The following is a 64,683-nucleotide window of genomic DNA, read 5'->3' as shown; positions in this document are numbered from 1 at the left end:
ACTTTGTTGCCATCTTAAAAAAGAGAAATGATATATGTACAACTATTTTGTAACAATTTTTGAATAATTTTCTTTCATACTCACATGATGTTGTTATCCTCTCTCTATTAGAAATATTTGAGACCTAAAAAGAAACGCATAAAGAGCAAAATTAAAACAAAATAAAAAAATACTCGTGTGTTTTGGTTCTACACATTATGAGAGTGTGAGATGTACATTTAAAGCTACTGCCGGCACACCCCTCATTTGTCTAGTGCACCCGTTTTCTTTTGAATACTATATATTCGAATTTGTTTTTCTCTAAAGTTATTAGTTTTTTTTAACAAGCAAAAATGGTATTATATATATATATATATATATATATATATATATATATATATATGGGGAATGCTAACACACACCCACCTTAATTTTAGAAGGTGTGCATTAGCATCCTACACCTATCTACTTTTGACAAAAAATACCCCTTTTCTCTATTTTTATTGTCACTAAAGACATGTCCTTTTAAGTAATTTCTTATCACATTAATAGTTTCTCTCTCTTTCTCTCAAAGATTCCTCTCACGCGCCCACTCCATTGAAGTAACGCACAACACAGGTTCCAAATCTCCAGCTACGCGCCGCCGTTGTCAATGAAATTTTGTGCCGCCGTTGTCCATTTCAGAGCGGTGCTGAAACAGAGGATGGAAGGCCGGAACCGCGTGCCAGCAGAACGAAGTTGTTCCAACCGTTGTTGACGGTGTGGTGGGAGTTTTTGATAATAACATCAGGACCATCATGTTGTTTTGATACAAGAATATGAAGATCTGTTATTGTTAATGATTGATTAAATTTGGAACTTGGTTGGTTTCAATTGCTTAATGTCGGTTTCCATGGCTTATCCACCTTCTTCTCCAACAAACCAATCACGTGAAGTTTTTTTTTTTTTTTTTGGGAAAAAGAGAGAAAAAAATATGTGTGGTGAGAAATTACTTAAAAGGGCATATATTTATTGACAGTTAAAAAAATGAAAGGGGTATTTTTTGTCAAAAGTGGATAGGTGTAGGATGCTAATGCACACCTTCTAAAATTAAGGTGGGTGTGTATTAGCATTCCCCTATATATATATATATATATATATATATATATATATATATATATATATATATATATATATATATATATATATATAGGGGAATGCTAATACACACCCACCTTAATTTTAGAAGGTGTGCATTAGCATATATATATATATATATATATATATATATATATATATATATATATATATATATATATATATATATATGGGTCAGGATCAAATGACACCATGATGTCAAAATTAGTTTGACACCAAATCTTATCCATTCATTTCATTTAATCCAAATGCTTAAAACTTTCACCAAATTAATTAACATACACCAAATACTCTCTATCACCTAATTAAGAAACATATCTAACATTATTAATTCATAATCAAACAATCCCTTCTTGTTTTTGGTAGATTCAAACCCTTTTTATTTTCCCCTAATTTTTTTCTTCTTTTGGCCATAAGCACAAACTCAAACTTTATAATTTTTATAAAATCATGATAAATCTTAATTCACTTAAACATGAGACACGTTGAGTCCTCTAAAAAAATTAGACCTATGAGTGACAAAATAATCTAATTAGCATGAACAATTCAAGAATCATTAGTCGAGCTTGTTGGTTTTTTTTTTAATACAATTTAATTAATTATTAAAAAAATATGAGTATATGAGATAAAGACAAAGAAATATCATTGATGGTGATGATGACTCAAACAACCATAGGTATATGAGTTTTACCATTCTTCTTATAAAAAAGTTTAGAAAAGAAGTTTGAGTATGATTATAGAAATCTGAGAAAATTTATAAATTTGGGGAAATAAAAAAGAGGAACAAAAAAATTTGGAGAAATAAAAATGGAATGTTTGATTATAAATTAATGATGATAGATATGTTTCTTAATTAGGTGATAGAGAGTATTTGGTGTATATTAATTAATTTGGTGATAGTTTTAAGCCTTTGGATTAAATAAAATGAATGGATGAGATTTGATGTCAAACTAATTTTGACACCATGGTGTCATTTGATCCTGACCCTATATATATATATATATATATATATATATATATATATATATAGAGAGAGAGAGAGAGAGAGAGAGAGAGAGAGAGTCAGGATCCGTTGACACCAGGTGTCAACGGATTCGTTGACATCAAATCTCAACCGTTTATTTTATTCGATCAAAAGACTCATATTTATTTACTTGAGATCTTACGTGATCATTACTTTCCGCATTTTGACACCATGGTTGATGATCTTTATAGAAAAGGGGCAAATTAGGTTAGATCTAGAAAAGTAAAATATTATTAGAATTGTCTAAATAAATGTTTAGATCTAAAATCTGGAATTGGTTTAGTGGATATTGCCAATAATGTTGAAGGTGTTTATAAGAAGAAAGGGATATGAACGAAGAAGAAGAGAGTCAAAGGCTGTGGGGAGAAGAAGATGAAAAGGGAAATGAGTTTATGAGAATTGATATAATAAGGTAAGGTATATATGTTCGTTTTTAATTTCAACCATCTATTTTTGATCTAATGGTTGATGATCATTCTCATCATTCTCATATAAGATAATCATTCTCATAATATACATCCTATATATATATATATATATATATATATATATATATATATATATATATATATATATATATATAACCACAAACAAGCAGTCCCAATAATACAAGACGTGCCAAAGAGACTACTAAAGATATACAAAGTTAGTTAGGCAAAACAAAAACCATTAGTTGATGCCCAGACATTGAAAAGGGCTCGACCGCCACCAATGAATGCCAAACACAAACGTGACTTTTTTTAGCTTTCGACAAATATTTAACTTTATCCAACAACCTGGGAATGAGAGTTACAAAATTGAGTAAATAGTCACTTTAGTCCCTGACTTTGCACCTCGCTGTCACATAGGTCCCTGACTCAGGATTAAATACAAACAAGTCCATGACTCTACACTTCCGTTATCACTTTAGTCCCTGCCGTTAAAAAAAACTGTTAAGTGATGATGTGGCACGCTGACAAGGAGTATGACGTGTCACAAGGACTAAAGTGAAAGTAAAAAATGGTCACTTTGGTCCCTGAATCGAAAATCAATATCCTCAATTTACTGTTAGATCCCTGACTGTGTATACTTACTGTCAGTTAGGTCCCTGATTAGAAAATCAATATCCTCAACTTACTGTTAGGTCCCTGACTGTGTATACTTACTGTCAGTTAGGTCCCTGACAGTAAACACGAAATTTCACTAAGATCCTTGACAAGTTGTTAGTTTAACATGTTACTTACCGACAACACTAAGGTATCTGTGCTAAATACCAAAATATTATTATAACACTTATAAAAATGATTCCATAGTTTAATAACAGATGTTTCCATAAACATAACTATTAATCAAAAGATTGCATCATATTTGGGCATATAATTCAACAAGTCATTACATAATGATTCAGCAAAATATTAAACAAAATATTGCACCACAGTTGTGCTTATAATTTAGCTATTTTGGTACATAAATAAACTAACAAACATCACATATTTGACCTCGAACACATAGTTTAACCATTAATATTTCTATGAAATAAGCATAGAATAAGCACTAATAAGTAGTTAAGGATTAATAAGCATAGGATAAAAAGTAACATGCTTTTTTTTATAACAAATACTGGAGGTAGTAATACCAAAATCTCATTTCTTGGTATGCAGACTCACTTAAATCAAATAAGCATTAATAGCAAACTTAAAGATGCATAGAACTCAGTGAAGACACTGCTCTGTAACTATCTTAAAGATAAAATCCCTTATATTTCTATGAAATCCAATATAGTTTAAGGGATATACAATTTGTTTTTTAACTGCAATTGACTTTGTTTTAGTACTTTACAAGTCCCTGCATGTGTCTGATATTGTTAGTTTAAACTATGGAATCATTATAAGCACAACTATGTTTCCGAGGCCAACTATGCGATGTTTTGTTTGTTTATTTATGTACCGAAATTGCTAAATTATAAGTACAATTATGATGCAATATTTTGTTTAATATTTTGCTGAATCATTATGTAATGACTTGTTGAATTATATGCCCAAATATGGTGCAATCTTTTGATTACTCTATGGTTGACATTAATGACTTAATAGTTATGTTATGGAAACATTTGTTATTAAACTATGAAATCATTTTTATAAGCGTTATAATAATATTTTGGTATTTAGCACAGATACCTTAGTGTTGTTAGTAAGTAGCATGTTAAACTAACAACTTGGCAAGGATCTTAGTGAAATTTCGTGTTTATTGTTAGGGACCTAAGTGATAGTGAGTATACACAGTCAGGGACCTAACAGTAAGTTGAGGATATTGATTTTGGATTCAGGGACCTAACTGACAGTAAGTATACACAGTCAGGGATCTAACAATAAATTGAGGATATAGATTTTCGATTCAGGGACCTAACTGACAGTAAGTATACACAGTCAGAGATCTAACAGTAAATTGAGGATTTTGATTTTCGATTCAGGGACCAAAGTAACCATTTTTTACTTTCACTTTAGTCCCTGTGACACGGCATACTCCTTGTCAGCGTGCCACATCATCACTTAACAGTTTTTTTTAACGGCAGGGACTAAAGTGATAATGGAAGTGTAGAGTCAGGGACTTGTTTGTATTTAATCCTGAGTCAGGGACCTATGTGACAGCGAGGTGCAAAGTCAGGGACTAAAGTGACTATTTACTCTTACAGAATTATTAAACAAACGGTTATTACGCTCGTTCCACAATAACCAGATACAAAGAAGCCACATGAGCTAAAAAAATGACCGCCTAGCTTTACCACCACCTGTTGAGTGAACAAACTGCAAACAATGATCGGACAAAATGTGGGAGTCCACCTCCAAAACACCAATCCAACCCCGCACTAGCGGCCATAAAGATGCAAAAGTAGTGCACGTTAAAACTAAATGTTGCACCGTTTCTACAAGACCACACTCAAGACACACGATGAGGCCTCAAAAGAGATGACACCTCTAAAGTTATTAGGTATCCTTTTTTTTTAAAGATAGTCTATCCTTTGTTTTAAAATATAAATATTATATTTTTATTGTTAATAAATTTATTATTAATATTATGGGCGTATATTTCATCAAAAATTTCTCTTATTTTTATAGACAAAATACATGTTACCGTTTTAAGTTTTTTTTTTTTAACAGGTTGATACTCTTAATCATAAAAAGTGTATACCGTTACCGTTCAACTCTTCAAAATTTACTTAGAGCATCCACAATGAAGACACTCGCATTTGAGGTCTTAAACGGGTCCCATATGAACACATCACTTTTTTATTATTTTTTAATAATAATACCTAATAGGTACTCAACCATTCCAATGAAGATTCTCTATCAAAAGGTCTAAATGGGTCCCACCAATAACTATTTATTAATGAAAAGCAACAAAAGCAACTTAAATAATGATTATTTTATTGAAAAGTGGTGTGAGGTCCACTTAAGATTGGGGTCTCAAGTGAGACGCTGAGTCTTAAGAGACCTCCAAAAAAATTTTTTCCAATGGAGGTATCTATTAGGTATCGGGTCTTAAATGGTAAAGACTCTACCAATGTGGATGCTCTTAGATGATGACTAATTTGGTGCTGACGTGGTTAGTAAAAAGACTATTCTTTTAGAAATTTAAACTCAAAAATTAAAACAAAAACAAATATTAAATTAGGGTTTATCATCTTAAGTTCAAACCCACATATTGGTATTCAATTTCAGAAGTTTGGACAAAGGGAGGAGGTTGATTGCAAAATACAATGATAAAGAGATAAAAAAAAAAAAAAAAAAATCAGAAGTGTCTCAAACAGTTTTCACGTATCCATGGTCTTCAAAAGTCATACACACTGCCTTGAACCAACAACCTAGAGTTTTAGCACCTCAACGAAAAATGGTGATAAATAGAAATCAATGAAAATTGAATACAAATCAAGGAGTAAGTTGTAGCACTATACGAAAATTTGTTAAAAAGAATAGGAGAAGAAGAAATGACCTTTTTACTACTATCCAACGACATGTCTCCACCAGACGGGGACGATGGCTTTAGTCGTCAGCCTCGAACACGGCCTCCCCCATCGTCGTGGCCTCTATATAGAAGCACCTCCTCACACTTCTCTTTGGGTTGGTGGCCTCTCCTTCACTCACAGACATTTCACTCTCTTCCTTATTTTATCTTTCTTTCGTTCATTTTTTCTAACACTCGTCGATGCCACCTCACAGTTTTGTATCTCTAACTTTGTGTTCTCAATCTTTGGATTGCTTTAGGCTAAAAAAAGGAGAGAGGATGTAGAAAATATGGAGAAATATACATGGAGGAAAAAGATGAGAGAGATAAAATGAAAAGTAAAGAAATAGAGGGAAAAATATATGACTTTTCCTTCATAAAGTTTGACCCCCCCCCCCCCCCCCCCACCCCCCCCGCCATTTATTTTCCCTTGTTTGTTTGAAAAACTTATAGTTTTAGGTTTGATTTAGTTTCGAGGCTTGAATTGACTATAATCAACCCTAATCAATTTATTTTTGCATTAATTTGTTGGTTTAAAATTAAGAATATAATATTTTTTGATAACATATTTAACCATAATTATACGGATCAGCGCCACCACAAACCAGTCACATAAGCAATTTTTAATGGAGTTGGACAGGAAAAAAAGTAACAATGAACATATTTATGACTTATATATTACACAAAAAAAAAAAAAAAAGAGTAGATTAATCTGTAACGCTTAATTAACTTAAAGGACTGCAAAATGAATTTTGCTATTTTTATATAAGCATGTAGTCCTTCTGTAATAAAATTAAATAAATATAAGTTAAAGAAAATCGATGTATTTATGACTATATACATCAATTTGTCAAAAAAAAAATGACTATATACATCAACTTTTTTTAACTCATCTTTGTTTATTCTTCGTTACAAATAGTTTGGTTAGGTTTTCGTGAATGAAAAATCAAGAAAACAATTTGGTCCTCAATTACTATTGAATAATGTTAATAAGTGTCTTTAAGAGATTAATTAAATAATTTAAAGATGTAACTTTAAATATAGAAAATGATGTAGTATTTAATGATTGGAGATATCATTCACAAGAAACCAAATTCAAATTTTTCTAACCTAGAGATGGGAACTCAATAATGATCGAAGGAGAGGCTAAGAATGATGGACGAGATCATTCATAAGATTCTAAATTCAAAATTTTGGCTAAAATAATTATTGGCGGACTTTCATTATCTCCCAATTGTACTTCGGATTATTAGAACTTTTTCCTTATGAACTAGAAGATTGTAAGACCAAATAAAAATAATGATTGAAGAAAATTCAAGCTTTGATATATTTGATTTTTATTTTTTAAGAAAAGCTTTGATATATTTGATGAAAAGTTAAAAGTGGAAGCAAGATATATACACATAATCATAGTTTCAATATTGTAAGGATACAAGAACGCAGAAGCACATTAAGACAGAAAGGAAAAAGATGCAATGGTACCCTTTTGATCTTTATTCCTTCCTTCTTTGTGCTTTTCTTTTACTTTGACAATTTTCGTTGAAGCTGCTTAGCGAATCGTATATTTTGTTTTGATCAATCGAGAATATATATATATATATATATATATATATATATATATATATATATATATATATATATATATATATAGTATCTAATCTAGTTTACATTATTTCTCTATGAGATTAATTAACAAAAAAGATTATGGGTATGAGTCCTTAAAAAAAAAAAAACTATGAGTGGTAAAAATAAATCTATTAGGTTAGTATCTCCTTTTGAAAGTATTTTTCCACTATTCCAACATTAAATATCATGTGACGTGAGTATCTCCTTGTTATTATTGCAACATATACTTCACAACTTCTTAATAACCACACAATGTTGACAAATACAACAACCGCAAAAAATGTGTTTTGCTTTTCATTTTTCAAGTTGTTTAAAACATTCAATACGAGTTGTTTTTTAAACACTTAGAAAGTTATAGAGAAATAATTGTTTACATAAAGTTTTACAAGTATAATAATTTTTTCCTTCAAAAAAAAAAATAATTTTTAAAATGAATTTCAACATAACACTGTCAATTTTTGAACTCGTATTGTTAGTCATTGGAATGTAATAGTTTGGTTCTCGAGGTATTAAAAATTCACGTAGTAAAGGACTTATCGTATAAGCTAAGGTCATATATGTACCAATAAAATATAAGCGACTTTAATTAATCCAAATTTCCCTTTGTAAAAAAAAAAAAATTAATCCAAATTTCCCCTTCCCATTTTTTTAAAAAGATCACGCTAACTAATATTTATGCTGCAATAGTTAAGAAAACAAAAGAAAAGTAAATTTTGTATTGAAAAAAGATTTTTTACACTTTAAAGAGTTTGGCTAAGAAGGTAAGTGAAGTCACATGAATAATACTCCGATTCTCAAGAAAAATGAGCTCATAAGTAAAGTCTGAACAAAAATTGTTTTACGAGTCGAACTCAAACTCTGATGAATAATTCGTCATTTGCCTCGTTAACCACCGTCCATTACTTGGTTGCAAACAACATTTTTATATACATAGTATAATCTGTTAGATATATTATCAAATAATGTCAAACTGCCTAAAGATAAAATCTGCCAAAGCAGTCGAAAAACAAAACAAATTCCATCAAAAGAAATTATATAATGCTTATTTCATTTTTTGTGATTTAAATTAATGGGCTTGTGTCTGCAACAGTCTGAGAAACAGGGCAAGAAACAAAAATGGAGAAACTACAACATCATAACAGAGGTTATTTTGTTGAAAAGGGCAATGAAGCTTCAAGAGAATAAATTTCAATCAAATGAATCACTTCATGAAATGAGAAGTTTGGTTTCACTTCTAATACTAATTTTTAAACTAAAATATAATTGATTTTTTTTAAAGACATTTGAGCTTTTGGTTATAGAATTGATTTTAACACTCAAATTTAGTGTACAGCTCAATTTTACATCAATATATTCAAACAAAAATCACTTTACATACAACTAATTTTTAGCCAATATCAATTTAATTCACACAAAATCAATATTATCAAAGCAAGACCAAACATACACTCGAATATCTTTATATCTTGCAACGTTTGAAAAGTTGGATGCATGTTTCATGCCTTTCAATGTGGAATCAAACAAACACTTATTTCAATAGTTGAAGTTTTGTGAATTGGTCCTATATGAGATTTACTTGTGAGATAACGAGTTAACTAGTTTTTTAGTATTCTTCAAAAATCGTTTAAATATATAAAGGTTGGTTTTTGTCTTTTAGGACATCACTAAAATCTCTTCGATATGCTCCAATAATCAGCTGAAAATATCTTCTTCTAATGTACACGAGATCCTCAGATTATTTATGCTTCAACGTTGAAGATATTTATGCTTCAACTTGGATCAAAAATAAAAATAAAAATAAAAATAATTATGATTATTCTGTCTGGATATAATTTCCTTAGCTTTCTATTTTTATTTTGAAAGGTTATTTCTTTGTATATAAATTGTATATTCTCGTCATCGAGTCTTAAAAAATTTTAAGTAACGCTATCGTTTTTCACTATGATAATTATGGTATATTGAATGTTACACATCATATGCAATCAATGTACAAAAGGAGCCAACGAATGTTGGTTCACTTAATAAGAAGTTGACTCATACTCGTGAGAGTTCAACTTTCATTGTCAGCATAAGAACTTCGTTGGTGAATAATTTGTATGTAACCATGCAAGTGTTCTTTAAGACTTGAGACATGTTCTGATCCCATGAGTATCAAGAATCGAGCAACTTACCTCCTTTCAAAAAAAAAAAAAAAAAATCCACCAACTCACCTAAACCTTCCATTAAAAAGAAAATACAAAAACTGCAAAACAAAAGTTCATTGGATTGAATTGAAGCTCCCTGCAGCTCAAATGCCAGTAGCAAAAAAACTACTAAATTCACTGAAACAATTCCCCAAATGACAAAAAAAGCTCTTCATGTCCCAGAAGACTTATACCGCATGATTAAAGAAACTAAATACTGTACTGCACTAAATGTTTATTGTTATTTTTGAGACAACTTTTGGTCATAAGGTCTCCAATAGTTCGTAGTGACCATGTCGATGAAATAGCACATTGATGGAAATCTCCTCATCATTCATATATTCTTCACCGTATTTTGCTATATTTACCAAATCCATGGAGCTTGCATCTCTCATGAAGACATATATTGGAGTCCTTGTAAGTTATGAAGACAATGTTAGGTACAACGAAATGGAATAACATATATAAAAATAGTACGAATATTAGATTTCACATGACTCCCAAGTCCCAACGATTTACCACAAAATGAACCAGAAATTTGTTTCTCTATAAGTTTTCAAATTTTAGTATCATGCTCATTGTTTGACCCGTAGATTAATATCCATCGATTATCATCTTTCATTATGCTACTAACATGTATGTTCTGAAAAGTACCCCAACAAGTTAAACCGTTGTTGTAGGATATGATGTTTTATTGTTTGTGTAAAATTGTTAATGTGTATGCTACAATATCATCAAAATTTAAACTTTAACAGTCATCGTCAATCATCAATCAAATGTAACTGAAACTAGAAAATAACAAGAAAGTTAATTCATCAAAACTCAAAACTCACTTCAAAACATGAGAAGCCATTAATAGCTCAGGCTCTCCTCCCCAAACATAAGTCTGTTGAATTCTGGTCACATATGTGTCAAAATCCCCTTCTATAAACCTATAGACACAGCAAATATAACAATCAGTTTACCATGTAAATAAAAGTAAAATAAAAACCAAATAATTGTATGTAGTTTCCTTCAAATGACAAAGCTCACCATTCTGTTTCCTTGCGCCTGTTCAAAAGTTCTTCAGCAACCTAAATAAAACATCACAAAAATTGGGTAACAAAATTCATTGAAGGAAAAAAAAGAATGTTGACAAAGAAGGAATGCCTCTCCGTTTCAAAAGTTCTAGCAAGATGATCTTACTTTAACCCTTAATTCGTCGGCAAGTTCCCTCTGTCGACTTTCATTAGGCGCTTCCTCTCCATTTTTCAAGCAAGCTCCATGAGCTATTGCTCTGAACAGACACCGACCATCAGCAAGCACCCCTATACCATTCAGTGATACAAACTTATAAATGAACCCACATAATCTCTAACTCATGTTTATTACTTACTAAACACACCATCAAAATAACTGAACAATAACAACGTAACAACATAAACAATGAGCACCGACACTTCATATTGAACAAGTGTCTTGAGTTGGACACTAACAAAAACTATTGTATCATTGGATTACTTTTATTTTTTAAAAATATTTTGAATATACACGTGTCAATGTTGTGCCTGATGTCCGTTGTTGTTTCGTAGTTGTAAAGTTGCATTGTGACAAACCATCAAACACTTGGTCACAAACAAAAAGAGTATTATTTTAGTAAGTTTGATGACACTATGTTGACACAATAACAAAATCAGCACAAATATCATCAAACCAAACACCACCACCACCAACCAATCCCTGTACTTATATGAAAAAAATATCCATTAAAGACAAAAAATGAAATATTATTTTTCATAAAGTATTCATCTTTTATAAAGTTGTTTGTTTTTCTCAAAGTAAAATCTGTTCATAAACAAATTATGATTAAACACGTTATTAACGCACACACAAAGAGAAAGATTATGATTAAACACTTTTACGAAATAAAAAAATTAAACGAACCCGTGACTCTGTAATCAGCGTTGAGTTCATCGTCACGTTCATCGGAAAGCTCATCTTTCACTTCACGTCCCTCGGAACTCTCGTCCGGGAAAACAGCTGGAGTCGGCGGCGGCGCCTCGGTATCAACGTCAACAATAACCGGCGGCGCAAGGCAAGCGCAGACACCGAAAAGAAGCCAAGCTGAGTCAGAACGATGAAGCCACCTAGCAGGACGAGCATCCCAAGCAACGTTCCACGATCCTTCACCTTTGAGCTCGTGGTCATGATGAAGCATCACACCGCTGCTTCGGAATCCATCGCCGCCGCAAGGAGTAATCGCGTGCCATATCGAAGCAGCTCCACCGCCGGTTGAGATTTGGAGGTGGTTGCAGGCGGTGGAATGGTGGCGGCGGGCGGGGAAAGTGAGAGGAGCGACAGTGGCGTGAGAGAGACGAAAGGCGTGGTGGTGGTGGTGGGAAGAGAAGATCCAAGGACGAGAGCGAGTGGCGCAGAGTACACCAAGCATGGATGAGTGAGTGGCTAACGTACGCACTGTGTATGTGAGTTGTATGGGGTTTATTGTTATCCTACGCACCCATAACGGGTTTTATTATTAAGATTGGAGCATGAGAGAATGAATGAGAAGAGAAGAGAAGAGAAGAGAGCAATAAGAATGGACCAATAAAAAAGAACGAAGAGAAAGAGAGAAGCGTGGGTGTTATAAGGCCTCACCTCACCCTTTTCTTTTCTTGGAATGGAACCAAACAACAATGTCCACTTTTGCTATCTGTATTTTTTTATTTTTCCTTTTTGTATTTTTGGAAAACTAAATATTATGCCAACCTAGGTCCTCTTTGACAATAAGAATATTCCTTTTCATGTTCAAAAAAGTTTGTAGTTTAGGTTTAGAGAAACACCACTCTTTTTCTAACAACACTATTCAAGTTTTGAACATCAACTCTTCTATTTTGTGAAATATATTGTTCTTACTATTTTATGTGAGATTCATTTCTAAAATATGAAATTAGTGTAAGTTTTATCTAAAAAATAATTGGGTGTTAAGGAGAATATTAAAAATAAAATATTCATAACACTCGTCTTTATATTTGAACTCCAATGTTGGCCTTCTATTTTTGACAATTTTTTGTTTAATATTAAAGGGGGGTTAAAAAAACATCAAAAGAAGCTATACATGAAAACTAGTTGGGGACTAGAAAGTTGGAAAACATCGACAACAATTAATTATTTTAAAGCTATTTCTTATTTACAAAAGATAAATTTATGTATGAGAGATACTCAACCTCAATGTACATTTTAAAGTACATATATTAATTTTTTGAAGTTTAGATTAACAACTAGACAAGATAACATCCCAAATGACAATTAAACTGATCAAAATACACCAAATTATCTTAAAAATAATTTTGTTTTGAGCCAACCAAAGATACCAAACAACATCCAATCAAAAGATTATGCGCCTGTTACAATTGGAATAGGAGGTGAAAGTGCAACACACTTTTCGCGAGGCAAAATCTTATGCTGATGTATTAGCTAATATTGGATGTAGCATGATTTCTAAAATTCTAATATGATGGTTTATGAGTCGTACCCGACTCAAATTAGTACTTGTTAGTTGCTAACCAAACAGGGGTTACCCTCCCTTGTTAGACTAAGTTGTAATTTCTCTTTCGGATCTTTTAGCCCTCTATGCAATAAAAAAAAGGCAATTTCTCTTCAACTGTTTATCCAAGACCAAATTATCATGTGTAAAGAGATGTTAAACACCTTCATTATGGTTTACACCTTGAATAATTATCCAGTTATTTATGGTGCCTCATACATTATAAGAGATGAAAAACAAGAAAAGAAACATAAATTATAAGAGATAAAAAAAAACAAGAAAAGAAGAGATGGATACTAAACTCGTTATCACTTGAGAAAAAACACTAGACATATCATAAATGGTAGACATTACCCATCTTTAGTCAAAACCTGGTAGTCTCCTTTAAAGTAGTCTCCAAATCATAACCTTGGTCTTAGATGGAACATCAATCTTCCACACCTTTTCCAAAAAATTTAACAAAACCGGACTACTAGGTTGAATATTTATAAGCGAGACAACATTTTGTAATGAACCATGATGTAGAAGAGGGAGCTGATCAGTATGAGCCCACTTGGAACAATGGGCCTCGCCTAAGATCTAAGAGGAACCGGGTTAGGCCCAAGTGGATGAATGACTATGTCAAACCTTAAGAGTATTAGGGTAGCAGCTTGCCTAGTCAATAAGAGTTATTTAGAATATGCTTTATGCTTTGTAGTCCTTGTTAGGACAGTTGTAGGAAAAGGCCGTTGGAGGCAGTACATTCCACAGCTGTCATAATATTATACTATATGTAATGAAGGGACACTGAAATAAAGGCATTGCTAAAAATTCAGAACACTAGAGTCTGCTCCACTCACGGAGTAAAATTTCTCTCTGCTCTTTTTAATCTTTTGATCTGTTTTTTACAAATTGCATCCTTACATTTGGTGCTTTCATTGCTATGGCCTCAAACACTCCACCAGAGCTCCTTGAAACACTTAATCAACTCCTCCTTAACCAACGAAATTTCCAAGCAGACATGACTAACTTAACCACAGAGATGAATCAAATGCGAACGCGATTGGGTCCTCCTGGGTTCAACAACGTCGCAGGAGACACCACTCAACAACACAACTTTTCCACCACTGCCATAAAACTCGAAATACCCAAGTTCAATGGCACTGAAGCACTCAGCTGGATCTTTAAGATCAAGCAATTTTTCGAATTTCACAATACTGCAAAAGACCAACGTCTCAGTATTGCTTCTTTCTACATGGAAGGTGAAGCTCTCACCTGGTTTCAGTGGATGCATTCAAATGGGTTACTTCACTCTTGGACTGCTTTCCTTCATGCGTTGGAGCTGCGTTTCGCCCCCTCCCAGTATGAAGACCCAAAAGGTGAACTTTTTAAGTTGTGTCAAACTTCCACTGTTAAAGACTATCAAACTACTTTTGAGTCCCTGGCTAACCGTATCACTGGCCTACCCCCCCAATTTTACCTCAGTTGTTTTATCTCTGGACTCAAACCGGAAATTCGCCGGGAGGTTCAAGCCTTTCAACCAGCATCTCTATCACACGCCATTGGCCTTGCCAAACTACAAGAATCAAAACTTAATGATAAACCATATCAACCCTACAACCGTCGTACTGACACTGCTTTCTCCCCTGGATCTTCTTCCAGATCCACAAACCCTATCTCCTTAACTACAAAACAAACTACCCCATCAACCAACACCCCTCCACCAGCCACAAAAACACCACAAATCAAACGCCTTTCCCCAGCCGAACTCCAAGCCCGTCGGGAAAAAGGGCTGTGTTACAACTGTGATGACCGATTCCAACCGGGTCATCGTTGTAAGCGCCAATTTTACCTGTTAATTGTGGAACCCGAAGAGTCCGACCCACAAACTGAAGCCTTGACCCAACTCATGCTTCCACCCGAAACCACAATAGAAACACAACCCGAACCCGACCCGTCTGTTAAGCCCAATCCACAAATCAGCTTACATGCCTTAATGGGCCATACAATTCCTCAAACACTACGGGTTCAAGGCCATATCAACAACCATCCTCTCATGGTCTTAGTGGATAGTGGAAGTACTCATAACTTCATCCAGGATCGCGTTGCTAGACAGTTGGGTCTGCCACTAAGCCCATCCCAAGAGTTTCAAGTCCTTGTGGGAAATGGTGAAGAGCTGCATTGCGCCTCTATGTGTAAACAAATTCCATTGCACTTAGACACTCATGTTTTCCCTGTGGATTTATTTGTCTTACCCTTGAGTGGTGCTGAAATTGTTTTAGGTGTCCAGTGGCTGAAAACTCTGGGCCCCGTGTTGACAAACTATGATAATCTCACCATGTCTTTTTTCCATAACAATCAGATTATCCAGCTCTCAGGACAACCCAAACCTATACCTGCTGAAGCTTCTTTACACCAATTCAGAAGATTGGTAGCCACAGACTCTTTAGATACCATCCTTGCTTTACAACTTTATCCCTCAACACCAGAATCTCCCACAAACCAGACCACACAACCTCCTGAAATTCAAGCACTAATCCACAAATATACCCACATCTTCGCCGAACCTTCAACTCTTCCACCAAAACGTCCAACAGACCACCGTATCCCTATCACACCAGGCAGCAATCCGGTGAATGTCCGACCATACCGATACCCTCAATTTCAAAAACAAGAAATTGAAAACCAAATTGAAACAATGTTGCGTCAGGGGATCATTCGCTCTAGCACAAGTGAATTTTCTTCTCCAGTTCTATTGGTACGCAAGAAGGATGGCACGTGGAGATTTTGCGTTGATTACAGGGCCTTAAATGCCATCACTGTCAAAGACAGATTTCCCATACCAGCAATTGACGAACTCTTAGATGAGCTTTATGGCACACGCTGGTTCTCCAAACTGGATCTCCGTTCCGGATATCACCAAATTCGAATGAATGAGTCTGACATACATAAAACAGCATTTCGCACCCATCAAGGCCTCTACGAGTTCTTAGTTATGCCATTTGGACTAAGTAACGCACCATCCACATTTCAAACATCCATGAACAGGTTGTTTAAACCCTATCTTCGACAATTTGTCATAGTATTCTTTGATGACATCTTAGTCTACAGCCGTACCTTACAGGACCATATTCATCATTTGGAATTGGTATTTGAAAGCTTGCTCCAACAACAGTTTTTCCTCAAGATGTCGAAGTGTAATTTTGCTCAAACTTCCATCTCATATCTGGGTCATATTGTATCAGATCAAGGAGTGGGTCCAGACCCTGAGAAAATCCAGGCCATGGTGGATTGGCCTACACCTACCACTGTAAAGCAACTTCGAGGTTTCCTTGGTCTCACTGGGTTCTATAGAAAATTTGTGGAACACTATGCAACCATTGCAACGCCTCTAACTGAGTTATTGCGTAAGGATGCTTTCAATTGGACACCACAAGCTCAAATTGCTTTTGAAAAACTGAAGAAAGCCATGACTGAAACTCCAGTTTTGGGTCTGCCCAATTTTGAAGAAACATTTGTGGTAGAAACGGATGCCTCAGGACAAGGAATGGGTGCTGTTTTGTGTCAAGGGGGTCATCCTATCTGTTACTACAGCAGAAAGTTTTGTCCCAAACTATTGACAGCTTCTACTTATGTTAGAGAGTTATGTGCCATAACATCAGCTGTCAAGAAATGGCGTACTTACCTTCTCGGCCGCAAATTTTTGATCTACACCGATCAAAGGAGTTTGAGGGAATTAATGACACAAATCATTCAAACTCCGGAGCAGCAATTCTATCTTGCCAAGTTATTAGGCTACTCCTACGAAATAGCCTACAAACCAGGAGCTCAGAACCGTGTGGCAGACGCTCTTTCTCGTATACACACCCCTGCATCTCAGTGTCTGATTGTCACGATACCTCACTGGGATTTCCTAACTCAGCTCTGTGACTCATTCAAAAAAGATGACGAATTGCAAGCTTTATTTCAAGGAATCTCTCAAGATCCTTCAGCTCACCCCCACTTTGAAATCATTAATGATTTGATTTTCTTTAAGGGTAAATTATATATTCCTTCCTCTTCCCCTTTCAAACAAACATTATTGGAGGAATTTCATGCCTCTCAAATTGGGGGTCACAGTGGCATACAAAAGACTTTGGGACGGCTCAAAGAAAACGTGTATTGGCACGGCATGAAAGCAGACGTGATAGCTTTTGTCAACAATTGCAAAATCTGCCAAATCACCAAGCATTCTACACATGCTCCGTATGGCCTTCTTCAGCCGTTACCAATTCCACAAGGTGTGTGGGAAGATGTCTCCTTGGATTTCATAACAGGGCTGCCTTCGTTCCAAAACAACACGGTTATTTTAGTGGTGGTAGATCGTTTCTCCAAATCTGCTCATTTTGGTACACTGCCAACTCACTTTACTGCTGTCAAAGTTGCTGATTTGTTTGCTAGGATGGTGTGTAAATTACATGGCATGCCTAAGAGTATTGTTTCGGATAGAGATCATATCTTCCTTAGCAAATTCTGGCGTGAATTGTTTCGTTTAAATGGTACCAAACTCAGAATGTCCACCGCATATCATCCTCAAAGTGATGGCCAAACTGAGATTGTCAACAAGGCCTTACAACAGTACCTTCGCTGCTTCGTTCATTCCAAGCCAAAGGATTGGGGTCATTACATTCACTGGGCAGAATGGCATTATAATTCTTCTATCCACACCGCCACTGGCATCACCCCTTTCCAGGCTGTATATGGCAAACCCCCTCCTTCATTGCCATTGTATATTGCTGGAACGAGTCACATAGAGGCCGTTGATTCAGAGCTCACCAATCGTAACGCCATCTTAGACAAATTGAAGAAGAAGCTCCTCAAAGCTCAGCAAACCATGAAGTTGTATGCTGACAAGCGTCGTATCCCACACACATTCAAGAAGGGTGATTCTGTGTTCGTGAAATTACGACCTTACAGGCAAAGTTCCGTGGCAGGGCATCGTGTTCATAAGTTGTCTCAGCGTTATTATGGCCCTTTCAAGATAATCAACGCCATCGGCGAAGTCGCGTTTGAGTTGCAACTGCCCCCTTCCAGCAAGATTCACCCGGTGTTCCATGTTTCAAAACTCAAACACTGCTCAGGGGACCTTACTCCTCCACTAGAACTGCCTCTAGATGCTAAGAACAATCAACCCATTATTCAGCCCATTGCTATTCTCAACTGGCAACGTGGGGAAGACACATCGCAGACCAAAGTCTTAGTTCAATGGAGCGGTACCTTTCCAGAAGATGCGACTTGGGAATTGTTGGAGGAACTGCAGCTATCTTACCCCAAATTGAACCTTGAGGACAAGGTCCTTCTCGATGGGGGAAGGGATGTAATGAACCATGATGTAGAAGAGGGAGCTGATCAGTATGAGCCCACTTGGAACAATGGGCCTCGCCTAAGATCTAAGAGGAACCGGGTTAGGCCCAAGTGGATGAATGACTATGTCAAACCTTAAGAGTATTAGGGTAGCAGCTTGCCTAGTCAATAAGAGCTATTTAGAATATGCTTTATGCTTTGTAGTCCTTGTTTGGACAGTTGTAGGAAAAGGCCGTTGGAGGCAGTACATTCCACAACTGTCATAATATTATACTATATGTAATGAAGGGACACTGAAATAAAGGCATTGCTAAAAATTCAGAACACTAGAGTCTGCTCCACTCACGGAGTAAAATTTCTCTCTGCTCTTTTTAATCTTTTGATCTGTTTTTTACAAATTGCATCCTTACACATTTCCATATCTTTTCCAAAAAATTTACAAAACCAAACTACTAGATTGAATATTTATAAGCGAGACCATGTTTATAACAACACTATGAGTGTTGATAACTTCTTCTTCCCACACATATAAACACAGCCTCCTCCACCGCCAACTCCACACAATAGCCTAACTACCAATATATGTCACTCATACAAACAATCTTGGAAAAACATCATTCAAAGGCAACCTAGCATTAGCAACGCACCTATCAAGTCAAAATGAAACACTTTATCCATCTTCCAATTTTCTTCTAACCACGCCATGAAACCACCTATGAGTAATGTTGCACCCCACACAATATTTTTCTTCTTCTTTCAATTGCAACATCTCAAACAAGAGGGAGAAAAAAAAAGATAGATAAAAGTACAAAGGAAACAATAGATTGAGTTCAATAGTCGAGATACAACATATGTGAAAAATGGAGAGGATTTCAATGGAAAAAACTACATTCTCTTAGTTTTCCTATCCATATTTGAAAAAATCTACTACGCTAACTCTAAATATTATTTTCTAGATTTATTTCCACAAATAGAGACATTTTTTTTGTGATCAAATAGACACATTTGATAATTGAGTCGATGTATATTTGCGAAAATGTAAACGTCTATCAACAAATATATGCTTTGAATTAAAAAAAAAAAGTCAACAAATATGTTTACATAAAATGTGTTAAAAGTAGAGATTTCTTTGTATTTGCTAATTAATGTGCATGATACACAATCTTCACGAATAAACGTGTATTTAAAATTTGATGAGAAGAAAAAAAAAATGTGTCCCACAAACCTTCTATAAGATTGTAACAAAAAAAAAAATACCTTCAATAAGATTTGAACATTCTTGTGAAATATGAGCAAAATTTTGACCATTACCCACTCTCCGCCTAAGATCATCCTCAAACCATCGACCCTCAGACACACCAACACCCTCTCTAATCCCCACAAATATATTTCCATCAACAAGACGCCGCTTTTGAACACCCCCAACGTGACCACCACCTACCCCATACTTAGGTGCAAGGACTCTACCCCCATAATTCTCCACATTCTCTACAAGGTGAAATAATTATCATTTCCTCTGCTTCCCCAAAAGTCGTTCCCTCCTCAATAAAATCTCAAACGGAGTCTAAAAAAACATTTGGTTTTAAAAAATATTTTATGGCCAATATTACTTCTGCAACCCCTTATTGAATGGACAATATTGAATGACAAATGTTAGTATGTTAACTGTTATGTTAATATTTTTTTTTTTTATTGTCTTGACTTGAAACATGAACATTTAATTTATCAACTCTTTTAATCTTAGTTCAAACTTGTAAAACAACCCCTTAATTTAATTTAAAGTATCAATCCTAGTTTTAAGTTTTAACTTTTCTTGAGTTAGGCATTTACATTCTAAAATATTAACAATATTATCATTTTTTATGGAATATATGTGAAGGGTCGCTTGTACGGTGTTGGTGTCCTTTCAGCTACCTTTACAAAAGAGCAATCACGACTTATGCAGGAGTTTTTTTTTTTCTCCGCCTCCTCCACTGCATATATCTTTTTCCTTTTTACATTTAGAAGAATACAATAGAATTCAAACCGGTCATTGATACAATCAAGTCATCATGTCATTGATACATTGGTCAAACCAGTGAATCACAATCCTACATATTATACAAGTAGGCTATTATAGATTTATAGTGAATATTGTACACTACATTATGTCGATTTTCTAAATGACTACTACTACTGCTATAGTTGAAAGGTTTGATCATCACGGAATCTTAGTATGATGCACGCTGCATAAATATAAATTGCTTGCACGACTCAGGGACACGTGACACATCAAAGACAAAGACAAAGGTAACAACACAAGACAAGATACCCAGATAGCACGGTCACTAATTTACAAACTAGTATACATACATCAATATTAATTATAAAGTGAACAAATAAACAACCATTTTTGTTGTTGGAAGAAAACTAGAAAAGTGAAAGACATTGACGCAGTGAAAAAAGCTAAGAAAATGGCTCACCAAATTTGCAAGAATACGGATAAGAAGAAAGCCAAGTGTACCTGTTTATTTTGGTCTTCCCTATTTCAATTTGACAGTTTTTGAAAATGCATTTTGAAAATAGATTGAATATTTAAAAAATTCTGAAATTTTCAAAACATTGTCTCTAGATAGCTTTCATATTTTCTCTATCACATATAAAAGTGTATTTGATTAAATTATCATTCAAACTATTCATATACAAAGTAAAAATGTAAAATAAAAAAGTTAATGCGAGTGAACGAGATCTAAACACCCGAAAATCCCACATGTAGTTGTGGCTAAAAAAAACTTGTATAAGTTTACCCATATATGCAAGTAAAATTCAAGACACATAATTAACAATGGTCAATGAATGATCCAAGTAATAAGAGATTTGAATCTTCTAAATAAATGGTTAGCGATACAATTATTGACTCGTGTATAAAATAAAACTCAATTTAGAAGGAAGAATCCATCTTGTATATCTTTCATATATTCTTCAACGAAAATTAGTTACTTTTGAACGGCAGTCAAAATTGCGTACAAATAACAAGTAATCTAAACAAAAAACACTGCAAATAGAATTCAAATTGGATATATTAGTGTAATTGATTTTTTTTCCCCTCTGTCCTCTTATCAACAATAAATTTTGTTGTCATAGCTGATAGCATAATACTCGTGTTCACATGGACTACAATTTGAAAGACTAATTATATTAGAGGAATTCCAGCAACACTCGCTTTTCAACACCCTCTCTAACACTCACTCTTTTATTGGATGAAATCAATGTATGTCCCACCATTTTGTTTGGGTTCAATTTTCAAAGTGGAGACCCACAATGGTTTAAACCAATAAAAGAGTGAATGTTAGAGTGAGTGTTCAAAAGAGAGTGTTACTAGCATTACTCATTATACTCCCTCCGTCCCATATTACTTGACCTAGTTGACTCTGTCACGTATGCCGATGCACAATTTTAAACTTAAATTTCTTTAATAATCTAGTAGAAAAAATTACGAAAATTGGATATTTTGAAAATATTAATCGAGACGAATCTAACATCTTATATGCTATATTTTGTTTTTATATATTAGTAGCAAAATAGAGTCAAAGCATGATGCATAAATAGTGCAAATATTCTAAATAAGTCAAGTAATATGGGACGGAGGGAGTATTATTTTGACACAAATTCAACTAATACGCAATTCAAATATTTTGAACTTCATTAATCGCAATTTATTATATTATAATCTATATGAATTCAGTCTTGTCAACTCAATAATCAGAGTCTGTTTACACATTTTCAGAAATGATAATACCAGAAAACAGAGATATTCAAGGGAATTATCTATGATGAATTCAATTTTGTAAAAAAAAAAAAATCTATATGAACTCAGTCCATTGAATGAATAGCTTACAGTACAAAGTTACATTGTAATCAGAACCTTCGTTCAAACAAATATAAAATCTAACACTGGATAATTTTATCAACTATAGACAGAGACCAAAACTTAGAAGAATAACTCAACAATAGCCACAAAATTATAGCTGCTCTCAACTCTGACAATGACATGACCCCATTTCAGCTTCCTTGATCCAAATGACAATGGGAATATATAGCTTACCATAAACACTACTTTTGCTCTTCAATCTGTACTTAAATTTCCTCGTGCTACAGTTTGGTCATTTATTTCACCTGTTTTCAAGCCAAATAACGTGAACCTGACATTTACCACGACAGTCAACATTAAGAATCCTCATCACCAGTTCATATGTATCCATTTGCTTTGCATATTTTGAATATTCGCAGCTTCAAATATGATTCTAATGTTTCTTTAATTACAGTAGTGCCGTGTATGAGGGACGGAGTGTTGAAAATTTGTTATAAGACGCCACACTTTCTGGGGGTGCTTTTCAATCATTGGGTCATCATGAATCTGATCTGGGAGCTGTAAAAGATGAAAGAAGACCAGCTGCCTGAGCAGGTAGAATATCTCCAAATGTCGACATAGCTGCTGCAGATCTATCCTTAAAAATACCAACTTGCCCATCAGTTAGCATTGATCCCAGTTTAAAAGTACTCTCCCCAAACCTGCTTCCAACCTAGAAAAAAAAAATTTGTATGAAGTCTTGACAAAACTATGTCAATCAAACAACATATTCTAATCAGATTTAAGATATGCAAGAATGGTGAAATATCAGTTTGCAAATACATTTAAGACAACAATGCAGTCAATTTTATATACATCACATATATATCAGTGAGGTGATATGCTTAGGAGTTCCAACTAAAATTGCAAAAAATGCATATTGACTACTTGGTCAAGTAGATAGGTATGAAATGCTCAACCAATGAGCATTAGAAGAAAAAGTTATCCAGAATTTGCTGAAACTTGTGAAAAATTAGCTCAACACATCAGGAGCAAAATAGATAGCTTTCAAATAATTTAAAAGCATGTGCTCAACCTCAGCTCTGAGCCTAAAAAACGTATTATAGCACTTAGAATATTACAACAACAACCAAGCCTTATCCCACTAAGTGGGGTCGGCTACATGAATCAAATTACGCCATAATGATCTATCATAACCCATATTTGGATCCAACTCATTAATCTCTAAATCTATCCTAATAGTTTCTCTTGTAGCTTTTCTAGGTCTTCCTCTACCTCAGCTCTACGCTTACTTTATTCTCGTGTTGATTCTTAACCGCCCAACACTCCGTACCATACAACATCGCTGGTCTGACAGCGTTCGGATAGAATTTTCCTTTCAACTTAAGTGGTACTTTCTTATCGCATAAACACTTAGAATATTAATAAACATTAAAACATTCAGGTATCACAAAAACATGCAGGAAGAGAATCAGAGGAACAGTGAAGGCTAACAGCTAAGTTATTTCCAATAGATGAATAATGGATCACTAAATAATTAATGAGTGGTTAAACAAAGTTCACTTCTTTAAGAGGTCAAGGTGAGAAATTTTATCCTCAAACTGACACAATCGTATCTAAAAATGAATTGTATATTCAGGTCCCTCTACTCTTGGCTATTGCAAGATTTTGATATCCCATTACGTTTTTACTAAAAGTCAAGCTGTCTACTTTGAAGTTGTTACAATCAAGCCATTCTATTGATTTTCTTCTACCTTAAACCCGCAAAATTTTCATTTTCTGCTCAAGCAATACATATTGAACTGATTAAAATATTTTAAACCCTCTTTGAATCAAAAGCCACCAATCAAAACATCATATTTTACCTAAAATTTAAAAATCGCAAACTTTTTCCCTCTTTGAAATTCAACATTTTACTCTTTGAAATTATAATTTTACTTTGTACAATTTCCTTCAAATTTCCACACAAGCTTTATATTGTAGACCGTTCAAATCATTCAATGTTCCAAACTCATCCCAAGTCCCTAATTAATTGAATAGAGAATGAAGATTTCGGATAGAGGAAAACTAATAGAATGACTTCATTTCAGTACTTCAAACAAAACTATAGCAGTAAATTATTGGGAGATCAGATTGTGCATTAGGGAAACCAAAAGTGTTGTTCAGTCTTTCACTTAATAGTGCAGTGGAGGGTATACTATAGGGTTGGGTCACGGGTGAATGTTCCACTGGTCTCTCTCTCTCTAATCAATTTTGCATTTAAGCTCAAATCAGTCAGGTTACTTGTGTTCTACTGCCCGTCATATGGGACAACAATATTTTATGTGCTTAATTAATGAGGGTTTTGAACAAGTATGAAGGACAGAGGATTGGCAAGGTTGCATCAAATACTTCACTCTATATCGATGCTATATATCAAGTGGGGTTAAACAAAATTCCATAGCCGTTAACTCGGCAGGGAGTTCAGTATAGCTGCAAGCCTAAGATTCATATGACATTTCATAGAAGGTTTTCTGTGCTCTTATTCTTTGACGTTGTTCTTATCTCTACATCATATTCATTTTGGTACTAAATAATCTTACTTCAAATAGGTGTTAATTAAGTGGTGTTACTGTACAACTGAATTGATACACCTTTTCTGGGCTAGAGCAGTGCATGATACGAGTAATCAGAGGTAATTTTGTGCCATCAAATAATTTGAAAGACATGGCATTAATGCTATTGAATACTGCAACAGTACAGTCCAAATAAAATAGTTGAGGGCATTCTTCATGTTTTGAGCAATACATGGCCCATTTATTTTTTTGGCTAACAGGTAGAAATTTAGTAAAACAGTTGCTCCATCATGTATACAAAATATAAGGTTAACGTGTGACAAAAAAAAAAAAATTGTCCACGTTAGTAAGGCTACACAAATAGATACAGTTCATTGCGGTGCCGTGAATGTGATGATTAGGAAATCATGGAGTTGTAGAATATCAACATCCTGTGATTTGTTATTCAAAGTATATAGTGTCCAGAATTTGAATGCAATGAGGCAAAAAGTAATACCGGAATATGATAAAAACTTACTTGCATGAAAGACTTCAAAAACGGTGCTGCCACCCCAAGACTTGAGCTGTCATCCAAATTTATCTTTTGAGAAAGATCTCCATTTGTAATCGAATTCCATGAACTTCTTGAAGAGATTTCATTCGAAGATGGGGTGAATGTCTTCTTTGGCCCTCTAGAGGACAATGCTGGAGCACTGGATTTACCACGATTAAGATGTAAGTTTGCAAATAGAAAAGACATTTTAGGTTTGTATTAAAAAAAAAGACATTTTAGGTTGTCAATTACTAGCTTTGGTACATTAACAAGTTTGTTAGCAGAACTGCCATAAAAGTCATTGAATAACTTGAAACTGATGAATTTCTCATTAAATTAGGAATGATACAATAGAAATTATAAGAGTAGTGATATTTGTACAACCATTTGTGACAACTTTCTTTTTCTTTCTTATTGGTCAAAAACACTATATATATATATATATATATATATATATATATATATATATAGGACATATCAAGTAAGAGCACTTCTTAATATGAGAGGTGAGAGGATTAAATACTAGCCATTAGATTAATCATTACTATGATAATTAATTTTAATGCCCGTAGTGTAACATTCATCTTCACCCCTTTTCTTTTCTTCCTTTAAAAACGGAACTGCTTCATCTTCTCCCTATTTCATTTGTTTTTCTTTCAATGGGTTGCAATACGATTTCTTCTCCAATCGGATTCTCCCTTGTTATCTAGTCATCTCTCCTTGTACCTGTTTCTCATACATTTCTCTCGGCATAAAGGATTGATATTTTTCCAAATGAGATTTGGTTCTGCAAGCTCCTTAAAACACAGCTTTTATGTTGGACTTGAAACCAAATAATCAGGGATGAATTGACTACTAAAAAGAAGAAAAAGGAATCAGATTCATATATTTTTCAGATGATCAATATAAAAAAAATCAGGTGTGAAATTTTAATTAAAAAATTGGGAAAATACATAAAACCCTAAATTACGAAATTGGGATTTCATTGTTATTTGGATATGGAATCGTTGACACATATGTCTATGGAAAGTAATTCTATTGCCAATGAATGATTTTGCATAGATTTATGTTGAAAGGATTTCGTCCATGGAAACATGTTTTTTTTTTTTTTAGAAAAAAAAAATTATGTATTATTGAATAAATTTCTACTAGATGCAATGAATAAATTTATGTATCAGGCCTTAATCGTGTCACATTTTCTTACGAAAATCAAATCTCTATTCTTTAAAAAACTGAAAATTAAAGCATGAGGAGAAAGATGCAACGGCACCATGGTTTGTGAGGGACAAAGGCACGCCCGCGTACACAGATGAAAAGAAGAAAGATGTTGCACGTGTAGTTTTAAAGTTAGAATTGATTAGAGCCATTGATTGGAATTGAATGGTCAAGATTAGCCCCTCTCACCTCTCACAATAAGAGCTCCTCTCATTTGATACATCCATATATATATATATATATATATATATATATATATATATATATATATATATATATATATATATATAGAGAGAGAGAGAGAGAGAGAGAGAGAGAGGGGATAAAAACATAATGTGAGTATGAGTTGTCACAAAATGGTTGTACAAATATCATTTCTCAAAGTATAACACATGCTGTAGAGAAAAAGGAACCCCTAGTATTATGGGGATTAAGAGGGATTACAGCCGAGCTGTATATCTACTCTATCTATGGGAAACTAAGGGCTCGTTTGTTACAGCTTTTTCTAAAAATAATTTTTATAGCATATCATATTTTAGCTATAATTTTTTTAAAAAAGAATTTTTAAAGAAAGCTTCAAATGAGAAGTTAGTTTGAATGACTTCTCATAAAAAGTCATTTTAAGTATTTCATCCTTTTGGTACGACTTTTTAGGGATAATAAAATATCAAAACTGCTTAGAATGAAAAATCATTTTTGACAGATCTTTTTGAAAAAATGTGATTTTTTAATGTTAAATCTCTAACAATGAATATCTAAGTTAATGAATGTCAAAATTACTCTTCTAATTTATAACAAATAAGTTTGAAATAACTTGTACGACTTTTTAGTGAGTTTTCATAAAAATAATACAAGCAAAAATCAATATTTTTTTTTTTAAATCTATAACTAACGGGCCCTGTATCACATGTAATGATAAAAAGAAGGAAATAATAAAGAAAAATATATAAAGCCTCAGTGAACAGAATGATGGTAAGAGAGACAGGCAAAAAGCTGTGCACTGTAAAAAGAAGGATCAAACTGACCTGATGGGGAGGTATTTAAACCGGGGAACTGTAGAACACCTCAGAGTATTTTATTCTGAATTAGTAGGCAGTTTCTGTACAGTATCTGTGTACATTCGATTAAGTTGCACAAAGAAACCAAAAAGAACAACATGTCGTAGATATGATTGCCTCTCATTCTCCCAGAGATATGGTTCATACCTTTACACGTGTAGATAAGAAATCATTGTCAGCTTAGAAGGAGAAAACTTGAGATGCAGCACACAATCACTAAAAGAAAAACTATTGCCCATTACTAATTTATCCTTGCACAAGAAACACACACTACAGTCTACAATCAGTCTTAAATGAAAGCATGCTTCCAAAGGAGGTTCAATGAAAGCATCCTTGCACAAGAAAACTTGAGTTAATGAAAACATGCTTCCAAAGGAGGTTCAATGAAAGGCGTGTGTGTGTGCAATTTCTACTTGCTTGTGAGAATCTGAAAAAGGTGCATGTTGACTAGAAATTTGATTAAATTGGTTAAATTTAATCACTTTCATAATTAGATTATAATTATATCAACAGTGGTGATAGCTAGTTTTGCGATTCTGATCCTTATTATCATATCTGGTATACCAAATGCATAAGTTGTAAACTTGTACTCATGTACAAATGGTATTAGAAAGAAACAAAGTTGAAGAATCCAATTTCATAGAATGAACTTTATGTCACTTAATATTTTCTGTCATGCGTCACAGATTGATGTCATTTCAAAAAATAACAATTTATGATGAGCATTATCATCGTTAACCATGACTTTGGCTCTTAAAGATTAAGAACTAAGTCTAAAACTTGCTAGTTGAATAAAATAAACCCCATTATCTTTAGTTTGTTGTGGAAATTTACAAGGATCTCACAGGTTTCTTAATTTATAACTTTACACAAGCACATGCCAAACAAGAATCACAATGGCTTGTTGTATAGATAAACAAAATAGCACAGTATCAGAATTTGTTGAGAGCAGTTGGTGAAAAAATAGTGTTCTACTTCTAAATGACTTTCAAGGTGAAAAAAGAGATTTTTTGTAGGTATTTGGTTCTTATCATTATTTAGAAAAAAAATTGTTTCTATAAAGGGGAAAGCAGGTGAGGTAAACTTAACTAAGCAACCCAAATTGAGACTCATTAAAGTTGTAAAGAGTTTGCATTGCAACATTGAAGTAAATATACATTTAACCCAACATAGTCTTTGAGATAAGGTAGGCACATTTCAAATTAATTCAATTAGTAAAGAATAAATCCATAAATTTTCAGAGGATTTTCTCCCATGCTCCTTTATCAACAAATGCATGAGGTGTGAACTGAAACCTCCACAGTGCAGAATACTGCTGGGGGTGGGTTAAAATTTCTGCATTTAGTTTTTTTTTTTCTTTTCCTACCAATTTGTAGACTATATAACAATTATTGAAAATCTTTAACAAACAAATCGTGGAGATGTTAAATGTGATGTTCCAAGACTACCCCTTGATCTTAAGAAAGTACACTAGAGAAATTAATTTTATTTCAATATTCCATTCCATATAACCATAGATGGCACCATAATACAATATATATGTATATTCCTCAACTAACATCAAAGAAGAGGAATCAATAACACACAACTCAAGACTCGTATATTTAGCACATAAACGTAATTAATTATTTATTTATCTATATATAATTCTTATATTATAACATACTCTCACACTCACACAACGTTATATAATTATATAATAGTATATAGATATCATTAACACAAACCATGCACGACCACAGTCTCTGATCATGGATTTGGGTTTTGAACTTTAGGATAACCACTTTGAGCGGGGGTTGGTTGGACATCAGTATTATAAGTAGGAGGAGACTGAGGAGTACAAAACCTATAGTACTCATCACAAGCGCTACTATAACCAAAAAGACACATCTTACACAAAAGCAAACACCAAAGCGTGATCTTTTGAGATTTATAAACACCATCATCTTTCTTATGTAGATTATCTCTTCCTGCACCCTCAGCACCATAGCCATTCAGCATTGCAAAAACTAGGAGAACTAGAACAAGTGAAGCAATAGTTTTTGCCATAGTGATATGAAATTATGAATGAGTATTTTTGTCTTCTTAACTATGTTAATTATTTCTTTACCAATCAAAAAGAAATTCTTACCTCTCCATTCCAAATCTTTGCTGCAATATGTTGGCCAAAACTCGGCAACAAAGACGTGTCAGAAGGTCCTCCGTTGTAGCCCTCGTGAACCACTTCTACGGAAGGAGGCTGTGAACCAGATGCTACCTGCGATGATGGCATCAGCCTGAGACTGTGAACTAGAGCCTTCCGGTCCCTAGCTTCGACCGCGTCCGCGTTTGCATGTCCTTGCCTGAGCATTTGCCAGTCGCTTTCTGCCGACAAAAGCATGCAATGACTCCTTACCATGTCGTGTCGTACCAACATCTTCATTATCCATATCTACATGACAAAGAAAAATGAAATTTAATCATTCAGGCATTTTGTCGAACACATTAAAACAAACTACTTAAATTCAATTCAAATATACCAAGGCATGGCATCTAACTTGTGCATACTCATATACCCAAAAAGCAAAATACTTTATACAGCAAATAAATGGGGAGAACAAAGTATCAAAATTGAGTTTCTCATATCTTTGATATCAACCCAACCTATGTTCTTAACGTTGAATAATTAACTATATTGAAATTAGTATGAAATACAGAACAATTGTAACCATAATAATGCCAATCAATAGTCATATAACTAGAAAGTAGAAATTGAAACTTAAACATTAAGTGGAGATTTTACCTTAACTTTGGAGATAATTCTAACACAGCTCTTACAAGAAGGATTTCAGCCATGGGTCGATTTCACCTTTCTTTGATGCGCACAGAAGGATAAAAATTTGGAAAGAAAGAAGAATGAGATCGCGTATCCCTGTTGTTGTAAATTAAATGTCAGTTCTGTATATACTCCATTAAGGGTAAAATAGGAAATTCGGAGGGCATGCAAGATTTTGTGGGGGCCGATAAAGCAATGTTCTTTGCAACAGGTATCTTTTTCATTTCCACCACCACTTAACTATGCTCAAGAGAGCAATCCACCGCATCTCATCCTCCCCAACCTCCCGACTAACCCTCCTCCGAGCCCATGCCTCCGAAGCCCAAGCCCAACAAGCCTCCCCCAAAGCCCGCGACACCACCGTCCTAAAAAAATTCCAAATCTACCGTTGGAACCCCGACGCACCTCCTTCAAAGCCCGAACTCAAAGAATACGAAATCAACCTCAAAGAATGTGGGCCCATGGTTCTCGACGCTCTAATCAAGATCAAAAACGACATCGATCCAAGCTTAACCTTCCGTCGTTCCTGCCGCGAAGGGATCTGCGGGTCATGCGCGATGAACATCGACGGATGTAACGGACTGGCTTGTTTAACGAAGATTCCTGATGCGGATTCGACTTCGACGATAACGCCGTTGCCGCATATGTTTGTGATAAAGGATCTTGTGGTTGATATGACGAATTTTTATAATCAGTATAAGAGTATTGAGCCGTGGTTGAAGAGGAAGAGTCCAGATGGAAAGGAGATTAGGCAGAGTAAGAAGGATAGGGCTAAGCTTGATGGGATGTATGAGTGTATTTTGTGTGCTTGTTGTAGTACTTCTTGTCCTAGTTATTGGTGGAATCCTGAGTCTTATCTTGGTCCTGCTGCTTTGCTTCATGCTAATAGGTAAGCCACCTTTGTTTTTCTAGAATTGATCTATCTGGGACGGATACACGACACTGACACTAGATAGTTTATGTATATGTCTTTTGTTTTCATTTGGTTGCTCTGTATAATTTGATATGTTTATTGAGATGTGTTATTTGAAGAACCATTTGGTTGACAACTTATTTGACAACTATAATTTACAAAGAAAAAGTAGGTATTGACACGAAAACCAAAACCAAAACAATAGATAGATAAAGTAAGAACATAACGTGAGTATGAGAGAGAAACTTGTCACAAAATGGTTGTACAAATATCCTTTCTCATGTTTATTCATGCAAAGGTTTAGTTCCATATGTCGAGTCCTAGGCAAGAAACGTTGGGGTTATGTTAAGATCCTGCTGTAAATATTACTAATAAAGACTTGGTTAATTCCCCTCTCTTGAGCAAGCTTTGGGGATTTAGTTATAGTTTGTTCTCAATTCTATAACTTAGCAAGTTACCATAGCTGTAAAATCAAAGAAGCACATTTATGTAGCATTTAATTGAATTATTTCTTCAGAGCTCTTCCTTCATATTTGACAAGATTTTTTGGTCTTGGTTATCATACATGTCTGAGTTCTGCTGGCAACATTAATTAGTATTCCAAATTTTCCTTTTATTATTTGTGTGAAACTTTTAAGGTGTTAACTTGACCAGAAATTGAATCGGGTTGATCCAGATGACAATTGACAAATAAATAAGTTAAAAAATGCAATGAAAACCGGTTGAACCAACTGTGATTGAAGCGCGGTTCAACCGGTTTAATCTTGGTCAATCTGGTTCAACAAGACTGCAATGTAACTGACATCGAACCTACCAGTGAATTGGCTGGTTTCCGGTTCAGCCGGTTGAATTGGCTGATTCAGTCTGGTTTTTACAACATTCGTAAATTACTCGCCCTAGTTTTTACCAAATGCTTTTGTCTAAACATCAACTGTTTAAGATTTATGATGTGAGAGATACCGGCCCTTGGTTTTTGTAATGTTAACAACTGATATATTGTCTGTGATGGAATTTGCAGGTGGATAAGTGACAGTCGTGACGAGTACACCAAGGAGAGATTGGAAGCTATTAATGATGAATTCAAGCTCTATCGTTGCCACACTATATTGAACTGTGCTCGTGCCTGTCCAAAGGGGTTGAATCCTGGAAAGCAAATTGCACATATCAAGTCACTTCAGCCAAAAGCTTGAAATCCAATTTTAGAAGTGTGCTTGTGTTTGCATTTGACAATTTACCAACAAATTTTATTCATTCAATTGTGGGGATTAATTTAGCTGTATTTCTTAATAATAAAACCTGATCCCCTGTTGTGTACTTTGCTTATAGTTTATATTGCCTTTTTGTTGTTGAATAAATCTTAAATAGCCAATAGAGACCCATCTCCTAAATTGGCTGAAGCCATTTTGGACAAACAACTTATCATTGATCAACAGTTTTAAAAGATTGAAAATAACAGTCAGTATATTAAAAGTATAATTTTTCTGTGCATTTGCTATCTTCTTCTCGGATGTGTTTGTTTAAGATACTCCCTCCGTCCCGGAATAACTAACCCATTTTCTAAAAAAAAGTGTCCCAAAATAACTGACCCATTTCAATTTTCAATACAACTTTCATCATTCCCAATACAATATAACACTAAATAATAGTACTACTTTTATCATTCCCAATACAATATATTCCACTTTCTCCTTTATTTATACATTTTTCTTAATATGTGTGAAAAACAAAATTGTGTCAATTAAATTGGGACGGAGATAGTATGTGATTTATGATCCCAAATCAGATCAGGCTATCTGTCTTGTCTTCTAGATTAATAGGATTCATGTTAGGAGTATGGTAGTTGAGTGTATATATTTTTTTTTTTGCCATTGAGGCCCTATTGTAACCAAAATCATTGGCCAGAATACTGTAGAATATGAAGCTCTAATGTAAACGTCTATCAACAAATATATATGCTTTCAATTAAAAAAAAGTAAAAAAATATGTTTACATAAAATGTGTTAAAATTAAAAGTAGATATTTCTTTGTATTTGTCTAATTAATATGCATGATACACAATCTTCACGAATAAACGTGTATCAAAAATTTGATGAGAAGAAAAAAAAATGTGTATCACACACGAGTCTTCTTCGGTCTTCACAAACCTTCTATAAGATTGTAACAAAAAAAAAAAACTTTCTATAAGATTTGAACATTCTTGTGAAATATGAGCAAAGACCATTACCCAATCTCCGCCTAAGATCATCCTCAAACCATCGACCCTCAGGCACACCAACACCCTCTCTAATCCCCAAAAATATCTTTCCATCAACCAGACACCACTTTTGAACACCCCTTAACGTGACCACCGCCTACCCCATACTTACGTGCAACGACTCTACCCCGTAATTCTCCACATTCTCTACAAGGTGAAAGAATTATCATTTATCTTGCTTCCTCTGAAGTTGTCCCCTCCTCTATAAAATCTCAAACAGAGTCTAAGAAAACATTTGGTTTTAAAAAATATTTTATGGCGAATATTACTTCTGCAACCCCTTAATTTAATTTTAAATAACAATTTAGTTATTTTTTATTGAATGATAAATATTAGTATGTTAACTGTAATGTTAGTATTTTTTTTCTTATCTTGACTTGAAACATGAACATTTAATTTATCAACTCTTTTAATCTTAGTTTAAACTTGTAGAACAACCCCTTAATTTAATTTAAAGTATCAATCCTAGTTTTAAGTTTTAACTTTTCTTGAGTTAGGCATTTACATTCTAAAATATTAACAATATTATCATTTTTATGGAATATATGTGAAGGGTCGCTTGTACAGTGTTGGTGTCCTTTCAGCAACCTTTATAAAAGAGCCATCACGACTTATGCAAGAATTTTTTTTCTCCGCCTCCTCCACATATATCTTTTTCCTCATTACATTAAGAAGAATACAATAGAATTCAAACCGGTCATTGATACATCATACATTGGTCAAACCAGTGAATCACAGCCCTACATATTATACAAGTAGGTTTATTATAGTGAATATTGTACACTGCATTATGTCGATTTTCTAAATGACTACTACTACTGCTATAGTTGAAAGGTTTGATCATCACGGAATATTTGTATGATGCATGCTGCATAAATATAAATTGCTTGCACGACTCTGGGACACGTGACACATCAAAGACAAAGACAAAGGTAACAACACAAGACAAGATACCCTGATAGCACGGTCACTAATTTACAAACTAGTATACATACATCAATATCAATTATAAAGTGAACAAATAAACAACCATTTTTGTTGTTGGAAGAAAACTAGAAAAGTGAAAGACATTGATGCAGTGAAAAAAGCCAAGAAAATGGCTCAGCAAATTTGGAAGAAAACGGATAAGAAGAAAGTGAAGTGTACCAGTTTATTTTGGTCTTTCCTATTTCAATTTGGCAGTTTTTGAAAATGCATTTTGAACATTTATTGAATATTTAAAAAATTCTAAAAAATTTCAAAACATTGTCTCTAGATAGCTTTCATATTTTCTCTATCACAATTATAAAAGTATATTTGACTAAATTATCATTCAAACTATCCATATACAAAGTAAAAATGTAAAATAAAAAAAAAAGTTAGGCTTAAATATGTAAATCGTCCATGTAAGTTTCCGTGTTTTTAATTTTCGTCCCTGTATCTTCTTTTTGTTCTAAAACAACCCCAGTAAGTTATAAACATTTTGGTTTTGGTCTCTGCCGTCATCATCTGTTACAAAAACGTTTATGTGGCAAACGGAGGATGACGTGGCGACATGTGACGTGGCAAACGACGACGATGTGTTGTTCCATATGCTGAGTCACAAAGTTAGAGGAACCAAAATCAAAAAACAAATTTCGCAGAGGGACCAAACCCAAAAATTCATAGAAAACTTCATCTTCTTCCTTCCTTTCCTCTTTCTCATCAGGCATAAAAACATATTTCCATGCAACAACCACACATTTATTGGACAAATTAAAGTTACATAGATTATAAAAATCAGCACAAAGTTTACATTAAGTGACGTGGTAGATAAATTCTAGCATGAATCACATATTATGTGGATCATTTTAGTCATTGAAATATTACTGCTAATAAGTAACATATTCATAGATAATCACATGGATACTTTCCAACTATCACATAAGTGCTAAAAAAAATTCCGATTTTACTCTTAAATAAGCTAGATGGGTTTTACTTTCAAATAAGCTAAATAGGTTTCTCATAGAATTTTTGATGATTTTTTTGTGTAGTGACGTCGATGATGATGTTAATGTTTGTTGACGAGTTTCAGAGTTTTCCTGGGTTTACTATGAAGTTTGATGAAGGAGAGGAAAAGAAGGAGGAAAATGAAGTTTTCTATGAATTTTTGGGTTTGGTCCCTCTGTGAATTTTGTTTTTTGATTTTGGTCCCTCTAACTTTGTGACTCAGCATATGGAACAACACATCAGCGTCGTTTGCCACGTCACACGTTGCCACGTCATCCTCCGTTTGCCACAGAGGTTTTTGTAACAGATGATGACAACAGGGATCAAAACCAAAACGTTTATAACTTATAGGGGTTGTTTTAAAACAAAAAAAATACAGGGACGAAAACCAAAAACACTCGAATTTGCAGGGACAATTTACATATTTAAGACAAAAAGTTAATACGCAGTAAACGAACTCTAAACACCCGAAAATCCCACAAGTAGTTGTGGCTAAGAAACTTGTACAAGTAGTTTACCCATATGTGCAAGTAAAATTCATTACAGTAATTAACAATGGTCAATGAATGACCCAAGTAATAAGAGATTTGGATCATTTAAGTAAGGGGTTAGCGTTTCAATTATTGACTCCGGTGTATAAAAAAAAACTCAATTTGTAATGGAGAATCCATCTTGTATGTTCTCAACAAAAATTAGTTACTTTTAAATGATGTGAAAATTTTGTACAAATAACACGCAATCTAAACAAAAAAACATTACATATAAAATTCAAATTGGATTAGCTTAATAAACATAAATAAATATTAGTGTAATCGTTTTTTTTTCCTCTCTGTCCTCTTATTGACAATGAATTTTGTTGTCATAGCTGATAGCATAATACTCATGTTCACATGGACTACAATTTGAAAGACTAATTATATTATTTTGACACAAATTCAACTAATACGCAATTCAAATATTTTGAACTTCATTAATCGCAACTTATATTATAATCTATATGAATTCAGTCTTGTCAACTCAATAATCAGAGTCTGTTTACACATTTTCAGAAATGATAATACCAGAAAACAGAGATATTCAAGGGAATTATCTATGATGAATTCAATTTTGTAAAAAAAAAAATCTATATGAACTCAGTCCATTGAATGAATAGCTTACAGTACAAAGTTACATTGTAATCAGAACCTTCGTTCAAACAAATATAAAATCTAACACTGGATAATTTTATCAACTATAGACAGAGACCAAAACTTAGAAGAATAACTCAACAATAGCCACAAAATTATAGCTGCTCTCAACTCTGACAATGACATGACCCCATTTCAGCTTCCTTGTTCCAAATGACAATGGGAATATATAGCTTACCATAAACACTACTTTTGCTCTTCAATCTGTACTTAAATTTCCTCGTGCTACAGTTTGGTCATTTATTTCACCACGGTCATTTATTTCACCTGTTTTCAAGCCAAATAACGTGAACCTGAGATTTACCACGACAGTCAACATTAAGAATCCTCATCACCAGTTCATATGTATCCATTTGCTTTGCATATTTTGAATATCCGGGGCTTCAAATATGATTCTAATGTTTCTTTAATTACAGTAGCGCCGTATATGAGGAACAGAGTGTGGAGAATTTGTTACAACACGCCACACTTTCTGATAAGACGACTTTGCAAAACAGCAACTGGGGGTGCTTTTCAATCATTGGGTCATCATCAATCTGATCTGGGAGCAGTAAAAGATGAGAGGAGACCAGCTGCCTGAGCAGGTAGAATATCTCCAAATGTGGACATAGCCGCTGCAGATCTATCCTTAAAAATACCAACTTGCCCATCAGTTAGCATTGATCCCAGTTTAAAAGTACTCTCCCCAAACCTGCTTCCAACCTAGAAAAAAAATTTGTATGAAGTCTTGACAAAACTATGTTGAATACTGCAACAGTACAGTCCAAATAAAATAGTTGAGGCATTCTTCATGTTTTGAGCAATTCATAGCCCATTTGTTTTTTTGGTTAACAGATTGAAATTTAGTAAAACAGTTGCTCCACCATGTATACAAAATATAAGGTTAACGTGTGACAAGAAAAAAATGTTCATGTTAGTATGGCTGCACAAATAGATACAGTTTATTGTGGTGCCATGAGTGTGATGATTAGGAAATCATGGAGTTGCAGAATATCAACATCTTGTGATTTGTTATTCAAAGAATAGTGTCCAGCATTAGAATGCAATGAGGCAAAAAATAATACCAGAATATGATAAAAACTTACTTGCATGAAAGACTTCAAAAATGGTGCTGCCACCCCAAGACTTGAGCTGTCATCCAGATTTATCTTTTGAGAAAGATCTCCATTTGTAATTGAATTCCATGAACTTCTTGAAGAGATTTCATTTGAAGATGGGGTGAATGTCTTCTTTGGCCCTCTAGAGGACAATGCTGGAGCACTGGATTTACCACGATTAAGATGTAAGTTTGTAAATAAGAAGAAATTTTAGGTTGTCAATTACTAGCTTTGGTATATTAAAAGGTTTGTTAGCAGATCTGCCGTAAAAGTCATTGAATAACTTGAAACTGATGAATTTCTTGTCTTGTTAAATTAGGAATGATACAATATAAAGTCTAACACATGCTGTAGAGAAAAAGGAACCTCTAGTATTATGAGGATTAAGAGGGATTACAGTTGAGCTGTATATTTACCCTATCTATGGGAAGCTAAGGGGTCTGTTATAGCTTTTTTTTAAAAATGATTTTTATAGCATATCATATTTTTGCTATAATTTTTTTAACTAAGAATTTGTAAAGAAAGCTTCAAATGAGAAATTAGTTCGAATAGCTTCTCATAGAAAGTCATTTTTAGTATTTCATCCTTTTGGTACAACTTTTAGGGATAATAAAATATCAAAAAATGCTTAAAATGAAAAATCATTTTTGAGAGATATCTTTTTGAAAAAGTATGTGGTTTTTATAATGTTAAGTTTATAACAATGCATATCTAAATTAATGAATGTCAAAATTACACTTTTAATTTATAACAAATGAGTTTGAAATAACTTTTACTATTTTTTTTTTTTTGGATACGTTTTCATAAAAATAATACAAGCAATTTTCTATTTTTTTTAAAATTTATAACAAACGGACCCTATATCACATGTAATGATAAAAAGAAGGAAATAAAAAAAATATATAGAAAGCCTCAGTCAACGGAATAAATAATTGAATTTAAATTAAAAAATATATACAGAATGATGGTAAGAGAGACTGGCAAAAAGCTGTGCACTGTAAAAAGATGGACAAAGAATAGATAAATTACAATATCAAACTGACCTGATGGGGAGGTATTTAAACCGGGGAACTGTAGAACACCTCAGAGTATTAGATTCTGAATTAGTAGGCAGTTTCTGTACAGTATCTGTGTACATTCGATTAAGTTGCACAAAGAAACCAAAAAGAACAGCATGTCGTAGATACGATTGCCTCTCATTCTCCCAGAGATATGGTTCATACCTTTACACATGTAGATAAGAAATCATTGTCAGATTATAAGGAGAAAACTTGAGATGACAGCAAACAATCACTAAAAGAAAAACTATTGCCCATTACTAATTTATCCTTGCACAAGAAACACACACTACAGTCTACAATCAGTCTTTTTCCTATATTTTCCCTAATTTAGTTATTATTCCATAAGCCACCATGAACTGTGCTCTGATGGTCCTTCCGATGTACTGTTGAATCGAAAGAAAGAAAAAGCTTGAACAGAATAATGAGAAACTTACGTAAGCCAGTCTATAGGATCCAGTCTCTGAGAAAGCCGGTTTAACAACTGATTAGACCGTTCTCTAATGGCTGAGATTGTCAAACTTTGGCCCTGCTTTCTTCTAAGAGAAGACTTTGCCTTTGGGTTACTAGATAATTCCCCAACCAAATTTGAATCACCACCAGAGAGAACATCAATGACAAATTTGACATCTAACAAAAGCTGCAAGACTCCTTTTTCTGTCACTTGATGAGCACCACCCACTTCAGTGGAAAGAAAGGCCTCAAAGATTCCAACTACCTGTATGATAAAATACAGTCATTGTATATACAAATGTACAATAAGTCAAGCACATAGAGGGCCTCATTGTATGTTCAAATTTACTTGATAATCCATCATCTGGTGCATAAAGGGCCTCACTGAAACTGTATCATTTTATTTTTCAATTCTCTTTAGCCACTTACTCATAATTCATTCTAGTGTTTCAATAAATTACTTAAAAGTGGTCTTTAAAAGTGGGAACAGTATGGTCTTGGGGACATTATGATTCATTTCTCTGAAATCTTAGTGTCACATGTCATAATTGCATAGTAGCTATAAAATTTGACAGTGGATGTGTCAATTTAAGAATACCAACTAAATTTTCTATCAGAAATTGATCAAAGATTACAAATTATCTCCATTTTAAGTAAGCTGACAAAGAAAATACCACATATCACAGACTAACTTCTGTGTATTCTTAACTTGGGGATTCAAATTAGAAAGACACTCAAATATCATATCAATTTAATGGGACAAAAGTGACTTTAAAACCCCCAGAAGGTAAAAAAAAACTACAGTAGAGTAACAAGAGGAATATTGTAGAGATCATGCAGCATTTGCAGCACTGCATTCTTAGTTCACTTCTCATATTTTTTTTATTGTTTTTTGCATTCTATTAATTTGTGGATATATAATCCCCTCCATCATTTACTCTTTTTTTTTCAACGAAAATTCATTTATAGAAAAATAATTGTACCTAAAGGAAAGGCTGGGAGTAAAAAAAAAACAGCCACACTAGTGGACTAAGATCAAATGGATTAACAAATCAGAAAACCTACCTTTTCCAATAACCTTGATGCAAGTTTATGCAAAATCTTCTTGTCAAGTACATGACCTCCAACTCGATGAACTTCTTCACACGCTCTAAATAGAAATGAGATTATATATAGAGAAGGCATAGACGGAAGAGATATTTTCATCTCCGATTGGTTCTCATCAGACTGATCTTGCTTGACGGCGATATCCTCCCATCCCTGTTCAGTAAACAAAAGCATGAGCAACTTCTAGATTAAAAGGCTATAAGATCTTGGTTGTTTGTATCACCAAGAAAGAGTCCTCAATAAAAGAATAGTAGCAGTGGTAGACGTATTATCAATGATTAGCAATGATAATAACATTATTATGCTTTGATGGTACCTACCATCCCTACAAAAAGGTAAGCAAAATATTTAGTTCTATATTGAAAGCCCACGAGTTTTCAGAAGGTATAAGGTTCCATATAGAGAAAGAAAAGATGATGTTGACGATGATAAGTGTAATGCTAACTAAGCTGGCATCACTAAAGCTTTATAACAGCCAAGACTAATCTCAAAGTATGTTTGCTAGAAGCACTGACTGGCACTATTGAGCTCTGACAAAAACCGAATTCCTAATAAATCGATTGAAAGCAATGTTTTTAATATCATCTTATAATTTAATATCTCTTCCAAAGTAAACACATGATGAAAGTTAAAGATTCAAAACCCATAAAATTCTTTGTATTGGAACGCAGAATATCAAAGCGAGCATGTACTTCCTTAACAAATTTTCAATTCATTTCAATTGTTTTGGTCTTAACATGACTAACCTCGGTAAATTGCTAACTGCTAGAATAAATTCAATTAAGGGATATATATATCAATATCTTCTTGGTATTTCAGTGGTGGCTCTTTCTACCAAGTAACACCACTTAACTTAAGGAAGGTTCTCCACTTGTGTGCATGTATCACTGCATGGTTTGAGAGCAATGGAAGTTTTAAAGGACGGAAATTAGTCAAGCTGAATGCCACTGATTCATTGAAGTTAAGGTGAAAAAACCTTATCATCACATGCTCGTTAGCATATTTCTAGTACAATACTACTATTGAGGTAATGATTGCGGAAAACAATAAACTTTGTTTTCAAGAATATGGATCTTAAAGGAAACTGATCAAAGACAAAGCCACATAAAAAATCCAATTATTCTCAACTGATTCAAAACAATATTTACAATAGAGCTCTGAAATAATTGGATATGAGGTTTGCTCAATTCCTTGTCATAATTCTCAAAGATGGTGACGGTAACAGAAATTTGGTTTGATCAGTTTTCATAGGCTGAGAAAATGAATGTTGAAATGGATCAGTCTGCTAACAGATGATTTCATTGGCAAGACATTAGGAAAATTTAATTAACGAAATAGTAATATTTATTTATGAATTATGGTATAGTACTTCAGTGCTTCCTCCATAATATCAGCTCCAAGCTTCACATAATATAAATCATGTATTTCTTAGTTGTTCACATGTATGTTTCAGTAGAGTTTTTATCAGATCAGAATATGATTATATGGTATCCTGTGTGATATAATTGGTCAAATGGGAATAACGGACAAGTTTTGTTTGACCAGAATATCTTTTAAAAGGCCTTTCCGACTACTGTTTTATGTTTTAATATTAATCTTCAATTTCCCACTTGTTCATGCTTTTTCCATTGTTTTTTCTTCTCGCCTTAGGAATTTCTATTTTATTAAATAAGATGTAAAAGCAACAAACAAGCTCTTGTAGAAGATAATCGTTCTACAAAAATTAAAGGCTGATCGGAGGAAAACTAATAATAAGATATAACCATAAGAAAAAAACAATCTTAAACCATCAAAATTCACGGAAAATGAATAAACAACAGGGGGAAGACGAAAAAATGTCACTTACCCTCCCAGGCGTGCTCAAAGTTAAGGCATCATCTTGTTTAAGATCCTGAGAGACAATAGCAGCAAGCTCATCTGACATCCATAGTATCCATAAGTTGTAGGCTCTAATACATAGATCACCTATAGTCTTATTCAATTCTTCCAATTCATGGCTTGCATCTTCTCTTGCTCCAAACAACGCTGCTGTGGCAGAAGAATTTTGCCTTTTAGAGTTGAGGTTTGTTTGTCTTCCTGGACTATCACAGATAGCAGAATCAGATCCAAAACGAGAATGTTTCACTAGAGATGGTAATTTCCCAACTGTAGATGCATTCCCACTGGCCCAAAATCTGGGAGAACCAAGTATCAAGGGTATATGTTTAGAATGGTTTTGGAATGCAAACAATAACCTTCCAATGAAAAGAGATTTTTCAACAGCAACAACTGTTGGTACCTCTTTGTCACCACTTTCCATCGAGACATATAAACTATCAAGTTCTTTTTGCAATGCAATCAATATAGAAGACAGACTTTCATAACATTTACTTTGCAGATATGGTGCTAGATCCCTCAGTCTTGGGGAGGCCTTCGGAGATTCTAAGAAACTTAACAGATCCTCAAGGATGCTCTGACAAGAAACGTCAACTGCATCCCTGATTCGACTTACTTCAGGACCAAAATAGGCATTAAGACAAGACTGAAATTCACTTTCTTCAGGGTGGACTTTGAACCCAGAAGCAACTCCAGTTTTTTTGGCATTGGATTCTAGAAACCAAACACCGCCTGCTGTATAAGGTCTGGTCAAGTACATCTGAACATCATTCTGTTTGGTGAAAGAGCCAACTACTGCAGAAATTGTGTTCACCACATCAACCGTGCTGGTTAACTCCCTAAATCTCAAGTCAATGATTGCTTTCATCCTACCAAGAAAAGCACCCTCAAATATCTCATCCCAAAGATCAGAATCATCTTCCAAAACGAGTTCCCGAATCCTACTCCAAGGCAACTCAATCTCAGATCCGAAAACACTCTTCAGCCATTCTAGACTCCCCTGTAGAACTTGTTTACTTTCCATTGTCTCCCTTATTGATTTCTCCGCAGAAGCAAGCTCCTGGCCACTGCCAATGGCATCAATTAAATTTCTTCCACTTATCTTATTTACACATTCCTTCAACCAAGCAAAACAAGTATCAGCAATGTAACGTTTGTCAAGCATTACCATAACCGATTCCAGCTTATCTCTAAAAGACTTCCAAAGCTTAACTTCCTCTTCAGGATTGGGAATCCCGCCAAACAATTGTGAAGCTGGAGGAGATCCAAGAATGACTTTGTAGAAAAGGGGCATATCATTCAACACTTGTAAAAATGACTCACCCACCTGACCCAGAGTGACCTGAATGATTCCTAACACATCACACAAGACAGAAACCACAAAAGAAGAATCGTCACCGGCACCAGCATTACCCAAAACTTGCGATATCCACGACTTCCTCGATTCCAGAAACAAGTCCAACACCTGTTTTTCATCAATTAATCAGTTTATACCCACCAATCGAAGAAGAATTAACCAACTGCCCACATCGAAAATCACACAAATCTAAAAACTATAAAAACTTGCAAATGACACACCATCTACAACTAAAATTCTCAATCCAAACCCAAAACAACTCACATCGACCTGTTTTTCATGAACAAATCAAAGTACACTCATCAAACTAAAATATATACACCTAACTAACCAACTAACTAACCACATCTCAAATCCAGTGTTGTCAATTGTGATTGCAAAAACAGTTGTTTGCTCAAATTCCGTCATGATACAGCACTATTTTTTTTTTTGCTGCTGGCTCAGTGGCCAACACATACTTAAATAAACACAGACGGGGACAGGGAAGTGTGGAGACCCGGATCCCAGATTCCACATAAAATGTCCCACAGCCAGACCACTACTAGACTGTAACAATGGGGACGATACACCACCATTTGACTGCTACCCTACAGCGCTGCTATAGCTACTACTATTTAACAACGTTGCTCAAATCACATAAATCCACATAATGAAAGTAACTAAACACACTTTAACTACCCATCCCCAAACCAAATTCCCAATCCAGACTGGTAAACAAACAAACAACATTACCTTCTCCGGCTGAAATTCATCGATAACAGCTACAGCAGCAAGAGCATCAGCATAAGCATCAATACGAAGTCCACGATCAAGCAAACGATCCCGACTCCGCTGCGAGATCTGAGCTCTAAAACTCTCGACAATCTGCCACTGATGCTGAAGAAGAGGAAAACTCGCCAAGATCTTAACCTTACCCTCATCAGAATCCAAAAACAGACGCTGATGCACGTGCTTAGCACGAGAATAACGCGAAGCAGCTTCTAGAAACATACCTTCATCAAGACATCCCCAAATATTCTCCGGAGTATCAACAAGATACTTGACACGGCACGCGATGCCGTAAGTCCAGGCTCGGGATTGGGAATGGAGTTTGGTTCGGGATTGAGATTCGGACTGGGAAAGAGAACGAATGCGATCGTGAACGGCGGTGATGTTAGCGGAGATTGCGGTGCATGAGGATTTCATGTTGACGATGGAGTCGGCGGAGTCGATGAGGTCACGGTAACGGTTACCGACGAGTTGACGGAGCTCTTCTTTTTTGTCGTCGATCTGTTTACGGGTTGAGGATTCGGTGTTTCGAATCTCGGCGATGGGTTTGGTGCGGAATAGAGACTCTGCATCGCGGTAGCCGGAAGTGGAAATGCGGTGGTCGTCGGCGTGGGGTGTTCCCGCAGCCGGAGAGGATGGGACTCTCATGGTGGTTGGTGACGGTGAACGGTGGTTGGGGTTTATAATAATTTATTTATTATTAGTTCGACATTGAATTGTAGAGGAAGAGGAAAACAGAGGATTATTATCAATCATCAAGTTTCTTCCCACGACTTTATTTACTTCATTCATACAAGTTTACTATGCAATATGTTGTATTTTTCCTTTTTTATTATTATTATTTTTAATATGTATGAGTGGATCTGCAAATTATTTAAACAATTAAAAATTATTCAATTTAATTTGTATGCAATTATATTTTAGACATTAGAATGTTGTTCACATGTTGACTTACTTGTGAGTGATGGGAGCAATGTACTATTGTTGTTGATTTTATTTTATATGAAAAAAGAGGTTATTCTTACCGGGTTACAAGACCAAATATAAATTAATTAGACATATTTTTTTTAAGATTTAGGCGCATTTTTTTTTTTTGATGTTATTTAGGCACATTCATTGACTTTACATTTTAATCTTTTAAATTTTAATTATTATAAAAATGATTGAAAAAGTTGTTTAATATTTTACTTTTATATAAGTGTGCCTGAGACTTGCGTCCATAGTTTGTTGTTATGGAAAATTTGTTCATGATGAAAGATGGACTAATAAAAAAGATAGTTTGGATTTAATTTAAGAAAATGCTTTTATAGTGAAAATTAATTCAAGGACTTTTCACAAGTGCATGACACGCTTCAAAACTAACACTTTTATTTTCATTGGTAACCGCCTCATGTATGGTTAGTAGTGGGAGATTTTCAATGTTCATTTTTTTTTCGTGATCCATTCGTGCGGTGTTTTGTCGTGACATATAGCATCTCCTTTTGATTTTAAGATTTCGCTTGATAATTAAATCTAGTGTATTGGCTATGAGGATATTTTATGTGGAACACTGATTAGAACTTGAATCACCATATTGTCATTTTCTGTGTGTGTTTATTTGAGTATGTATTGACTCCAATTTTAATATCTAAATGAAAAAAATTATTTTGAGAGGTATGTCCAATTCGCTTAGTAGTCCTTTATATTAGTGAAAGAATGTAAATTGCAAAGGAAATTTCATATAAGGGGAAACAGCAAAATATACAGGTTAGTTTTTTCTTGAATGTTCCTTGTGAATGTTGGCTGGTTGGTGTCACAACAACATTTCTGGTTGAGTAGGGGCCTCAATTCAGCTACCCTATGGACTTGCATAAATATTTATATTCATTAACGTTGATTTACTACCATTTTGGACTAGAAACATAGGATAGGCATTTGCCTCTTAGCAATGTGTTTGTGATTTTAATTTGAACACCAGGTTCGAACTTCGAAGGCTTGGAATCAGAAGATTGTTTAATGGGAGATTAGTCACTTTAGTCCTTGAATAGGAAATGAGTTGTCACTTTAGTCCCTGAATGTAGATAAATTGCAAAATAGTCCCTGAATGTATACTCTGTTGGTCAATTTAGTCCCTGAATGCGGACTCCGTTAGTCAATTTAGTCCCTGAATGTAGACTTCGTTAGTCACTTTAGTCCCTGAAATTGACTAACAAAGTCTACTTCAGAGACTGTTTTGCAATTTCTCTACATTCATGACTAAAGTGACTACTTCTTTCCCATTTAAGGACTAAAGTGATTAATTCCCTGTTTAATTATGCTACATCTATCTTGATGGTCATTTACTTTGGTGGCCAAATCGTTGAGTTACTTTGGTGGCCAAATCTGGTCATTTACTTTGGTGGCCAAATCGTAGAGGCTTATATGAATCTTCCTGTATTTCGTTGTTATATGAATCATAAGATTGTGATTTTTTTGATGTAAAAAAATAAAATAAACTTTCCACGTTTCTCTTATATTTCTTGTCTATTTCATTGACAAAATAATTAAGTATTACAAAATAATTGGTGTAAAGTAATGCCAGCTGCAATATAAGAAACTAATCTTAGTTCTTTTGTATAGTGACTGGGACGTCAAATCACATGTGTATGATACGATTCTATTTTTATCAATAGGAACAGAACTCGATATCCCAGAGTTTACAACAGTCACACACTGCGATCCATATGCAAGAGTGAGTTGTTCCTCTTAAGATCTGGGAACATAGATGCCAACATAGCCAACCCCCACAACAAAGAAGGCAATAGATTGCAGGAAAAGATATATATAGCACTGATTCTTCCCAAAGGCAAGATCATAGCATCCACACAAAAAGAGGTAGGCTCCCACACCAAGTTCTAGGAAATGAATCCTGTTTCAACATCAACAAACAAGTAAGTACAAGGAATACTCGAATCCAGCAACAGCAACATACTATCCTCCTTGAAAGGGTAATTAATAAACTTTACCTTCCATCGATCGTGATACGAGGCTTTCTAGCTGCTTTACCTCCTGATTTTATTTTAAGAGCATCACCCAATTTCTCAGTAACTACCCATTCATTTACCCTACCAGCCTCAAACAAACCTATAAGTGTTGCCTTGGTCCTATGCATTGACATAACATTTTCAAAAAGTATCCACAATATTACTAAGTGGAATGACCTACAAAAAAAGTACATGAACTTGATTATAGGGAAAACTGGTTTACAAATTAAATTTTGGCAACATTATCAAAATTCTTACCTTGGAGTTCCAACAGCATTAAGGAGTGTAATAATACAAGGTATATAGACAGCACCCCACTTGGGAACTTCTACTTCTGGAACTAAAACAGTTGCAGGCAAAATGACACAGTAGAATGTAAATGTGACCACATGAGCTATGATCTTCCGGACAAAGAAAAAACTATATATCACATAAAACTTCTTCCACATGGTCACTTTCTGCATCATATATATGGTAAAAAAAAGTGTTACCAAGCAGAGAAAATGTACAATAATTATGATGATTTGATTGGTTAAAATAAATATAGAGAAAATTGCAAGGGTTTTGATACCTTGTTTCTTATGATTTCCATTGCCATTTTCCTGAAGAGATTTGCTGGGCCACATGACCACCTGTGTTGCTGATAACGGTAGGCTTTGAATGTACTTGGCAATTCACTTTTTACCTAAATTTATTTAAATAATAGATCATATTGTAAGTAAAGTAAAAAAAAAAAATCCATCCTTTAACTATATATATAGGCCTAACTAGTTATTTTATTTTAATTAGTAAATGGTGTTTATTGTTTTGATAATTATTTTTGTTAATTTTTATTACTTGATAAATTTGTATTTTCATAAAACAAAAACACAATAGCCTATGTTTGGTATCATGGTAGATATGTCAGTCACGACGATCCACAATGATTTTCTAAAAGCTACGCTTTGTAGTTTCTACAAAATCATTATGAATAGTCGTGATTTTGACATACCCATCGTGATACCAAACATACACATATTAAAATTACTTAAGATATTATTAAAATAAGAAACATTTATGATCCATGTGATTTTTTTTTAGCTTCCCACATACTCTCCTCTATTAAAATTAATCATGTTCGAGATATATGAGACAGTAAATGTAGACACATCCCTCAATTATGATATCAACTTTGATTCATATTATGAGAGACTTTCGCTAGACCCAAACTTAATTGGTTGCTACGACCTATATGATTTAGTTGCGTATCAACTATATATTAACTATCCACATTATCTAGTTATGAGATATTCTTGGGTGGTCCCAGGTCCAAGAAATTGGATTTGGTCACTCTCTCTTATGTTTTTCTTCTTCTTTCACACTTTTCATTTCATCTCTCTCCTCTCTTTAAATGTGATGAAGTGTCAGTTATTGGTTGGTTGTGACCATGTGGTCATGTGACCTACTAAGAATTACTCTCTAGTTATTAGGTTCATGGTTAAAAAGAATGTTAAAGGCATTAATTATGATTGAAAATACCTTGAGGTCACTAAGGTACACAAATTTCCAGCCTTTGAGACTAGCTCGTACTGCTAAGTCCATATCTTCCACTGTTGTGCGGTCCTTCCATCCACCAGCTTCATTTAGTGCTGAAATTCTCCAAACACCAGCTGTACCTGCAATGCATGAACCATATCACCATCATCATCTAATATCACATGGCTGATTATTGTTCTAATAAAATTACTAGATATTCCAAGCCGTATTAGGGAATTTAATGATATTTACCATTGAAACCAAAGAAAGCATGAGTTATGGAACCAACTTCCTGTTCCACAAGGAAATGATAGTCCAATGACATCTCTTGCATTCTTGTCATTAAGCATTCATCAGCATTAACTGCAAGCATTAAGAAGGAGTTAATTTGCATCCATCTAATGTTAGTGTAACTTTTTTTTACCATTGGATCTCATCAAATCTCACCATATCTGATTAAGTTTATGTGTAAAAAATGTTACACAGTCAATGCATAACATTAATCTCAATTAATTAGGAGTTTCATGAAGGTCTAAAAATTTACCGAATTGCCATCGAGCTTGAACTAGTCCAACTTGTGGATTTTGATCAAGGAATGGGATGGTGCGGTAAAGAAAGTTAGATTCAGGTTGAAAATCAGCATCAAAGATGGCAACATAGTCACAAAGTTTGACATAGCTATGCTTCATTCCTTCTTTAAGAGCACCAGCTTTGTAACCATTTCTATTTTCCCTTATCTCATACTTTATGTTTATGCCTTTCCTTCTCCATCTCTCACATTCTATCTCCACCATATTCTATTGTGTTTAAATAAACAAAAACATTTGATTAGTAACATTTTTTTTTAACCATGCAAGATAATGTAGAAAATTGTTAGTTAACTTTATCAACATGGAATGATTTCAAAACCTTAATGATTGGATCTGTTGAGTCATCAAGAACTTGAATAATAATTCTATCAGATGGCCATGATAACCCACATGCAGCTCCAATTGATAATTGATACACCTGCAAGCAATGGAACAGTGGCCAAAAAACTTTTTAACTATTGATAAAAAATTAGTTCATGGAGATATATCACTTTTTACTTTTAGTCTTTGTAAAATAATTTTATTTTTAATCGTAGCAAATATACCATTTTTTGCTTTTGATTCTCGATGTTTCGTTTTAGTCATGACAGAATTTGTTCATCTTAAAATTTATTCATGTAATAACCTACTAGATCAAATAAATATTCTACGCATTACAAAGATCAACTTTAATATGATTAAATTTTGCAGAACTAAAATAAAGCAACATTGTTCAAATTAAAGCAAAAAATAGTATAGGTACATGACTAAAAACAAAAACAAAAATTCAAGGAATAAAAAGCAAAAATGGTATATTTGCAGGAAAAAAAAGAGAGAGATATTTAAACAAAAAAATTATCTCTATTTCAAAAAGATATAGGAAAACACTTAATGGCATGACAATCATTGTCGTCAAATAGCCACGACGTATATTGTGCCAACAACCTACTTCTGTTTTTTGAAATTATTTTAATGTAAACAAACAAGATGGAGCCACGTAACTGCTCGTGCGTGTCGTGTGTGAAAATCTGTCGTGCTAAATAGCATAACTCTTATTTATAATATATACCTCCTTTTCATTATACATTGGGATTTGCACCAAAACCATAGGGAAAGCAGAGTTTCCAAGCTCAATATCATCATCCTTAAGTGCCTCCCATTTGTAATGTTTCTCTGGTTTAAGACCAAACAACTTAAGAAAGACAATGACTACACCCATATAAACTCTTTCTACAAAAAGCATAACTGACATAGTCAAACACAAAACTACCAACAATTTCAACACTGGAACTATAAGTGGTACCCTAGCTTGTTGCCAAATGAAATTCATTTGGTTAACAATACCATAATGCACACTTTCAAATCTAGTTGTTGATGAAAGCTTATCCATCTCAGTAAGCTTTCTTGGTTTCCTTTGAAAAGACAAAGTACACTTAGATATATATAAGAGAATGTGTAACATGCAGTTGGTTTTGGTGGTAGCTTTGTTTGTTGTCTTTGCGAAAAGAACACGAATTGTTGTGTAGTTTTTTTCCACTTTTGGTAATTCATTGAGTGTGTCTTAGGAGTTACTTCAAGGCAATATGGATAAAAGGTAGTGTGAGTGGACACATAGCACTGTGCTGAAAATGCATACACACTCGAAGTAGCCAGTTCAAGTTATGTTCCATGTGCCAGATTTAGATACAACCAATTATTGTGATGCCAAATGGATCTAGCAAACGTATATTGCAATGCTTTTCATGAATTCTCTGTACGTTTAGTCTTTCTTCTTGTATCCTGTTGGTTCTTGAATCCATTTTGTGGAGTATATGATAAGAGACATTATTTTTCATATCATCTATGTTTGAGATTTTGTTTAAAGAAATAGTTTAGGCCATAAAGGGTACCATTTTAGTTATTTAAAGAGATAAACCAAATCTGTCTGTTGGTCGACATGACATTAATAAAGTTGGTTTTAAATGATGACATCATGATTTATTGATGTACTTTGTACAAGTGTAATGGGTTTCACTTAATTGCCAACAAGAGGGTGTGATTACTAGAAGTAAAGCTAGGAGAGTTGGAAGTTCACTGCTTGTATCTAATTAAGACAGATTATCTCAAGTGATACTTGTATTTAATTAGAAGTCTATTTTATAAGTGAAGTAAAATTGTTGAAATTTATCTTATAGTAATGTAGGGTTACCTTTCAACATGTATACTTGTAAATAGGAGTTTATGTAACAACGTTTGATGATAATAGTTTTTTTTCGATAAGGCCAAGAGAAAGGTTAGTCATCGGGAGTAATTTGACAAGTTTTTATACTTGTGTGAGGTAAAGAATTCTTTCCAAAGGTTATTAATTGAACCAATCGTGAATGATATCTAGGTGCTTATCAAATCCTTTATGATAGTCACCTTTTTAATCGTAAGTTTTTAATTTATTTATTCGTTCTTGGTTTGTGTTTCTAGAATAACTTTAAAAAAGTTGCTTAAAATATTAAAAATAATTTCTTGCGACAATCAAAGAAGCCAGAATTCCAGTGATAAATCTAGACATTTTAATTTGATCAATGGTTGCAAAATTATCGTCAATGTTTTTTATAAAAAAAATACATCAATTCATATGCGATAAATAATGACATAGTTAGTTATTGCCAATAAAAAAATTAGAAACTACAAAAACTATACTATTTCATGTTTTAAAACAAAACAAATATTGGCATCCACCTCAAAACAGGAAACAAAACTAATACTATTTCAACTTGTTTCCGGAAATGGAATGTTTCCACGTGGGGTGTATGAGTTATGGTTTAAAAACACGATTTAAAAAATTGGATTAAATGTTGTTTACATTTGTCATTTGAACAAGTTTTGGTTTAGTACTGTAAAAAAAAAATGTTGTAGATTCTCTCTTACAATTTAAAGATTAATGTGCAGAAATGATGATGTGCTACGTTGATGATTTAAATATGACTGTGTATAATTGATGATATGGTAAGTCGACTTGGATTTTTTAATTATTGTTTATTTAATTTTTTTTCAGCTGCTTTTTATAGTACTTTATCAATTATTTTAAAAAACAATTTATATTAAAATCAAATTAAAAAAAGAATAGAAAAAAGCACCTTAAACAAAATAAAAATTAAATTTTTCATCTTCATCGTTAACCTATTTACATTCATCATCAAACTCTTCATCTTCTTGCAACAATAAAAAAAACTCTTCATCTTCTTCATCAAATTCAATCAACAAAAAAAAAAAATCATCATTATCAAACTTTTCATCATCCTTCATCAAATTCAAACAACAATAAAAACAACAACAACCCAAAAAAGTAAATGATCATGAGTCTTGTTAACGAGTGTCCCCGGAACACTCTTTATGTCCCCTGGTGCACTTTTTTTTTTCTTGGTAAATAGAGATAACTTTCATTAACCAAAACAGTTATTACCAACTACATGGAATCATGAAACAACTAAACCAAGAAACAAGAGCTAAGCTCAAACAAACAAAAAGAACCATTAGCCTCGCACCCAAATCATCAGAGTTTGCACCTTCTTGAATTGCAATCCTCTAATGTAAGCATCCATTTTGATTTGATTAAGGAGTTGTTGAACAGGTCGGTAACAATTCTGAAATCTTCTAGCATTCCTCTCCTTCCAGATCATATACAGGGTCACACTCAACATCAATCTATGAGTTTGATGCATACCATTGTTAATGTTACAATGAGGCCGGACACATTGCAAAATAGATTGCCAGTTGCTAGTATTGACAGTCATATTCATCCATCTCGTAACACATTTCCACACAACATCAGCATATTCACAAGAAAAAAAAGGTGAGAATGAGTTTCATTCTCCTTTGTACACAAAATGCAAACCTGATCACATTGGATACCTACTTTAAGCATCCTATCGCAAGTTGGCAATCTAGCATGATCAATCAACCAAGTACCAAACAAACATTTTGGAGGGGCTGGATTATTACATATCATTTTCCACCACCCAACCTTTGCAAAGTCACATCTTAAAGCATTATACATTCTCTTAATAGAGAAATTAACTTGTTGAAAAATAATGCCATTAACACTTGAAATAGTCTTTGTTGCACCAAAGACTTTTTTTATTACCCATGAAGCTTGTGGAGGCACATCCATGAGTAGCACATTCTCCTAGGTTTACACAAACTTAAGCTATAACTAGCGTGATATAAGGCAAACGGTGGGACTTAACATGCGCAAGGGTATTTTAGTCTTTTCAGTTGGGAGCGAGCAATTTGTGTTGGGTAAAGAGCAGAATTCTATATATAAACAGATTCGTAGACTTCAAAAGCTCATTTCCCACCCAAATCATCATCATCATTCATTCATACTCCCTCCGTTTCTTTTTATAAGCAAATTTTGCTTTTTAGGTTCATTCAATTAATGATGTATGTGGTCTATATTATGGACCACATACATCATTAATTGAATGAACCTAAAAAGCAAAATTTGCTTATAAAAAGAAACGGAGGGAGTACATGCCAAGCTCATTTCCCACCGAGATTCCCTTCGCTGGATTCGAGAAATCTCAACTCGCGCAGTTTCACTCTCATTCTCTCATCGTGAGTTCATCTTCTCAAACTAGAATCAATTTGTGCTTTTCTTGTTTTCTATTTCAAGTAGAATCATCTGCGCTATGTGTTCAGGATCATGATTCACGAATCCCTAGGTTGATTCTTCGTAATTTTAACCTAGTTGTTTGTTCCTAGTGTAATTGTTTCACCGATAATAATTTCAACTTAGATTATTACATGTATTAATTTCATCTTGAATCACTTTGCGCTTTTTTTGTTAAGGATCATCAAACACGAATTTCTAGGTTAATTGTTCATAACTTTAACCTAGTTGTTTGTTCCTAGTATAACTAGACTCTTGACCCGTGCTATCGCACGGGTCTGATAGAGTCGAACACTCTAGTATTTTATAACGATTGATATTTAATTTGTTATTAACAGAGTGTTCAGAAGAGAATGTCGTTAGTATTTCTCTAAACTATATTATATGACATCCAAATTAATAAAATATATGATATGGAACACAATAAGTTTACCACAAAATTCCCCCTCACAATGGAAATTTTACACATTTAAGAATGACGTAATTGATTAAACAACTTGTCATTCCTTTAGTTTGTTTTTGACATAAATATTTAAACAAATTAATATGACATTGTGACGTACATAAATATAGTAGTTTATCGTCGTTATCTGCAAGTGATTTTAATCCTCCGTCCTGTATAATTTTAGAGAAATGATATCTCTACAACCATTTTATGACAATTTTTGGATAACTTTTTTATCATACTCACGTGATGTACTTATCCACTCTCTTCCTTTACCCCTCTCTATATTAGTTTTGACCAGTGAAAAGAGAGACAAATATGGTCGTCAACAAAAGTTGTCATCAAATGATTGTCCAAATATCATTACTCATAATTTTAAGTCATATAAATACTTCTGTTTCAAATGCTAGCTCGAAATAATTCACTAAAAAGTATTTCCTTGAAGAAATCTTGGCTTCTTCGAATGAATTTGAATTACAACATATAAATTTAATATCAGTGTGAATTTTCTTGAATTGAAACCCCATTTCTTGAAGATACTTTTCACTTTTTTCGTCCATCTTATTATGATTCAATTTTGGTACAATCAGTGTGACAAATGCTAATTATTATAATGAATACAAAAAGGAAAATGCTTGTTTGAAATGAAAGCTGATCCATTTTTACATAAAAGATAAATAAAAGTTGTATTAACTATAAGCATTGGAACACAACTTGAAGCAATCTTGTTAAGTTCAGAACCAAAAGGAGTGATTGCAATGAAGCAATGCACCTTTATGTGTTCATTGTTGTTCTTGGCTTTTTTTTAACAGGTTGTTGTTCTTGGCTTAATCGAACTATATGCCTATATAGCTTGATGAGTCCCAATTGAAAAGGGCAACTTCTAGAAAATTTAACGTCATAAGCCCTCAAGTTACCTCAAAATATGGTGTCAACATGGCAGCAACCATGTGCTTTAAATGGTCTACAATTCTGATGCAGTCCATATACATGCCTAATAGAAAATTATGTCATAATATCATGTATTTTATTTCTCTGTTGAGACATGAATGACATAAGGCGTGTTTAAAAGCAAAACATATGATAACAGCTTCAAAAATATCATGAGACATTCTCATCCAAAGATCAAACAATTCTCTGCAATGAGCATAAAATTGCATCATATCAAAATCATTTTGTGAATGCTATACAACAACTTCTCACATCCAATTCAATGTATACACCAGAATCAATACCATTAACAAAATCATACACGTATATAAAATGCTCGCTTACATTTGAGATATCAAATTCTATATGAAATGTAGACAGTTTCACCGTAATTTTATACATAGACACTTCATAGTAATCTTGAATATTCATCGACACTGAACATGTGAAAAGGGAAAATCAAAATCACCACAATTAACAAAGAGATTTGTATTAGTCTCTTAGTTTTTCAAGCTCAACGCAACTTCCATTTTTGAGTACATTTCGATGTTCAAATTCACTTATAAGTATCCTGCTGCATCAACAATTATATATCTTCCTGAAAAGATAGTGAAGAATATTGTTATTAGTGGTTTTTATCAACTAAGTACATATTATCGAATTCAAAACGGGGAGACCAAATGCATATATGTTAATTGCCTTTGATCACATCAAAGCAAATCAAACAGATAATATAAGTGATAAGCATCATACCTTGATGTTTTCAAACAGAGAATACCCAACTGCGATGACCAGCTACAGCTCCGAAGCATTTGGATTACTTATTATTCATTATTAAGATCTATAACCTTTGAAGAAAAGAAGAAGAGCAAGGTTTTGACAGAAAACCTTGTTTGGTTTATAGAATAACAACCTTAACACACCTCAAGACAGATCCAAAGCTGCAACGAAAATTGCAGCCATAACACACCTTAAAAAACCAAAGCCGAAACACTCTTCTAGGGTAAGCAAAGAAAAACATACTACAATCAAACTTAATCACTAACCATATTACATCCGAGCAGCTATCGAGATCTTGAACAGGATAGGAAATCTATATTTAGCAAAGATGTTACAGCACAACAGCTATCTCCAGTCACCTCATTTTCTTTTTTGACCTCATGATGAATATATTGTGTCATGGCTTTGTGTAACTGTAGCTTAGGAGATTGGCCTCAACATATGCTTCCACATCTCATTCCATCTCTTAAACAACTTACCAGAATGCATTTTCAATACATGAGGCTGCCATTTTTTCCCTCTGAAATTACTCTTGGATGGAAAATTGACACCCTATTAAAGAGTTATACGTAGGATTAGCTTTTGTCCCCTTACATTGTTTTACAGATTAATTTTTATCTATCAGCAAACACACACTTCATGAAATTAATAGACAACAGAAAATTATCAAAGTCAGAGATGTCATTTTAAAAAGCAAGATATCAAAACCATAGATTATAAAAGTTGTTGATCTGCATAAAAATTCAAATTAAAATGGAATGAGGGAACCTTAAAGCCACATATTGAATGCAAGAACAAAATAGATCTGCATCATTCATCATCTAATGCAATAAGTACATATTTATATCAATATGAATCCATGTAGAAAACATGTCAGAAGAAAAAATAGATAAACTATAGTCTATAAACATTAAAATACATGCTGATTTTCGTTATGTTAAAACACTAAATAGAAAGTATTAGTGACACAAATCATTATAAACATCAAAATACATTCTGATTTTCTTTATCAAAATTTATATTAGAGAGAATGAGAGAGAGAGAGAGAGAGAGAGAGAGAGAGAGAGAGAGAGAGAGAGAGAGACAGAGATGTGGATTACCAGACCAAAGGAAGAAAATCTTTGAATGTGTTCTTGTCTGACAGTTGCTGTTTGTTTCCTCTACAAACTGTTCTTCAGTGAATTTGGTCCAGAAATTGAATTCATTTAAGTAATTTAACCTTAATTCAAATGAAACAGAAACACACGATCAAATAGTATAGAATTCACGATAAAAAAATGAAATAGAAACAAACACATTTTTTATTTTGAAATTAAAAAAAAATAGCACACAACAGATGGAGATAGTTTGAGTACCTGGAGAAATAGAATTACTCAACAAATTAAATGTATTTTCATTGGTTGAAACAAACAAATGATTTTGAGATTTGGATCCGTTCACTCTTAATCTTGCAGTGGTTTACGGGCAGGTGGCCGGAACCGGAGACGATGAGGAACAATATATTGTTGTTCTGTGAGGGAGATGAAGAAGAGAATAACAACAATTGAGAGAGGAGAACAACAGCGATTGAGAGAATGGAGAGAATATAATCAGATACTGAGATAGGAGAAGGGAGAATGAGAGAGAAAGAGCAACAATTCTGATTTCAGCAAACCAAAAAAATTGAATTAGGAGAAGCGATTGAGAGAATGCTTTTTTTTTTTTTTGGTTTGAATTGAAAGTATCAAACAGTAAATGCTGCACGTCAAATAGTATAAGGGATGGGGGAGTGTAAAAGCCAAGTTTATCTAAGTACATGAAAGGTCATGAAAGGAACGGCTGAGATTACATGTGCGGTTGGCAGGTTAAATTAGCATTAATTACGTGATTTGAGAGGGAAAAATGGGAGTGATTAGGGCAACACTGCCAGCACATCAAGTCTGGCTTTAATAATAAAAGATGCTTCTAGTTTAATTGTTTCACTGATAACAGATTATTTGGTATTCGACTATCAGTTTGCGCATTTTTTGTTAAGTAGAATCACACACAAATTGCTAGGTTATTTGTTCATCGATAATTGATTATATTGTATTTCGACTAGAATCAGTTTGTGCATTGTTCCTAGTATAATACTTCGTTTAATTGTTTCACCGATAATATATTGTTCTTTATTTTGACTAGAATCGGTTTGCCCATTTCCTGTTAAGTAGCATCACATACACATTGCTAGGTTAAATGTTCACACTAGAATCAGTTTGTGCATTTTTGTTAAGTATCATCACTCACAAATTGCTAGGTTAATTGTTCATAATTTTGACCAGGTCCTTGTATATAACCCCCTAGTTTGATGATGAAATGATTATTTGTGTTCATAATTAACAGGGTTTGCCTAATTGGACATATGTTAACAATATCATTTCGTCAAACGCAGATAAATTTGTAATATTGGATATTATTTCATGATATTTAAGTGTTCATAATTAATTGTACATTGGCTATGTTCATATTTGATGTTTATGTTATTTTGCAGCAATGTCTCGTTATTCAAGTGTACCCTGACTCTATTCATGATGTTTATGTTATTTTGCAGCAATGTCTCGTTTTATAGCAGACGAGTCTGATGCTCTCTACAAGGGCTTGAACAAGCACCGTGGGGATTTTAGAGCTCTTAAAGCAGATCCTGAATTTTCGCATAGGCTCGCAAATCGTGATGTGCGCTCTTTGCAATGAAAGATTAATAGGGATGCCAAGAGACTGCTTAAGCAACAGGCTGAACAGGCACAAAACCAGCCAAACCTTCATCATGAAATAGCGCAACAGGCTGAACAAGCACAGAACCAGCCAAACCTTCAGCAGGAACTCGCACAGCTGCATCACGAACGAGCACTACTTGATCAGGACCGTCAGGAATTTGCTTTGCAATAGGAGCAAGCCCAAAACCAACTTCATATATTTCATCATGATAGAGAATTGCTCATCCAAGAACAGAATGCGCTACACTTAGCTCAGATTGAGCTACAAAACGCTGAACAGGAACTCGCTCATCAGCAAGAAATATTTCAACAGAATCTTGATTATCACGATGAGAATCTCGATCTCTTTGATCAGAATTTGAATGATTACTTCAATTTGTTGAATGGACTGCCAAACTACAATGGGCACGTAAGTTTGTTGTGATATATATTTTTATTCTATTTGGATGTATTTTTATACACAGCTTTTTAAACCATGACTTGTATTTTCATATAGACAGTGTAGTTAATTTTTTTTATTCCATGGTAGTAAAAATTCTAGCATTAACTTATCACTACTTTACTTGCAGAATCTTGTCCCACTATTGTTACATATTTCTTCTTGTTGTCATATAGAAGATTCATAATTACTATTGAGTCACAATATATGGAGTTTAATATTCTCTAATTACATATATGTTCTTATTGACATACGTAAGTTATATTTTTATAGTTCATTCCTTTCTATTTAGTCACAATAAAGTGCTTTTAATAACCTTCTCTAGTTGCATAAATAATTGATGTATAGCAGATTGAAAATGCTGGAGAACAGCAATCAAAAAATTCTGTTGGGCAGCTGATTGAACACACAACTGAGCAGGCGATCGAAGGAAGTGAAAACACACCTGAATATGCATCCCAAGATGGACCTGAAAACGCTGAAGAAATCCACTCTGAAAACGCGGTTGTTCAACTGATTGATGACACGATTGAGCAGGTGATTGGTGGAAATGAAGATGCACAGATTGCTCTGAAAAATGAAGACGAAAAGGGACTTGTAAATTCATCCCAAGACGGAAAGCCTCTTCTGGTTATTGGTGAAAGTAAACCAGAGAAGGTATAGGTTTTTTTATATATTGTTGATTCTGGCAGTTATTTACCTCCATCAAGAATCCACAAGTAGGTTTATACCACTACAATCAAAGCATTTTGATGAAAATAATGGCCAGAACAACTTTCAAATGATTATTTCATATCAAAAAAGTGATTGTTTTATTTTTTAAGAATTACTTGTGTAAGGTGATACAAAAGGCTTGAGAAACAAGTTGTAAAAGTTAATTACCACAATTTGTTGAATAGATTGCCGAACTACAATGAAACGTAAGTTTGTTGTGGTATATTTTTATTCTATTTAGGATATATTTTTATACACGCTTTTTAAACCACGACTCGTACTTTCATATAGATAGTGTAGTTAAATTTTTTTATTCCATGGTAGTAAAAATCCTAGCATTGACTTATCACTACTTTACTTGCAGAATCTTGTCCCGCTATTGTTACATATTTCTTCTTATTGTCATATAGAAGATTCATAATTACTATCGAGTCACAATAAATGGGGTTTAATATTCTCTAATTACATATATGTTCTTATTGACATACGTTAGTTATATTTTTATAGTTCATTCCTTTCTATTTAGTCACAATAAAGTGCTTTTAATAACCTTCTCCAGTTGCGTAAATAATTGTTGTATAGCAGATTGAAAATGCTGAAGAACAGCAATCTGAAAATTCTGTTGGGCAGCTGATGGAACACACAACAGAGCAGGCGATCGTAGGAAGTGAAAACACACCTGAATATGCATCCCAAGATGGACCTTAAAACGCTGAAGAAATCCACTCTGAAAATGCTGTTGGAGGAAATGAAGATGCACAGATTGGTCTGAGAAATGAAGATGAAATGGAACTTTTTAATTCATCCCAAGATGGAAAGCCTCTTGTGGTTTTTGGTGAAAGTAAACCGCAGAAGGTATAGGTTTTTTATATATTGTTGATTCTGGCCATTATTTTCCTCTATCAAGAATCCACAAGTAGGTTTATACCACTACAGTTGAAGCAATTTTGATAAAAATAAAGGCCAGAACAACTTTCAAATGATTATTTCATATAAAAAAAAGTGATTGTTTTATTTTTTTAAGAATTACTTGTGCAAGGTGATACAAAGGCTAGAGAAACAAGTTGTAAAAGTTAATTGTAAAAGTTTTATCTATTCTGTTGATTATTCCCTTATACTATTAACTCTCTTCTAATAGGATCTTACTGCTGCTGAACCAAAAGAATTCTGACTTGTGGAGTATGACCGAATGAAATCAAGGTTGTATTTAAACATTAATATGAATGTTTCCCCTATGGTTAAAGTCATGCTACAACTTATTCTGCTCACTGTCATTATTTCTAAAAGCATCATGATTAGGTTGTGAAGTATGTATTATATAGTTGTTTTTTAGTTGTTTGTGACAACTTTAATCATGAACAATTCTGACCGGGATGCCTTTGAAAACTCTTATGCGCAAATTATAAAATGATATTGTAACATGAAGAAAAGACTATTTGTTATCATTTGTGTCTTTCTAACTTTTGACAACATCTTACCATAACAGTTGATCTATCAGAGACATGCATCATACAGTGTCTGTTGGAGTCATCTTGGCTGTGCAGAAGGAGGCTGGTGCAGCAGATAAAATTACTAAGTCAGCTTTGAAGAAGTGAATTGTGCAGGATGATCTATCTACTAACTAAGTATACTGTTATTACAATAAATAGTCTTTTCCCTTTGGTCCTTAGGATTTCTTTTCCTGGTTTAGTTACTTTGATTTTCAGTTTAAGATTGAAGTCAGCACCATTATCTCACAGCTTTCGTTCCCAGAACTGGGTTGTAGTTGGTTGGGATTTTCATTAGAGTTTATGTTTTAATTACTGTTTTCTTTGAGAACAATTTCCATTTTGTAATTGCTGATTTGGTTTATGAATATTGACTATATTTTTGTTCTTTTTGTGTGTATGGTTAAGTTGGCGCATTTTTTCGCATGTTAATTTCTTGACGTAGACGTATGCGTGGTTATTATGTAGTGATTTAATGGCTCTAGGATTGGTTTTTTGTTTTACTTGTTCTGAGTGTACATTGCTGTTAATATTCCTACCACACACCAACAACACTGCCTGAATAACATAGCTCAGTTTTCTGCTAAAAATGGGAACATTCTTCCCCAAGAAAGAGTTCAGGTACTTGTACCAAAAAAAGAAAAAAAGAGTTCAGGTACTTCACAAGGCCCTAGATATGTCCTTCCTTAGTATCTCATGAGGAAATGGTCATATAATTCGACTGCGCCAACCACAATTTAACCTTTGTCCTCCATTTAGTATTTTGACAAGGAAAAATGCTATCTAGTGACATCCTAGAAGAGTTGCCGCAATGTACACGGTGGTTCGATAAGTTAGGTTGTCAGTATATCTTTTCTCATGTGAATACAAAGTACTGGATGTTTTAAATAACCTATTCTGAATATGTATCAAAAAAAAAATTGCTGGCTGTTTTAAATAGCCTACTCTTAATGCCTTAGGGTGTGTTGATTTGGAAGAAAAGTTGTGAAGAGATAGACAAGTGAGTGTGAGAAGAGAGTAAAAGAAGACAAATAGAGTCAATTTGAGGCATTGATTGGTATGAGAGAGAAAGAAGAAATAGAAGGGACCTAGTAAACTGTTGTTTGTTTTTAAATGTACACTACTAATGCCCTATGTTGAATTACTTTTCGGTCCTAATTAATGAGTTTGTCTAACATGTGCAACATTGAACATGTTAAAACAACTAATACTAGTAGCTTTTTCTTGGAAAACAATAATTATTTATTTAAAAGTTTTATATTTAATAATATACATAAGACCAAAATATATATATATATATATATATATATATATATATATATATATATATATATATATAAAAGTACCAATGCAAAATTTTATTTTAAACTTTAAATTAATATTTTTAATTTAAAGTCGGTTTATTAATTAATTCATCAATTTATTTTAATTTCAATATTAATATTTGCAATGAGATTGTTATTATTTAAGCAGTTACATGACGTGTTTTTTCCTTAAAAACAAAGGACGAGTTATTTAAGCACTAACAAGATTTGAAGTTGCGAGCCACGCCTATTATGCTACTATATTTAAGCACTAACAAGATTTGAAGTTGCGAGCCACGCCTATTATGCTACTAAGATGTTTAACACAAAAAATGCTGCTGATAAAAATAATTCTTATCTACTTTTGTTAAAAAACTAGACTCTGATATATGGGATGCACGGATTTTGTAGAGTTTCATATATAAATTATTAAATTGAATATATTTTTATATTATTACTTGTAAAGTTACATTTAAACTCATAAACAATCAAATTAAATGATGATTGAGAGTGATCGACAATTTCAAAGAAACAAATTAGCAACATTTAGTTTGTATCAACAAAAATGAATATGGAAATTTTATGTGGTAACCAAAAGACAATAATAATAAATAATAATAATGAAAAAGAACTGTCATCAATAAAGGAACCGCTAATAATAAAAAAATAATTTCTATGAGGAAAGGAACCGCTAGGGCGTCGGTGGCTTTAAAAAAATGCTTTGGTACTGTATATCAATTTCGGAAGCAACAATATTTCAAAAAAAAAAAGGAAGTGGTGTAGCGGTTAAAGTTGTGAAGTGTAAATATATGGTCCTCAATTTGATTCCTTGCAAACTATTTTTTTTTCATAAAAGTTACTTAAACTTGCCAAAAAATGCAGGATTAAGGTTAGGGCAAACTTTGTAGCTTTTAGTATGATAAAGATAAAGATAAAGATAAAGATAAAAATCACTCAATAACATCCCTTTTCTCTCACGTATTTATCTTCATACCCTAACAAGAGAACTTGGCAATTTATCTTCTCTCTCTTCCTTGTTTCTACCTTACCAAACAAAGTGTTAAGGTTCTTAATATAACTTTATTTTTAATTATAATTATTCTGAGTTAGTGTTTCTAATTTAAGAACCTTAACTCATAATTGTATCTTTTTTGTAAAGTAGCCCAGTGGCTTGATAAGTGCTAGAAATTGTTAAATTCATGATATATATTAAGCGCTTTTGGTTACTTGTTTTACAAGTTATCCAAGGAAAATCTATGAAAAGGTGACAAAATGCATTTTTAT

The 64,683-nt window shown here is 33.7% G+C and overlaps 6 protein-coding genes and 1 long non-coding RNA gene across 10 annotated transcripts; 2 read left to right on the top strand and 5 right to left on the bottom strand.

The window, feature by feature from the left end:
* Positions 1–9,661: 9,661 nt before the first annotated feature.
* LOC146957878 (uncharacterized) lies at positions 9,662–12,525 on the bottom strand. The gene is made up of 5 exons (XM_085739553.1): positions 11,854–12,525; positions 11,116–11,237; positions 10,963–11,003; positions 10,764–10,862; positions 9,662–10,344 (listed from the first exon to the last, which is right to left on the bottom strand). Exons 1-5 carry the CDS (start codon positions 12,356–12,358, stop codon positions 10,194–10,196), a joined length of 918 nt encoding a protein of 305 aa, XP_085595679.1. The 5' UTR covers positions 12,359–12,525; the 3' UTR covers positions 9,662–10,193.
* Positions 12,526–22,618: 10,093 nt separating this feature from the next.
* Positions 22,619–30,956, bottom strand: LOC146957877 (conserved oligomeric Golgi complex subunit 1-like). Of its 3 annotated transcripts, XR_015024480.1 has the most exons (5): positions 30,803–30,956; positions 30,117–30,416; positions 27,953–28,132; positions 25,698–25,872; positions 22,619–23,337 (listed from the first exon to the last, which is right to left on the bottom strand). XR_015024480.1 is itself a non-coding variant. In XM_085739552.1 (4 exons), exons 2-4 carry the CDS (start codon positions 30,122–30,124, stop codon positions 23,164–23,166), a joined length of 357 nt encoding a protein of 118 aa, XP_085595678.1. In that variant the 5' UTR covers positions 30,125–30,416; positions 30,768–30,908; the 3' UTR covers positions 22,619–23,163. The 3 variants fall into 3 exon arrangements, 2 of the variants coding, with proteins under 2 accessions (XP_085595678.1, XP_085595676.1); XM_085739552.1 differs by lacking the exon at positions 27,953–28,132 and having other exon boundaries at positions 30,768–30,908; XM_085739550.1 differs by lacking the exons at positions 27,953–28,132; positions 30,117–30,416; positions 30,803–30,956 and having other exon boundaries at positions 25,698–26,079.
* Positions 30,957–31,042: 86 nt separating this feature from the next.
* On the top strand, positions 31,043–33,189 carry LOC146957876 (succinate dehydrogenase [ubiquinone] iron-sulfur subunit 2, mitochondrial-like). Its single transcript, XM_085739549.1, has 2 exons — positions 31,043–31,689; positions 32,732–33,189. Exons 1-2 carry the CDS (start codon positions 31,043–31,045, stop codon positions 32,901–32,903), a joined length of 819 nt encoding a protein of 272 aa, XP_085595675.1. The 3' UTR covers positions 32,904–33,189.
* Positions 33,190–36,893: 3,704 nt separating this feature from the next.
* Positions 36,894–45,586, bottom strand: LOC146957875 (Vps51/Vps67 family (components of vesicular transport) protein). Its single transcript, XM_085739548.1, has 7 exons — positions 44,802–45,586; positions 42,684–44,177; positions 40,796–40,990; positions 39,715–39,995; positions 39,263–39,442; positions 38,208–38,382; positions 36,894–37,824 (listed from the first exon to the last, which is right to left on the bottom strand). Exons 1-7 carry the CDS (start codon positions 45,483–45,485, stop codon positions 37,654–37,656), a joined length of 3,180 nt encoding a protein of 1,059 aa, XP_085595674.1. The 5' UTR covers positions 45,486–45,586; the 3' UTR covers positions 36,894–37,653.
* Positions 45,587–47,302: 1,716 nt separating this feature from the next.
* Positions 47,303–51,333, bottom strand: LOC146957874 (glucomannan 4-beta-mannosyltransferase 9-like). The gene is made up of 9 exons (XM_085739547.1): positions 50,993–51,333; positions 50,264–50,362; positions 49,899–50,151; positions 49,607–49,717; positions 49,358–49,494; positions 48,411–48,524; positions 48,098–48,297; positions 47,822–48,016; positions 47,303–47,724 (listed from the first exon to the last, which is right to left on the bottom strand). The coding sequence occupies exons 1-9, from the start codon at positions 51,311–51,313 to the stop codon at positions 47,562–47,564; spliced, it is 1,593 nt and encodes a 530-aa protein (XP_085595673.1). The 5' UTR covers positions 51,314–51,333; the 3' UTR covers positions 47,303–47,561.
* Positions 51,334–56,250: 4,917 nt separating this feature from the next.
* LOC146957873 (uncharacterized) lies at positions 56,251–58,563 on the bottom strand. 2 transcript variants are annotated; one of them, XR_015024479.1, is made up of 5 exons: positions 58,079–58,563; positions 57,824–57,942; positions 56,990–57,275; positions 56,697–56,884; positions 56,251–56,541 (listed from the first exon to the last, which is right to left on the bottom strand). It is a non-coding gene; the product is annotated as an uncharacterized LOC146957873 (long non-coding RNA). The 2 variants fall into 2 exon arrangements; XR_015024478.1 differs by having other exon boundaries at positions 56,697–57,275.
* Positions 58,564–59,294: 731 nt separating this feature from the next.
* LOC146957872 (uncharacterized) lies at positions 59,295–62,483 on the top strand. Its single transcript, XM_085751265.1, has 5 exons — positions 59,295–59,414; positions 59,628–59,864; positions 60,246–60,551; positions 61,191–61,463; positions 61,747–62,483. The coding sequence occupies exons 1-4, from the start codon at positions 59,295–59,297 to the stop codon at positions 61,314–61,316; spliced, it is 789 nt and encodes a 262-aa protein (XP_085607391.1). The 3' UTR covers positions 61,317–61,463; positions 61,747–62,483.
* The last annotated feature ends 2,200 nt before the right edge of the window (positions 62,484–64,683 follow it).

The sequence above is a fragment of the Medicago sativa genome, chromosome 1, assembly GCF_051527215.1.
Source record: "Medicago sativa cultivar Bolivia chromosome 1, Bolivia_mono, whole genome shotgun sequence".
Lineage (NCBI taxonomy): Eukaryota > Viridiplantae > Streptophyta > Magnoliopsida > Fabales > Fabaceae > Medicago > Medicago sativa.
This window is presented reverse-complemented; position numbering and strand designations above follow the sequence as displayed.

Bases quoted from the DNA above. Each gene is read 5' to 3' on its own strand.
- LOC146957877 (XM_085739550.1), bottom strand. From the start codon at position 25,919: ATGTCTTTTCTATTTGCAAACTTACATCTTAATCGTGGTAAATCCAGT. The intron at 23,338-25,697 runs GTAAGTTTTTAT...TTTTTTTTCTAG, and splicing joins TTTTGAAGTCTTTCATGCAA to GTTGGAAGCAGGTTTGGGGA.
- LOC146957876 (XM_085739549.1), top strand. From the start codon at position 31,043: ATGCTCAAGAGAGCAATCCACCGCATCTCATCCTCCCCAACCTCCCGA. The intron at 31,690-32,731 runs GTAAGCCACCTT...TGGAATTTGCAG, and splicing joins GCTTTGCTTCATGCTAATAG to GTGGATAAGTGACAGTCGTG.
- LOC146957872 (XM_085751265.1), top strand. From the start codon at position 59,295: ATGTCTCGTTTTATAGCAGACGAGTCTGATGCTCTCTACAAGGGCTTG. The intron at 59,415-59,627 runs GTGCGCTCTTTG...GCTTTGCAATAG, and splicing joins ATAGGCTCGCAAATCGTGAT to GAGCAAGCCCAAAACCAACT. The intron at 59,865-60,245 runs GTAAGTTTGTTG...GATGTATAGCAG, and splicing joins TGCCAAACTACAATGGGCAC to ATTGAAAATGCTGGAGAACA.
- LOC146957875 (XM_085739548.1), bottom strand. From the start codon at position 45,485: ATGAGAGTCCCATCCTCTCCGGCTGCGGGAACACCCCACGCCGACGAC. The intron at 39,996-40,795 runs GTAGGTTTTCTG...TTTATCATACAG, and splicing joins CATCAAGGTTATTGGAAAAG to GTAGTTGGAATCTTTGAGGC. The intron at 37,825-38,207 runs GTAAGTTTTTAT...TTTTTTTTCTAG, and splicing joins TTTTGAAGTCTTTCATGCAA to GTTGGAAGCAGGTTTGGGGA.
- LOC146957874 (XM_085739547.1), bottom strand. From the start codon at position 51,313: ATGGATAAGCTTTCATCAACAACTAGATTTGAAAGTGTGCATTATGGT. The intron at 50,363-50,992 runs GTATATATTATA...CATTGCTTGCAG, and splicing joins CAATGTATAATGAAAAGGAG to GTGTATCAATTATCAATTGG. The intron at 50,152-50,263 runs GTTTTGAAATCA...TAAACACAATAG, and splicing joins CAACAGATCCAATCATTAAG to AATATGGTGGAGATAGAATG.
- LOC146957878 (XM_085739553.1), bottom strand. From the start codon at position 12,358: ATGCTTGGTGTACTCTGCGCCACTCGCTCTCGTCCTTGGATCTTCTCT. The intron at 11,238-11,853 runs GTTCGTTTAATT...TGAATGGTATAG, and splicing joins CGCTGATTACAGAGTCACGG to GGGTGCTTGCTGATGGTCGG. The intron at 10,863-10,962 runs GTGAGCTTTGTC...CTGTGTCTATAG, and splicing joins AGGCGCAAGGAAACAGAATG to GTTTATAGAAGGGGATTTTG.